Here is a 72,089-nt window from a genome sequence, read left to right as displayed (position 1 = left end):
ACCAAGGGCAAAACCGTCCTTTCCTGCCTATCTCGTTAATTATAATTAACACCCTCCAATTCCCGTTATTCTCGATATTCTCAAACACCAATAATTCATATCCCGTTACCCTCCAATTCCCGGCAACGTTCTAATCACCAAATTACCCCGAGACTCGCTCCGAGCCCCGAACTTAATCATGTTATGACTAGACCAAAAAGTTGCATTCCATGATCGTCTCATGCCAAATGGCTCGAACCAATCCACATATAATGTGGTATTATTTATAATTCACCCACATGCATGAAAATACACAATCACACCCTCAATGAGCCAAATTACCAAAATGCCCTTATAATTAAAAATGAACCCATATGCATGCATTTACCATCATATAATAATATAATTCACATAAACATGCATATTGTTATACCCAAAAATTGGAGAATGCATCCTAGGAGGCTAAGGAGAATGCATTCTAGGAGAGCTAAGGGGAGTGGTCCTAGGAGACCCCAAGGAGGATGTGGTCCTAGGAGACCCCAAGGGAGTGATCCTAGGAGAACCCAAGGATGAGGTCCGAGGAGAACTCAAGAAAGTGGTCTTAGGAGACCCCAAGGAGGATGTGGTCCTAAGAGACCCCAAGGGTGTGTAGGAGGCAAGCCTCCCAAGGTTTCCTAAGTGTTGGCTCGAACGTGTCCAAGGTAAGTAGCTAAGGAGGAGGGGTCTCATGCAAGAGAATGGAGACTTAGATTTTGATAAGGAGAGCCTATACAATGTTCGATCGGACATGTTTGGGAGATGCTAAAGGAGGTTGCCTCAATGTTGTCCAAGGTGAGGTGCCAAGGAGGTTGCCTCAATGTTGTCCAAGGTGAGGTGCCAAGGAGGTTGCCTCGGACCACCTTGGTCCGAGGAGAAGCCAAGGAGATTGGTTCAAGGAGGAACATGGCATGCTAGAGGAGAGTGCCATGTTAGAGGGGAGAAGTGCATGTCCTACCACCATGCACGTTCAACCCACGAAAATATGTCCTACCACCATGCACGTCCGACCAACACTTGCATGAGTGGTCAGTAGGAGGTGGATCAACTAGCTAGAGGAGACTAAGTCAAGATTCCCAGAGACAGCTTCAACAACATACGCGGGAATCTCTCATTCTTCCCACAAATGGGGGGTTTGTTACATTTCGAATTTTGAATGTTTAAATGTAATAAATATAATAAAATATCCCTATCATAAGGGGATATCAGTTGAGGATCCCAGGCCTATAAATAGAGAGCTTATGGGATGAGAGAGAGGTCTTCTTCTGCTTCTTCTTTCTAGAGAGAGAAAATTGGGACTGTGTATTCTAGAGAGAGAAAGTTGGGTCTGAGTATTCTAGAGAGAGAATTCTTGTATTTTTGCTATTTGTACTGAAGAAACTCAGTTGGCTCAGTCCATCTGATCTTGAGTACAGATCTATAAATCACAACTCTAAGTGGATTAGGCTATTACCGACAATCGGGGCTGAACCACTATAAAAATCTCCTGTGTTATTTATTTTTCTTGTTTAAACCGTCTGTGTCGTTTTTATTTCTCTTGAAGGCTTGTCGTATTTGACGTTCTCACGTCGTTGGCTAAAAACGCAGTCAACACATATAATCATTAAATAGCTTAATAAATCAATTATGGCCCTCCCGGCCTCCTAATCAATGTCCTAAACCTTATTAGGAAATTTGGGGCATTACAGTTTTATACCTAGCTTGTATAACAATACTTATCATTTGTATTTAACTAATCATAACATCCCCCACCAAAACCTTGCACATAATCTGTGTATCTCATGCATTAAGGACATCGATAATCTGAATAAATTCATAGCATAAGATGCTATGGCCTGAATTAGTGACTTGATCAAAACTTCTTCCCCTACCACATAGAATAATTTGGACTTCCAGATAAATAATTTATAACCACACCCTGACTTTGATGGACTGGAACAAGTTACTCTTGCTTCTACTAGCAAACTAACACAGCCCCAAATATTTCTCATGGCAAGGTACTGATGGAACCCCCAATAACGATGCTAACACATCACATAAATTCTTGTCCATTTGGGGCGAGAAACATACAACAGATTTGGTCATATTTACCAGCTGCCTTGAGGCCACCTTGTACTAGTGAAGGATTTCTTTGAATATTTGACACCTCTCCAAATTAGCCTCAAGAAAAAAGAAGCTATCATTAACAAAAAAAAAGGTTAAGGATCATAGGTCCATTTCTACCACATTTCAAACCCTTCAGGTTACCATCCACTTGCATTTTCCTTATGAGAGATGAAAAACCTTCAGCATACAAAAGAAGGAGAAATGGAGATAGAGGGTCACCTTGCCTCAGACCTCTTGAGGGGATAATAATTCCAATAATCTCCCCATTCACATTAATCGAGTATCTTACCGATGATATACACTTATAAATCATTTTGTTCCATTCCTTTTGGAAAACAAGATTTTCCATGATACCACAAAGAAAGGTTCACTCCACCTGATCATATGCTTTAGATATGTCAGCTTTGAGAGCCAAGTACCACATGTTGGGGGAGAGTGAGATAACACCACCACAAGAAATAGAATCTACACAAAATTTGGATTGATAGAGACTTAAAAAAGATTAAGAAAGAACATGCAAACCCAAGTAGAACAATGGTGTTCTTCAACTTTGATGAAGCTTCAAACCCCAGGCAAATTCACCACTTTGAACAAATCCTTTGAGCAAACCAAACACAAACCAAGGCTTATACACATTGTAGAACATTGTCCTAATACTCTATTTCTCAGCCACCATTGATGCTTGAGGCCTTCTCTTGAGGAAATGAGGATTGAGATTGAACAAGCCTTCAACTCTCTAAGTCAAGCACTTTCTTGGAGAGTTCTTGGAGAAAACTAGAGATTCTTGGAGCTAGAGAGAGATTGGAGAGAGTGATCAAATCTTCCAAATCACTTTTTTTTACCCTTATATAGAGTAGAAACCACCATTATGTCTAACCAATGGAATTAGACTTGCAAAACACGTCATTTAGAGCATTTACGATTTTTCCACGTAATACAGCAAGCGACGCGTCACCTGCTAGGGTTTTTGGAAACCCTAGGTGTTAGGCGATGTCTCGCCTCTTGGGTGGCTACGTATCGCCACCCTCTCTGACTTTGGATACTTCCAAAGGTCCCAAAATTGATTCAAATGCTACCAAAATTTTTTGGAACCCTTAGATACTCGCATGTATCACTTTGGACCCAGATTTGTATTTTATAAGTGTCTACAATTGAAACTCAAACTCACATCTTCATTATGTGAATTCTACTAAATAAGTGTTTATACCTTGCTTGTATTTTAACACTTCTCATTTGTATTTAACCAATCATAACACCACATTCTACCTTTCTTATGCCTCTTAATAACATTCAAGCATTCATACCCAATCATGGTGTTATAGTGGTTAAATGTCCTGGGATGAATGCACTTTGCTCCTCAGATATGACATCCCCAAGCACTTCTGTCAACCTATTAGTCAATACTTCTGCAATAATTTTATACAAAACATTACAAAGGCTAATAGGTCTATAATCAGTAGCACAAATAGGGTCCTTAATCTTAGGAATAAGAGTGATAACAGACTCATTTATACAAGAGATAGTACTTGAGATATTAAGAAAGTCAAGGCACATTTTACATACATCAGTGCCAATAATGTCCCAAAAATTTGGGTAGAAACCAACCCCCACTCCATCAATGTCAAGACTCTTTCTAGGATTCATTTGAAACGAATCAGTCTTGACACCATCTGGAAAAGCCTCGTAGTAGCTGTTTATTCATATCAGGTGATACTCGGCTTGGAATAGTACGTAACACACGGTCCAGGTTCACCTATGGTATTTGAGTCGACGTAAAGAGTGCATCAAAGTAACCTTCAAATACCCCAGCTATACCGTTTTCATCCTCCACCCAAGTATTATTGTTATCAAGGATACCATGAATAACATTCTTCCTTCTATATGATGCACTTTGGTGAAAGAAGGTTGAGTTTTTGTCCCCCAACTGAAGCCAGAATTCCTTTGATCGGGAAGCCCAATACTTTTCATCCCTGTACATAAGAACATCCAACTCCTTCTCAAGTTTTCTATAAGCATCCCAGTTGTTCTCATCCATGATGTTGTCCATGGAAGCCATCTTTTTTTTTTTTTTAATCATCATTCTAATTCTCTTAAAAGTGGTCACATTCCAAGATCTAAGCTCATATGTCACTCTTTTAATTTTGTGTCGAAGCTCTTGTAGAGAAGATGAACCTTTGAGCCCATATGCATTCTAAAACGATATCCCTACAGTCATTCTCATCTACCCACAGCAAGGTCGAGGAAGCGACCTGGGAACTGGAGTCAGATATGCGGAGTCAGTACCCCGAGCTATTCTAGTAAATTTCGAGGACGAAATTTCTGTAAGGAGGGGATAGTTGTAATGCCCCGAAATCCCTAATGCGGTTTAATGGTTGGATTAGTAGGCCGGAAGGGCCATAACTGTTTAATTATGCCATTAAATGAATATATGCATGTTTATGTGAATTATATTATAATATGATGTTAAATGCATGCATGTGGGTCCACATTTCATTCTAGGGGTGTTTTGGTAATTTGCCCGTTGAGGGCGTAATTGTATATTTGTATGCATGTCGGTGATGTATTGTTGAGGCCACATTATAATGTGGATTTGTTTGAGCTATTCGGCATGAGACGATCTTTGAATATTAAGTAGCGGTTTAGTCATAACGGGATTAAGTTCGAGGCTCGGGGTGAGTCTCGGGATGTTTTAATGATTAGAGCGTTCCCAGGAATAAAAGGGTAACGGGATATGAATTATTGGTATTTGGGAATATCGAGAATAGTGGGAATTTGAGAGTGTTAATTATGATTAACAAAATAGGATGGAAAGGACGATTTTACCCTTGGGAGGCTTTGGAAGCTTTTATTTGACCTAGGGGCATTAAGGTCATTTGGCTTATGATATGTATGACTTAGTTGGCTGTAGAAACATTCAGAACAAAACAGAGCCCTCACTTCTTCTTCACGTACATCATCTTCCCTCTATCTTCCTTTGAAGTTTTGATCCCAAATTGAAGAATCAAGCTAGGAAATCAAAGCTTGGAGGTTATAGATTTAGTTCATCTATTGAGAAGGATTCAAAACAGATTGAGGTAAGAAATTGCCCATGAATTTTAAGTTATACTCTGTTTTTCTTTTAGTTTTCAGCCTGTAGATTTTGATGTGGATAGTTGGAATTAATGGGAGTTTTTGTGTAAGATTGATTGGGTTTTGATGAGGGTGTGATGTAGATGAAGATTTGGGGTTGAATTGGATGTTTTGGTATGGTTTGGGATTGGTTTGGAAGGTTGGTTTCAAGGGGAATCGTAAGGAGGGAAAATCAGAGGTGTTGCTGGTCTGAAGCTGGCGCCCCAGTGCTATGCAGGGCAGAGAATAGCCCTCTCTGTTTCTGGGGCAGCGCCCCAGCGCTAGTTGGCAGCGCCTAGGCGCTAGGTCAGTTTCAGGGAATGTTATTTTTAGGGCTCGGGATGGTTTTTAAGGCTCGAGGGTTGGTTCCTTTACCCGTTTTGAGTAGATTGAGAGTCCCAGGAGTGAGGGATTGATCTCAGGAGTGTGGTTTAGATTGTGAACCATTCATTGATTTACTTTATTAATAGTTTCTAATTGGTTATGATTAGGTAACCACTAAGGAATTTAAAGGTTGATCGTTCTCAAGGGTCATTCTTATATTAATTCTCGCTCGAACCAGAGGTAAGAAAACTGCACCCCATATGTGACATGCATGGTTATTCATGAGGCATGTTGAATGTTTAAATGTGGACATGGATTGATTATTGAATGCTTAACAAATCTTGCTCACTAGTGCATGGTACTGACTAATTAGTCAAATTTGGCAAAGGTATCAGTATCAACTATGAAGCTGGGACTTATTAGTCAAGTTCGGCAGTGGTACTGGGCACTGGTCACATAGTGCTGACTTATAAGTCATGACGGCCTTAGCGTGCTCAACGCAAGCCAATAAAGATTAGATCTAATCGACATCTGCATTAAATGACTCAGAAGAGCGTTAATGTCGGACTGACCTCAAGTTCGATGAAAACTAAAAGCGCTTGTGTGACTTACCTATCAGTCACTCATCTGTTAAGTTAGAGACTTACCCATCAGTCTCTCATCTGTTTAAGGTAGTGACTTACCCAGTAGTCACTCATCTGTTTAAGCTAGTGACTTACCCAGCAGTCACTCATATGTTTAAATTAGTGACTTGCTTGTTAGTCACTCATTATGGTTTACCAGAACCTCAAGTGTTGAATCACTCATCTGTTTAAGAGCTATAAGCTCTATGTGATTATAATAATAATCATTTGATAATGTTTATATGCAATATTGTGTTTTCTTGCTGGGCCTTGGCTCATGGGTGCTATGTGGTGCAGGTAAAGGGAAAGAAAAGCTCACCCAGCCTTGAGTGGAGAGCTTAGGTGGTGATGTGTACATATGCGGCCACTTGACCGCCATGGCCAAGGAGTTCTCAGAGGAACTAGGGGGTTTACCCTATTTTTGTCGCTTAGGACGGTGGGTTTGTAAATTTGAAACAGTAATGACCATTTTGAGTTGTAAATAGCTTGTAAAAGATTTTATGGGCCCATGAACAGTTTTATGTATTAAATAAAATATATCCTTTCTTTTTTATTGGTTTTTCACCTTAGCCTGTTAATAACACCTAGAAGCACGTTTTAAACCAAAGGACTCGGGTAGCGAGTCAAATTTCTGGTTCACCGTTCACCGTAACTGTTCTGGGGTAACCAGGGCGTTACAGCATTTTCAGGACCCCGAGCATTAGGATTTGCTTGAGTTTACTTAAGCTTGAAGTAACATGTTAAGAAATAAAAAGAACGCTCAGAACGTTCTCTCTCCCTCAAAGTTCCATTTTCGACACCAGGTCACATTTTCGAAGGAAACTTGAGTTTTAGGACTCGGATTCAAGCGAGAATCGAGGCATAGTGATTCTAGGGAAAATTAGAATCTTTTTAGCCGGAGGATTTAGTTGGGAAACAACTCAATCGAAGGTAATCCAAGTTTTAAGTTCTAAGTTTTTAAGATTTGATTGGATTTTATGATTTGATGAGTTTTTGAATGAATTGAAGCTTGGGTTTTAGTGGTATTGGATAATTAGGATGTTTGGGAACTTTGATTTTGGAATTTTGAGATGTTTGGATAGGTTTTTGGGAGGTTTTTGGCTGGGTTCGTGGTTGGGCCACGGCCCTGTTCTTGGGCGCCGCAGCCCAGGCTTGAAGAAGGAGGAGGCTGGTTGATTTGCAGGTAGGGCCGCGACATTGTGTTGGAGCGCCGCGGCACAAGGTGCAGTCAGAGAAGAGGCTGGCTTCTGTTTGGAGGCGGGTCGCGGGATAGGGTTTAGAGGGTCGCGATGCTTAAGGGAAATTTTGCCCAAATTTGGTTTTTAGTCGTGGGGACTTGACTTAACTCTAAGGGCCTGAGATCGATCCTACTACCCAGTTGAGTAGGATTTGATGTCCCGAAAGCTTGGGTTGGGTCTAGAAGTATTTATTTACTCATTTTGATGATGTTTTATACTATGTTTGTGATTAGGTTATCACTAGGGGCTTGGAAGCAGGATCGTGCTTGTGGCTTGTTTATTGGTAACCTGTGCTTGGACCAAAGGTAAGAAAACTGCACCCAGTATGTGATGCATGTGATGCATAAGATACATGTGATTAGGGCATGACATAAATCCTGAATATGGAATTGATCAGAGCTTGAGTCTCTATAATTGTTCATGATCATAATTATTCTAGTGATTGTTGAGTAAGCATGTTGAATGCCCTACATTTGGATATTTGACATATGATATATGCCTGGTTGCATTGCTTACTTGTCAGTGGAACTGGCCTATGAGTCAAGAATCGGCAAGGGTGTCAGTATTGACTGTGAAGCTGTGACTCATTAGTCAAGTTCGACAATAGTACTGAGCACTGGTCATATGGAATTGACCTATGAGTCAAGAGCGGCATAAGCGTAATGAACGCAGAGCCGAAAAGATTATATTTAATTGACATAAGCATTATCAACATAAGCATGAAATGCTTAACCGACCTTAAGTTCGATGAAATCAAAAAGCGCTTGTCTGGTCTAAGGGCTAGTTATTTAGAGCCAGAGCCAGAGCCAAAAGGCTAAGGTGACCTACACGTCACATGGCTAGGAGGGCATGAGACCTCAAAGAAAGAGTCATTAGTCACCTATACAAGGTGTGACTCATTAGTCACCCACACAGAGATAGACTCATTAGTCATCTATATAGAGTGTGACTCATTAGTCACCTATACAGGGTGTGACTCATTAGTCACCCACATAGAGATAGACTCATTAGTCATCTATTCAGGGAGCATCTCCCCAGAGATTGACTCATTAGTCATCTATTCAAGAAGCAGGTCCCCAGATATTATCTCATTAGTCATCTATTCAGACGCAGGACCCCATAATCATTTATTTGGACTTGCTTGCATGCATGAATAGGGCTATTATTGCTAGGCATGCTTGTTATGATTTAGTGCCATGTTATTACTTGTTCATGAGCATATTGAGTTTTCTTGCTAAGTTTCGGCTCACAGGTGCTATGTGGTGCAGGTAAAGGCAAAAGAAAGCTGGATCATCCTTGAGTTGGAGAGCTTATGTAACGATGTGTACATATGCGGCTGCTCGACCACCACAGCCGAGGGTTTAAAGAGGAACTAGGGATAAACCCTATTTTTCCGCTTAGGTCGGCTGGTTGTAAATATTTTGTTGTAATTAACCTTTAAAATATATTTTCGGTATCCCAATGTATATAGTATACGTTTTAGTGAAACGTTGTATCTTTAACCAAAAAATTTAACCCTAAACCGTTAATCTTATTTAGTTACACGATTATGGCCAAATGACTCGATTAGCGAGTTTAACACTGTTTAAAATACACAACGTAACGGTCCTTGGGTAGTAGGGTGTTACAACAATATTACAAACCCTAGATGTTGATCAAGATTCAAATTCAAGGTATGAATGCAATTCTTGATAATCAAATAAACATGTTCATGATATAAATGTTAATCTTGAATATAAAGAACTAAATGATTAAATGATGATAAGATGAATTTAGATACATTTAATCATCTATACCAACAATGAAAAACATAATAGAATGACAAAATACAAGATTAGGGTTAGAGAGATACAACATTTGTATTGAGCAACTTGAATCTTTAAACTTGGAGAACTTCTAAGGCTTATACACAATATGAATATTGTTATCCAAAATCTCTATTCCAAGCCTTCCCAATTGATTGAAGCTTCAACTAAGTAGAATGAGATTTGGGATTGAACAAGCCTTGAAACTCATTAGGGGTGTACACGGTTTGGTTTGGTGCGGTTTAGAAGAATTTTGAAACCAAACCGCTCATGTGGTTTTTTCAAAATAAAAAACCAAACCAAACCATTAAAATTAAAAAACCAAACCATAAATAAACGGTTTGGTGCGATTTGGTTTGGTTTTAACCATATAACCAAATTATTAAAATTTTAAACTTTTTTTATTATAAAATACTTAACTAAATAATTGTATTTAAATAATAATAATTTTAGTTTTTCTTTTAAGACCATAAAAGTCTACAAGAAGCTTACTTTCTTTGTTGTTGTAAGTGTAAGTATTTTGAATCATTTTATAGAAGTGGGAAAAATAAATGTTTACTTTCTAAACAATGTGGGACTTTACATTTCTCTTTTTTTAGTTTTGGAAACTTGTGCATGTATTAAATACTACTAAAAACATATCCTAAACAATTAAATTGTTTGGCTTGGATGGTTTGGTAGATTTTATATTAACTTAAGTGTAGGGGTTCAAATCTTTGAACCATCATTTCTAAAAACTATTTTTTTTAGAAAAAATCACGGTCCGGTTTGGTTTAATTGGTTTTAAAAAATTAGAAACCGTGACCAAACCATTAAAGTTGAGCGGTCCGGATAAAACCGAACCATCGAAAACGGTTTCACCGGTTACGATTTTTGGCGGTTTGGTGCGGTGCGGTTTGGTTCCAAACCACGGTTTGCGGTTTATATGAACACCCCTAAAACTCATGCAAGTCAAGCAATGCTTGATGAGTTTCTTGGAGAAAACTTTGGTCTTAGAAAACTAGAGAGATAATGATTTTAGAGAGAAAGTTGGAAAGTGTGATCAAGATTTTTCAACTCTAATATCCCATATATATAGTGTAGACATGATCATTAGTCTAACCAATAGGATTAGAGCATTTAAAACACATCATTTGGAGCATTTTACATAAACTGTACGACCCTAAAAGATCACTCAGGCGATGTATCGCCTGTCAGGAGGCGATATGTCGCCTACTAGCAGGCGATGCTTCACCTGCTAGGATTTTTGAAGCCCTTCGTATTTTGGCGATGCTATGCCACTTAGGGGGCGACACATCGCCACCCTCTCTAACTTTGGACCATTCCAATGGTCCTAAAATTGATCCAAATGTTACCGAAATTTTTGGGAATGTTTGGATACCTTATTGTATTACTTTAGACCCACAAATTTCACTTTTAGATGTCTTCTACACAATCTCATGTTTTCACTTCTCTTTAAATGAAAATAGTTAAGTGTTTTGCATCTCAACGTGTAAATATCTTAACCATTATATTTAACCAATCTCAACAAGGTCTACTCAAATCAGTGAGAATGGGTGATTTATTTGGAATTAACTCACTCACCTCCCCATTACAGGGAGGAGACAAATTTGGATTTTCCAAAATGGTGTTATTAAACATACTAGAAATAGGGTGTCACTTAACTTTTGTTTCCATATTGGGATGTTTCCCAATATCATTCCCTTCATTGCCAGCCACCGACGATCTTGGCAGATGATGAGCCACCCCCACTGCTATTTGAGGCATCCCCAACTTCCTTTCCACGACTCCACTTCACCGGCCGGCCCATGTTTTTCCCTAGAATGGGTGCACAAATCCAATCTCCGTACTTCAAAGTAGCATTACTATCCACCCTCGTCGGACACTCAAGGAACGGGTGCTCAAGAATACCACATAAATAACATAGCTCGGGAAACTTGTCGTAACAGATTGAATAATAGCCAGAGGTTTTCCCACCTTCATTTGTTTCTTTACAACCCGTATAAGAGGCTTGGATATATCAACCAACACCCTCATATACTTTCCCAACGTGTCACTTGATACATTTCATATCACTTCCTGAACCACCCCAACTGATTTTCCCAGTTCATATCCCCAACTTTTCGCATACAACATACCAGGACTTGAAGAACTTAAACCTAAAATGGTGCACACTCAAAAGCCATATCTACCCCGTCACACAACTCATCTGGTTCCTTGAGAACCAAAAATATGTTTTCAAAGATCCATGGGCCTCCTTACAGGACCATCTTCCTATCGGCAATCATCAAGAATCGAAACAAAAATATATTGCTACCCAAAGTTTCTGTCTCAAAAGAGCCTTTAATCTTCCAATACATTCTTATGTTGTAAATAAAAGTTATCGGGTGAGACCGATCTTGTTGTAATCACTCTACCAACCAAAGATTTGGCCACCATTTCCGCTCCTTTATCAAGGAGGAATTGGCCATCAACATCACAGAACTCATCATTTTCCTCATCCTCAAAAGCAAGAGATTCATATAGGGCTGATAAATCATCACTATTCATAATGGAAATATCCTCGCCAGTGTAAGGACACATGCTATAGTCGGAAAATAGGCAATGGTTGAAAAATAAGTCACCTCTACACCACTATACTTGAGAGAATACGTAGGCATAAAATTATTATTCACTTGAGTTACTTAAGAATTGTAAAATCTCTTTTATTATTTTGTTTTATCAAATTATTATGTGTCATGACCAAATCATTAGTGTAAAAAGTCTTATACGTAAAAAAAAAAAATTAAAACTACTTGTCAAATAATTGTAAAAAATTAAATGGAAGAGAAGAAAAATAAATGATAAATCCTCATTTGGTACACTGGTACATTGTGTTTTATTGAAATACATACTTAGTACCCTATATTTATATTTATAATAATGATCGTTCGGTACCCTCTATTTGTAATTCGTACTAATTTGGTACCCTCTATTGGAGTTTTGTCAACCTAAATTTCAAATATGACCATATAACTCATCTTTTTAATGATTTATTTGATCTTCTTATGTTTTTGCATTTAAAAATATTTTCTGAATTAATAAAACAAAAACAAAAAAATGTTTTATAAATTAATCAATTATGAAGTAATTAAATATAAATTTTTGAATAAAAAATAATTAAATTAATTTTAAAAATAAAATTATTTAATAAAAATATTTTAATTAATTAAATAAACATAAATATTTTTAATTCCAAATATCAGTTTTTTTTTATAAAACTAAAACCAATATTTTTAAATTAATTAAAGTAAACTAAAACCCTAATAAATTTTTAAAGTTTTAATTAAACTACTTTGTTTGAATTTAGTTTAAATTTTAGCTTTTATATATAGGGTGTTGGTTTTAATTATTGGGTTTTAGTTTCGGGGTTAGATTATTGAATAATTTATAAAAATATTTGTTTTTGTTTTATTATTAATTCATAATTTTTTTTAAATTATTTTAAAATATTAAAGATAAAAGAAAGTCAAATAAATCATTAAATGGATGGATAATATGATCAAATTTGAAATTTGGATTGGGTTGATCAGATTTTTGTATGGAGAATATTAAATTAGTATGAATTACAAACAGAATGAGTGATGATTATTATAAACATTGGATAATAATACTGAAAAGACAATTCCCTATTTCAATACAGGAGGTAACAATTCCGATTTACCAAAAAAAAACAAGAAAAGAAATCTGTTTCTACTATCCATTTTTATTAAACTGAAGCTAATGAAGTCTATTAATAAGGGAACTTTCAAGAGTACAGCTAAAAGGCCAGTTCTCATCAACTGAGAGCTCCACTCCAAGAGAGGGAAAGCAGCACAAGGTGAGTTCCGTGAGAACCTATGAATGCTTTGAATGAAATCTATTAGGCCTTTGACCATTTAAAATCCATATAGAACAAACAGTAGAATAGAACGTCGAAGATAAAGCGCCTTTTTTTTAAGGATATGGGAATCAACTTCGCCTTCATCAACCAAAGGGGAATCAAGGTGAGAGCCGTGGCCGGGTACGAACGATGGGGCGTCGAGTTCCAGAAGTCTCATGTTCGGAACGTGGGAGAGCTCGGCTTGGGGCCTAAGAAATGAATAGTTGCTTTGATTAACCAACACGTAGCATTGGAAGGATGGATAGCGTCAACATACTACGAGTGGCGCTTTCCTAATCGAGCGTGGCGGGCAACTCTGATATTCATCTCGTTTTCTACCTCCTCTATGATTCGGAAAGGTCTTGCTTGAGCGGGCCGGGGGAGAAGCCCACGGAGCAGTGGTCAGAGCCTGTTCAAACTAATACGAAAATGACATCTGATCTGAGCAAGTTGTTGAGCTTTCTTATTATCAGTGATTATTTTTTCAGACAAAAAAAATAGTATTTTCACACGTGGCCCAATGAAAGGCGTGCAAGTCATTCATATTCTATACACGCCCTGTAGTCCTATCATATCCGAATTATCCAACTTCAAAATTTTCAAAACAAAATAAAATAAATAAAACTAAAAAGCCACGTGTTGAAAGCTGACGCAGAGCGCAACGCTTCTCAACCCAGACCAAAGGTCTCCAGCTCCACCGTGTTGCTTCTCTGCTAGGCCAGATCGACTGAATTAGATTATCGATTACATAATTTTCTTTTTTAAAATAAAAATAATAAACAAAACTAGTTTGGATTTTTTTTATTAATTTTAAATTATTATTTTGGTCGGCGAGGACTGTAACATGCAGTTCAAATCTTGGGGCGTTTGATATTCTGGTGGTTTTGTCAGAAGAAAATTAATACGTAGAAGAAGAAGAAGAAGAAGAGGAAGAGACCAACCGTTTTGGGATCAGAATTAGGGTTTGTTATTTCTTACTTTTTGATCGTTTCTAATGTTATTTTCTGGGAGTTACTTTTCACAATGCCTAAAGCTTCTTCAACGCCTCGAAGCTCTGCTTATCTTAGTGCTCTCACCCAGGAAATCCATAAGAAGCTTCAGAGGGTTCGTCCTGTCACGAATTTTGCTTCACTTTTTTCTTTCATTTTTCTTTTCCAAATAATAAATGTTGTGTTTCAGATTGTTTTGTATGATATGATTAGTTGGGTGTAGCGGGGTGAAATTATTGATTGCCTCTGACCAAGTGGGTGTGCGATTTTTTTTTTTTGGGGTGGGATTTTAAGGCAATTAAACGAACGTTTAGTGATAATCAATTTTTTTAATGGAATTAGGGAGTTGTTGGTTTGGTAATAATGAAACTTGCAATGGCTTAATATATATCTATACATATATATATATATATATATTCTGTTTTTTTTTAATAAAATGTTATAAGATGTATTCAAATGCAAATAGCATCACATAATTTGGGCATTCGGTGTAATTGAGTGTTTTAATTTGTTGCAGGCACTAGCTTCTCCTTCTCAAAGGCCCAACTTGTTGCAAGAGTTGTTTGCCGACATAGCTCTGGAAGTTGATGACCGAGCCAGAGGTTAGATAAGATTTGTGAAAACCTCATACTGCTTATATTTATGTGCTGTGCATATTACTTCAGACTATAGTAACAGCACATATCATTCGGAATACGTTGATGAAAATGGAATTTAAGATAACTAGTTCCATGATGATGGAAGTTTATAGTTCTTGGTAACAGTATGCTCTAGGTGTTTGAATCGCATATGTTAATGCACATTTCAAAAGAGTTAGATCTTGTCCTAGATAAACACTTACTATTCATCCGATAAACCACTGTTTTAGCTGTCATGCGAAGCTTTAAGAGCGGTGTTCTCTTAACTTTTTACTTTTGGTGTTAAAAATGAAATACAGATATAATTCTCAGCAAGGATGAAGATCTTATTTCTCCTGCTGATGATTGTGTTGATGGTCCGTTGTGCTTTTATGATGTGCTTGCTGATTATTATATTCGGGTTCCTGAGAGTGGAAAATCCATCCTGGAATTGATTGTACAACTATGGAGCCAGTCCTTTGCTTCTCACATCTTTGCCCTCCTGTTCCACAAATGGGTACCTGAGCTTGTGGCTTATTATTGCCTTTTCAATTCTTGTTTGAACTCATAGCTGTTATGTTTTTAAGTGCTAATGTTTGCTGTATTATAGAGTATTACTAATGATAATATGTTAACATGCCGCCTCAAGTGGTTGTGTGGGTGAGTCTGTTTGAGTGGTTTGGTCTTCAAGTTCTTCTTTTAAAATTTTCTTAATTTATATATATATATATATATATATATGATAACATCAAGCACTTAAGAAGGTGCCTAGTTTGCAATTTACACCAAAACTTTGAAGTTTAACATTTTTTTTCTTTCCTGTGACTACCACGATGCTTAAAATGTGGCGTGTGCTTTTCTTTGGCAGTTGTTTGAAGTGGAACTTGCCAGCTCTGAAGTCCTCCTTCGTTACTCATCTGCACTTGTTCAAGGTGCTACAAATTTATTCTGGTACGAAGATTAACATATTTTGTGTGTTCAAGTGGCTGATTAAACCTACGTGAAGCTAGTTATGAATTAAATGGCTTTAAGAAGATAGCTTCAATTTCATATTTGAATTAAATGATTATTGTCTAGAGTCAGTTCTGTATTCTACTCTGAAACTTTTTGGTACTTTTGCTGTTGAGAGATGGGAATAATTTGCCCCGCTCCTTTAAATGGGTAAAGAAAGCAAGTTAAGTCTTAAATCTTACTAATTAGTTTCGAAGCCAAAACAAATATTTGTATTTATATGCTTGGATCAAATGAAATATTGTTAACTATATTGGGGCACTACTTTTTACAGTATGATAATATATTAACAGGCCTTAAGAAATACTTTTATTTGTACTGTTTGCTTTGTTTCATTACTTCTTAATAGTATGAATTCATTTTATTTAGCTGTCGTTGCCATCCCCTGTACTGTTATGCACTAGCACTCTCTTTATTCAGCAGTGGAATTATAGTCATGCTATTGCATTGAAATTGTTTTGCCTTGGCTAAAAGCTACTGTTAGTGTCAGCAACCTTCCATGAGAAGTGTGGTGTTTAATTTATTTGGGTATCCAACTTACAGTGTTCTTTGTTAGTGTATATTATTTTATTCTCTATATTCTGCATTCTTTTTCTAACAAAGGATTCTATTTATATGCTTTTCTAATGGTATTTATTTGTATGCCAATTTGTAGGATTGACATCCAAACAAATTCAAGACGTTTTCAATCTTTGTTTCGTGTGAGTGTCTTTCCTTTGCAATTGTATTTGTTGACTAAAAATGCCATGATTTGTATTCTTTCTTATGTTGTTGTGGATTCAGTATCTTCTTGAGGAAGTGGTGTTGGAGCCGGCACGGTTAAATAAGATTCCTGTACAGGTCACACATAAATCTTTCCTTTTAAGCGTACATGCTGAGATTTTTTTTCTTAATGATGCTGATATTTTTAATATTAGGGATAACGATGTGGCCTATTCTCTAATAATAATCATTCTCAAGTAGAATTTAATTTGAGAAATTTTTGTTAATTCTCAGGCACAGCGAGATCTCTATCTTTTACTTTCAAGGTTTATATTATTTTATAACTCGGGTAGGTTTGTGATGTAGACATTTTATTCTTGAACATTTTGTTGTGCACTCTCCTAATTTGCTGTTTCCTGCAGTTGACGAGCTCGAAAGCTTCTTAAAGCATATTCCTGTGTTCCCAAATGCTTTCCTAGTAGGTGGTCCAGCAGATTTTTTTGTCATTGAACTTGCAGACCAGGTAATATCAGTTTCTTCAATCACACATCTCAGCTTTAGTTTTTTTTTTCAATCGTTAATTACTCCCTGATAGGGAAGAAGTTTTCACAAATTACTGTTCTTAATAATGTTCTACTTTATGTTGTCCAGCTTCAAAAGCTAAAGGTGGAACCAGTTCTACTACATTACTTCTCACAAATGAAATTTCTTCAAGGTAAATATATTTCTGCAATTTCTTGGTTGAAAATTGGTTGATTGTTATACTCGTATCATTTGCTTGAGTTTTTCAGGCATGGAACTAAGAATGAGTACGAGCACAAGATTGAAAAGTTGTTTGTATAGCTTCACTTCACCTGGAGGTCCTATGTATCCCACTAGGGCTGTTCGTCATGCTGCCTGGGATGTGTTGGATTTTCTTTTCCCGGTGAGTACTGTTTCTTTCTCCTCCTACATTAATGACACCACATACGTTGAAATTGGTGGGAGTTGTGACTGACTAAACTTGTATCTTCTTCCTTACAGATCGGCCGTTATCCTCGTCATCTCATTAGCTTGTTTTTCAGACTGCTTTATCCATGGTATTGGCCTTCCTCTTGTTGGAACTTTGTAATGTCTTGCATCAAGGCAATATTGTATTCTGTGTTCGGCTTGATCATTTGCAGTTGGGAGAAGCTGATAAATTCTAAAAGGTCCTAGGGTGCTTCAAATTTTCAATTACATCGTTCTGTAAAGGATAAAACACGTGCCACTCTACGTATCACTTTTGATGTGTTTCAATTTCAGCTTCAAAAGATGTCTTCCAACATTTATACATTATTCATGTCATCAACATTTTTCCAACTATTTGTTTGTGCCTGACGTAGTAGCTTGTAATAGCGTACGGGCTAAAATAAGAGGGAAATATAACACCTTTATCATTCTTCGGCAGATTGCATACTAATAATCTTATACTTTTAACACTTTTGAAGCCAAGGCAGCGCGATAAAAGTCTTATATTGATATTGCACGAGATGATAAAGAATGTCGCTCCAATCAGAAAACCAGTGCCAATAATATTTGAATTCTGGATAACCATTTATTCTTTGAATCAGAAATAGAAATTTACAAGAACAGAAACACCAAAATGTACTAATAACACGAACAAACAGAAATGAAGATACAAGAAAAGCAAAAGAAAACTAAATTCACAGTGACCTTTTTCTTTAAGAGATAAACGCTTCATTCTTGTTGGTTCATTAACGAATGGAAATCTGAACATTAGTGACCTAAATATATATCAGAAGAGAGAAGACAAGAAAGTCGTAATAAACCCCAACAGCGCTGTGAAAAGTCTTTAGTCGAACAATGATAGAAATAATGCTCGAACAGTTGAGATAAAGACTAGATGAATGAGATATTTTAAAGAAACTGTTGATCCTCGACCACATCTTTTAATCACAAAAACATTAGCCTGGTTAGACTTAACTAATGTAGACCAATTTAATGAAGTAAATTCACGACGATTACTTATCTGGGCTATCATTTAAAACTTCAATTTAATTTCAGGAGAGGATCAAATCAGTATCTGAACTACCATGCGCGAAAACATCTGTTTGCCCCTTTCAATCTTCTAATCTTTCCTGCTTAATAGGTTTGTTAGCTACAAATCACACCTTCGGAGAACAAATTTTTGATAGTGTATCAGCATGCAGTAACAGCGGGGAGTGGCGTAACATCAGTCATCACCATTCAAACCCCACCATTGTGGTTTAATGAAAAAGGAGTTAACCAAACGGACATGCACATTTCTTCGGCAGACTGCAGAACATATATTGCTGTTACTACAACCGACAATCCAATAGAACAAACACTGCCAAAAGCTACAATCCTCCAACGATCAAGGGTGGAGAGATCATAAAGTTCCAAGCCATATCAACAAGCAAAAAACCAAAATGACGTACAGGATTCGGAATTAAGCAGCAGGTTAGCTATTCTTTCAGATAGTGTCGAGCTGCAAAAAATTCTGATACATTTGCAAACATTGTCAAGACAGGAATTGATCAATTTCCTTCCAAGAGTAATAGTAATGAGCATTCGGATAACTTTCATCCGATCTCAAATTTACTATTAGCATGTTTACAAGTTGCATAGCAGAGATCTATATCTATATGAATGTCAATAAGTTGAGTTGAGCCAAAACAGAAATATTCCTATGAGTGCCACTATAACACATCATACACTACTATTTCCATGAACTATAGAATTAATAAATATCAAATGGAAAAGCTAAGCAGCATAATCAACTGCACCAGTTAACCACAAGGGGCAAAACTTAACAAAAAGCAAGTAAACAAAGGGAACAAGGAAATCTACCTCAGTGACGTCCCCTCAGATTTTTAAGTGCAGTTGCAACCAAAAGACATAGCAGCAGTGTGTGATTCTTTATGACTCAATCCTTTCACAACTTGCAGCCAATGCTCTCTTTGAACATGGAGAGCAGAGAATTAAGTTTCCGCTCCCATACTCCAACTTGTTGAATGAAATAAAAGAGGACGAAATAAAACCAAAAAAGTGCTGGTGCAGATTACTGAGTACATACAGACAGCAGTGCAGTAACCCACATATTTCATACACACCCAAGTTAAAAGGAACAATCAACATTAAATGCCCAAACTCCATAAAGTAAGATTCTAACAGTTGTTCCTATGGTAATTTCTTCTGTTTTTCTCTAGAAGTTGGATTTTGGTAAAGTACACAAAATAGACGGAGTTCTCAATCATCCAATACTTAAACAGCCACAGAAGATATAATAGCAATGAATAAACACAGGATCTGCTTTCAGTTTTCTTGCATGGCTTCTGCGTGATACTTCTCCAGATCAGCATCAAGGTCATCAGAAGATACTTTTTCACCACGACCGCCTCCCCGTCCGCGGCCCCCCCTTCTAGGACCACGGCCTCTGCCATTACCACCAGGCCCACCTCCTCGTGGGCGTCCAATGGCTCCACCCCTACCTTGTCCACTGTTCAATAGACACATGAAAAGCTTAGTCAGCAATAATATAAAAAATTTCTCTGTAAAAGCAACAAAAAAATAAATGACACCCAAACGATCAAATATCACATCAGCAACTTTCTCATATATAAGATTCATACAGGGGACAGAGCCACAAATTTTGGTCAGTGGGAGCTACAATTCCAAAATAAATAAATAAAAGTAGAATAATCTTGAACAAATTTGTATGCCTTGAGAATGTTGTACAACTATATACTTGTGTAGAAAAAAATTATTTTAATTAGGGCTTCTATGTGTATATGCAGAGTTATGCGGTTTAACAGTAAACAGTGCAATTGATCTCAGTTCATGAAAACAATCAAGAAACAAAAATTTATCGGACATTACGCTGCACACATTCAAATAGAAACACAATAACAAAACAAAACTGACCATACATACGCACAATAGTATATGACATAAGTTCTCTTAGCTGAACCCTATACTCTAGAATCTTTGGAGGCTAGATGTAAACTAGATAGGTCCCCGTGAGGAATTGAAACCTAGACCATGAGAGCAACAGTCTCACATTTGATTACAAGATCCAATCCTCATAAGCGAGATCAATCCAAGAAAAGCATCACGATTTGCTTTTACTTTCTCCAATAGCCTCACAGTCGAACTAATAATTTCTTCTAGCAACAGGTGCTCGCATAAAAACAGAACATTCATTCTCTACGTATGCCGAAAACTCTGGTATTATATTATAACAAAAGTACGTTCTGTTGTTAGACTTATTCAATTATAGAATTGTTTTTACATGTTTCTCTCGCATACATGATACAAGGATATGAGTTGAACACTCCTGTGTGTTATTTTCTTATCAATTGCCAACATCATAATTCTTGCTGATATAAACATAGCTATAAAGTAAGATGTCAAACTAATAGGTAGACTTATTCAACAAAACATGGATAGGGACTTAAAAAACTGCCAGAAACATGACAAAACATTAGCAGAAGACAGGAAAACATACAGTCTTGAGCTTGAAAATCCATTTGAATTTCCAAACGAGCCATTGGTGGCAGGAGGAGGCGGCCCAGCAGCTGTTGCTACGTTAGTTCCCACAATCTCTATCTTCATTGGCTTCCCATCCAGCTGAACATTGTTGTATCTTTTGACCGCTGCCACAGCATCTCCCCGTCGTGAGAAAACTACTTCCGCGGTTCCCTAAGAAAAAGAGCTTTGTTTTCTAAGCTACAGTAGCACAGAATGAATCATCAGAAAGGATCAAATTTTGCCAAACTTTGCTAGGTACCTTCGATCTACCGCTTCGGTCGTAATGGATTGAATAACGTTTCAGATCACCAACTTCAGAAAACAGCTCCTGCACACATAGTAAAACTGATCTTAGAATAAAAAAAGAATAAAATACAATACCCAAAATTAAAATATATATATATATGAAAAAATATAAATAGAAATAGGAAAAAAATATAAACCTTAATATCCTCGTTTGAAACCCCATATTCCAAGTTTGATATGTAGAGTTTTGTCCCGGTTTCAATTGCAGAAGCTCGGCCAGCCTGAGCAGAGAAAGCAGCCCCTTGATCCATATACAAATCGTGCTGCCATGGCGTCTCCGGAGCCTGAACAAAAAAAAATGAAAATTTAGAATCCTCAGTCACCAAAGAATAATTGCTTCGATTAAACAGCAACAACAAGTCAACAACGATAATAAAGAAAATACAGATCTGAGTAAAAGAAGAGATAATGTTACCTTGGCGGCAGCATAAGGAGCAGTTCGATTGGCGGCGCGATTGGGAAGTCGTCGAGCGGGACCAGGGCCGGAGGGTCTGCCCCTGCCTCTAGGGTTTCCGGATCCAGACTTCTTATTTCCCTTGATGATATCGTCAAGGGACATGCTTAAAGGATCTGACATGTTGATCTCTGAGAAAGATAGATTTTGGACGAAGGTGCAGGAACAGAGAGAGCTAGGGTTTCGTCGATGAACAGAGAAGAAAAGAGAAAGGTGTGAAAGGGAAGAGCGTATTTTGAGATTGAGCCAGAGGAAGACAATGACTTAACACGGAAGGATTATATTAACGTGAAAAACGAATATTATATATATTTATTACGAAAGGAACACAAAGGTGTCGTGGTGTAGTTGGTTATCACGTCAGTCTAACACACTGAAGGTCTCCGGTTCGAGTCCGGGCGACGCCATAGTTTTTATCAAATTTTAAGTTCTTTTTTTATGAGTATTTTAAATTATGTTAAGGACTTTCCTAAACAAATTACTTTTTTTTTAGCTATTTGTTTACTATTTTAAACATAAAAAATATAGACTTACCCTTCATAAATGGAATGGCACATGTACAAGTCACTTTGAATTGGGTATAATTTAATAGGAGTTATCAATTTAATCGGGCAAAATTAAGCACACACAGTAATTTTCCTTAAGAAACTAGAAATCAATTTCTCAAAACTTAGTGAATTTCATAAAGTATTGATTTTACAACAATTAAGGACATAATATTCTAACTTATTTTTAAAACTAATATTTTAGCATACTAAATACAAACAACGTGCACTTCCTTAATTTTATTTATATAATTATTAAATTTGTATCATTGTTATTTAAATTTCAAATAAATAAATAATATTATATATAAAATAATGACAAAAGTATATTAAATTCAAAATTAAACTAAAACATTATTTATGATTTTTTTACAACATATCAATATATATAATATGATAAACTTTTTAAACATAAATGATATTAATATAAGTATTAAATATATTCATGTATATTTTATAATATTTGAATTCATATTAATATAATACAAAATTATGATTATATATTATCATCGTAATAATATTTTATAACACTTATATTTATATTAATATAATTATTAAACATTTAGTCTAGTATTATATATCATTATAAGGGAAATTTGCAGTAATAATACATATGTAGTTAACTTTGTTGCACTTAAATGCTTGTGTAAAAATTTTGGCGGCAATAATGCTTACCGTTACGAATTTGGTGCAGACGTTGGTCCCTGGCCGTCAACTCTGATTAAGGACCAACGTGGTAGCCATGTGGCGGCACCTGATTGGCCCAATCATTTTTATTTTAATAAAATATTATAAAAATATATCTTTTTTTTTAAATTTAGTTAATTAAAATTTTAATTTAAAAATAAATTAAAAAAATTAAATTGATTATTAAAAAAAAGTCTTCTTCAACCTCAACTCCCCCAACCTCATGGGTCTCATTCAACCTCTTCTCCCCCGACCCCATAGGTCTTCTTCAACCTCATCTTCCCTGACCACTGCCTTGCGACAAGCTCCGGTCGACGCCATGGGTGGAGTCTCGACCCAGGGCTGGAGTAGTGTGGCAGCCTTCAAAAGATGGATCTAGGTGGATTCTAGATTTTACATAGTAATTTTCCTTAAGAAACTAGAAATCAATTTTGCAAAACTTAGTGAATTTCATAAAGTATTGGTTTTACAACAATTAAGGACATAATATTCTAACTTATTTTTAAAACTAACATTTTAGCATACTAAATACAAACAACGTGCACTTCTTTAATTTTATTTATATAATTATTAAATTTGTATCATTGTCATTTAAATTTCAAATAAATAAACAATATTATATATAAAATAATGACAAAAATATATTAAATTCAAAATTAAACTAAAACATTGTTTATGATTTGTTTACAACATATCAATATATATAATATGATAAACTTTTTAAATATAAATGATATTAATATAAGTATTAATTATATTCATGTATTAAATATTATTATCTGTACGTCATAAATATCCTCGGGTTATTAGCGAGCTGGAAAATGGCATAATTATATCCGCCACGTGGAAGCCACCTACCCGGAGCTGCTGTTACAAGTCTCCACCTCTTTAGCCCAAGCTAGTCAAAGGGTTAGTAAGAATACTCTAAGGCATCGGGTCAGCAGTGTGGACACCACGAGCTGGAACTACATTGAGCTCGAGGTGCGGCATAGAACTGACACCCCCAACCATTTATGAAGTCAACCACTCAATGTAAACGTGTGCATATCAGACATCACGTGTCTACTCCATTCCTGAATTCTCGGACATGCAGCATAAACGTGCGTGTTCAGGCACCCCACGACTGATTTGGGCCATGCGGCCCATTATCCCCCTTACCTATTGATTAGACAACACTTCATTATCAGGTTTTATGAATTAATCATAAGTGTCACAGAGATGACATGATGGGTAAGAAGGTCACGGGATGACCCCATTTACCAACACCCAGGTATCATCTCCCTATAAATATGGAGACCCTGGGCGTTGCAAGGGGTTGGTGTCTAGTTTGTAAAGAAACACCCTGTAAGGAATACTAGAGATATATCAATAATATTGGCTGGTGGACTAGAGGGATTTTAACCTTCGAACCACCTAAAAGGAAAGGAGTTATAACCTTCCCCCTATACTATTTTCGTCAGTTTAGAATATAAATATTTACATATTACGGTTCATTATCTAGCACTAATTCATCCTGTTTATTCGTATAATTATCTGTTGCCGAAGAACCGCGTCAACAGTTTGGTGCTTTCGTTGAGAGAATTTAGATTGGTGGTATTGCAGAAACCCAACCATGGTGGTTACTCGCTCGAGGCATGGTAATGAAGCGGATCAACGTGATGGGCAGGAGGCCCACCAAGCCACCATATCCGATGAGCAAAACCCTGAGGTTCAGCAGCGACCGGGAAAGCGGCCAATGGACTAGGGCGACACTGGAAGTTCGACTCCCCGGCCGCCAAATCCGAACCCGGATTTCTACACGGCGATAGAAATGGAAAATGCACAGTTGAGAAGTCAGCTGTCGAAGGAAACAAGCAAATCGAAGAGGTCTTGGCCTGATTACCCCCTCTTACAACCGACGCTAACGTCGGAAAAAGGCATAGTGGGACTCATAAGTCCCGCCGGGGTAACCGGTCCAGGCCCAGTCGGTCGGTCAGAACCTCGACTCCGAATTCTGCTCCCACGTCACACCACCAGGAAACTGTGTTTGAGGAACTTCCTAGGGCCGATCAACAATTCAGCCAATCGGTCCGGACCTCAACTCCTAGCTCGATTCCACCCTCGAGTGCACCCAGGAGGGCCCAAGGTAGCTCGCGAAGGAGATCCAGGGAGGGCTTGCGACGACAACCTACCCCGACTAGCTGTCCTGCACCACGGTCAGACCACCGAGTGCAGAACGCGGGGAATGGTAGAGCGGAGCGGCCGCAACCTAGCTTAATCCGCCCTGACGGGACTAGGATCGCGTCACCAGTTAGGCATCTCCCGTCACCGATAAGATACCCATATCCTCCTCGTCCAGTCCGAGACATTCCGGCTCATGGGAGCAGCAGGAGAAATCCTCCTTCCGTCGGACCTTCCCACCGCAGCCGAGCGCACGGGGAAATCCCGAATCCTCACCCTCAGCAACGGGCTCCGAGTTTTTCAAACGGGAGTTAATGGACCGGGAGTCATCGAAGTGACATGTCCGGCGAAGACCTGCGCCATCGTTTGAGTTCGGCTCAAAGCCCTCGAGCCAACCTTCGAGATCGCCTCAACTCTCAGAGAGGAGATCCAGCTAGAAATGGTAGTCGTGCTCACCAAGGGGAGGGTCTGTCGGAAGTACGTGACAGCGGGAATGTCCCACATAACCTAGCTCAAGCTAGGAGGGACAATAACCCGCCTAAGGCGTACAATGGAACTGGAGCTGTTGAACAGCCCCAGAACAACCAAGGAAGTAAGGACCAAACCCTAGAGCGTCTAGCTCAGATGGAAGAGCTGATGAAGAAGCTCTTATCGGAAAAAGAAAAAGATGAGTACGACTCGGGGGATGAACTCGAGCTCTTTGCCCCCAGCATAGCACGGCGTATCCACCTGGTTTCCGTATGCCTCACTTGTCAAATTCGATGGAGACGAGGACCCGTCAGATCATTTGGGTATGTTCAACACCCTGATGATGGCCCACAACATTGGTCCCGAGCTAAGGTGTTTAATATTTCCTTCCACCTTGACTGGGTTGGCCAGGCAATGGTTCAAGCAGAATAAAAAGCAGTCCATCAGCTCGTGGAAAACCTTTTCTGCCGACTTCAAGAGGGCATTCCGAGCTTCTCAGGCTGCCCGCGTCAAAGCCGACACCCTGGAAAACGTAAAGCAGCAGCCCGAGGAACCTTTGAAAGCCTACCTGGGCAGATTTGCCAACGTTGCGGCTCGAGCCAGAGACGCGGACGATAGTTCCAAGCTTATGGCCTTGAGGACTGGGATCCTCGTTGGGGGCGGACTCTGGAAAGAGATACAGAGAAAATGTGTCAGCACCGTGGACGAGTTCCTAAACAAGGCCCAGGGATGGATAAACCTGGAGGAGGCACGAGCATCGGTTGCGGGAACCAGCCAAGCCTTTGATCAGCCCGCTGGAGTGGGAACGGATGTCGTGAAAGCGACCCAAACCGTTACACAGAATAACCAATTGGGTGGAGGCAAGAGAAAAGGGAGCGGCTAGGGCGGCCATCACGGCCTGAAGAAGAACAAGCCTGTAGAAAAGTTTAAGCCAGTCTACGCTACTTATACCGAGCTCACAAACACTAGGGAGAACATTTTCCTAGCAAACTCTGCTCGCCTTCCCTGGAAGAAGCCGGAGCCTTTGCAGCACCAGAAGGCTAAGCAGGACCCCTCTAAGTTTTGTCGATTCCACAACGACATTGGCCACAACACTGACGATTGTAGGCATCTGAAGGATGAGATCGAGACTCTCATCAGAGCCGGACCCTTGGCTCAGTATGCGCGGAATAGAGTTCCCGCCGGTCAACCAGCTCTAGAAGCTCCGATAAGTCAACCCGGGTCTCGGATAAATCAGGACACCCCTCCTCCTGTGATAGGAGGAGAGATCTCCACGATCTTCGGAGGCCGGCACAAGCAGAGGTGCCCAGAAGAGATATGTCAACGAATTGAAAGCTCATAATGGAGTGGAGTTCGTCCCAGAGCAGCATCTACCCAAACAGCAACGACTGGAGAGGCAACCAATCATATTCACCGAGGAAAATGCCAGTCACGTCCAGTTCCCCCATAACGACCCTCTAGTTATAGCCTCCCAGCTCGCCAACCGGAGAGTTAGGAGGATACTGGTCGATAATGGGAGCTCAGTGAACCTGCTGTTTCGGTCTACATTTGGAAAGATGGGTTTATCTGTCACCGAGTTGAAAGCCACCTCCATGATGCTATATGGATTTTATGGAGAAGGGTCGGCAGCAATAGGAACAATCGAGCTGGTGATTACCTTGGGAGAGGGACCCTGGACTGTCTCAAAACTCCTCGAGTTTGTGGTCATCGATTGTCCCGCCGTGTACAATGATATTTTGGGCCGACCTACATTGATAGCGTTTGAAGCCATAACCTCCATCCGCCACCTCGCACTAAAATTCCCCTCTTCCACGGGGATATGCACGGTCCGAGGTGATCAGCTCGCTGCGAGGGAATGCTATAGCATTTCTATGAATGGAAAATCAAGACCCGGGCAGCAGACGATGACCATCCAGGGCGGGAGTGAGGAATCTCAGGAAATTGTACCTAGTACTGAGATAGAAAAACCTCAGAATGTCAGAGGGGAGGGTATCATCTTAAATAATGATATCGACCCCAGAGTAGCGCGAGGATAGATCCGAGCTCCAGGCCATCGAAGAGCTCAATGAGGTAAATATCGACCCACAAGACCCCTTGAAGGTGGTGAAGCTCGGGAAAAACCTATGTAGCAAAAGGAAGGCGGAGTTTATTAGGTTTCTGCAAGAAAATCTAGATGTGTTCGCCCGGTCTCATGGAGACATGATAGGGATCAGCCCGAGAGTCATCATGCACACCTTCCACTTGGATAAAAACGTGTCTGCAAAGTCCCAGAAACAAAGGCGCCTAGGAACGACCCGAGCTGAGGCCCTAGAGGAGGAAATAGCCCGGCTCTTAAAGTGCGGCTTTATCCATGAAGCAAAGTTCCCGATCTGGGTCGCCATCCTGTGTTGGTCCTGAAACTCAACAGGAAATGGCGGACATGCATCGACTTTTCCGATCTGAACAAAGCCTGCCCCAAAGATTGCTTCCCCTAGCCAAGGATTGACCAATTAGCAGATGTCACGGCGGGGCACGAGCTCGTGTCTTTTATGAATGCATACTCGGGCTATAACCAGATCGCCATAAATCCCACAGACCAGGAACACACTAGCTTCATGACCCCAACTAACGTTTATTGTTACAAGGTCATGCCTTTCGGGCTGAAAAACGCAGGAGCTACGTACCAGAGGTTGGTAAATAGGATGTTTACCAATCAGATCGAGAAAAATATGGAAGTGTATGTTGACGACATGTTGGTCAAGTCAAAAACTGTCGATAACCATGTCTCCGATCTGGAGGAATGCTTTAAGATTTTGAGGGAATACGGCATGAGGCTAAACCCCCAAAAGTGTACTTTCGGGGTTGCGTCAGGAAAATTCCTAGGTTTCATCGTCAATACCAGGGGAATAGAAGCGAACCCCGATAAGATCAGGTCGCTACTCGAGATGCCCTCACCCCGGTCGCGAAAAGACGTTCAAAGTCTGACAGGAAGGGTGGCGGCCCTTAATCGGTTTATTTCTAAATCTACCGACAAGTGTTTGCCATTCTACAACCTTCTCCGGGGAAATAAAAAATTCGAGTGGACCGAGGAATGCGAACATGCCTTCCTCGACCTGAAAGCACATTTAGCCGAGCCGCCCGTATTATCCAAACCAACAGCAGGAGAACCTTTTTTCCTTTACCTAGCTGTCACGGAAAATGCGGCTAGCGCCGTACTAGTCCGAGAAGAAGACCGGTCTCAAAAGCCAGTCTATTACATCAGCAAGAGGCTTCTTGGAGCTGAATCCCGGTATTCGTTGATGGAAAAGATGGCCTTCTGCCTTATTACGGCCTCCCGAAAGCTTAGGCCGTATTTCTAGTCCCACTCAATACACGTCATAACCGATCAGCCTTTAAGGCAGGTTTTGCAGAAACCTGAAGCATCAGGACGTCTGTTGAAGTGGGCTATCGAGCTCAGCCAATTTGAGATACTATACATACCACAAACTGCTATAAAAAGCCAGGCCCTAGCTGATTTTGTGGCAGAATGCACAGGGTTCCGAGAAGACCCGGTGGAAGAATCAGCTCAAGCCTCATGGAAAGTCTTCGTAGATGGCTCGTCTAACGAGACCGACTCCGGGGCTGGAATCATATTGATATCCCCAGAGGGACATCGATTCCACTCAGCGTTACAATTCGGATTCAAAGCGTCCAACAACGAGGCCGAATACGAAGCTTTATTGGCGGGGCTAAGGGTGGCCCAGGAGCTGAGGGCCAGCTCCGTCCAGTGTTACAGCGATTCCCAGCTCGTGGTAAACCAAGTGTTAGGAGAATACCAAGCACGGGGAACCAAGATGGCTGCTTACCTGGCCAAGGTAAAGAAAGAGCTATCTGCATTTGAGCGCGGCTCAATCGAGCAGATACCTCAGGAGCAGAATGCCAGCGCGAACGCCCTGGCAAAGCTCGCTACCACTGGGGAGGCGGAGACTTTGGGGCTGGTGCCGGTAGAGTTCTTGGAAAGACCAAGCATAGAGGAAATCGGGGCGGAGGTCGAGATGATCGACGCCAGACCGACTTGGATGACTCCCATCCTCGAGTATCTCACAGCAAGGAAGTTACAGGAGGGGCGAAATGATGCAAGGAGGGTACTTTACCAGGCTCATAGGTATACAGCGATAGATGGGATATTATACCGGCGTGGCCTCTCTTTACCTCTCCTATGGTGTGTTCTGCCAAGCGAGGCGAAGACCATTTTACAGGAGGTGCACGAGGGCTTTTGCGGAGATCACCCTGGGGAGCAAAACCTGGCCCTGAAGATATTAAGGCAAGGGTATTATTGGCCCACTCTATCAAAGGACTCGACTTCCTACGTCCAAAAATGTAACAAGTGCCAGCGATTTGCCACAATTGCCCGGGCTCCTCAGGTCGAGCTAAAGATGATCTCGTCCCCATGGCCGTTCACGGTTTAGGGGATTGACCTGGTTGGTGCCCTCCCCACTGGAAAAGGAGGAGTTCGCTACGCGGTGGTGGCCATCGACTATTTCACAAAGTGGGCAGAAGCAGAGCCCATGACGACGATCACTTCAAAGAGGGTCCTCGACTTTGTGGTCAAGAATATTGTTTGCCGATTCGGGCTGCCAAAGAAGATCGTATTAGATAACGGAACGCAGTTCGATAGCGACCTTTTCACTGAATTCTGCGAGAGGCACGACATAGTTAAAAGCTTCTCCTCCGTGGCCTATCCCCAGGCCAATGGGCAGGTCTAGGATGTCAACAAGATGCTAAAAGCAAGACTTAAGAAGAGACTGGATGAAGCCAAGGGAGTTTGGCCTGAATAGTTCCCCCATGTACTGTGGGCATACCGGACCTCGCACCGAACTTCGACGGGTCACACTCCTTTCTCCCTGGCTTTCGGGAGTGAGGCCATCCTTCCTGTCGAAGTAAAGGTAGCCTCGCACAGAGTCCAGACATTTGACCAAGACTGGAACGACGAATTGCTCTGCGCGTCCCTCGACCTAATTGACGAAAAACGAGAAGCTTCACAGCTGCAGCTCGCGCATTATCAACAAAAGATCACTCGTTATTTCAACTCAAAGGTCAAGAAACGCGTCTTTAGCGTAGGCGACCTGGTACTTAGAAGAGTCTTCTTAGCCGGTAAGGATCCCAAGGACGGAGTGTTGGGACCAAACTGGGAAGGGCCCTATTAAATAACAGAGGTCGTGAAAGAAGGAACCTTCAAGCTAGCTCGACTTAATGGAGAAGCAGTCCCACGAACTTGGAACTCTATACACCTAAAGAAATATTATCAGTAATATGTTTGTAAGGCTTAATTAGAAAAGCCACCTTTTGTTTCTTAAATAATGAGAGAGAGTCTTTTCACGGTGTCATATATGTTTGTGGATGTAATGTTAAGTAACCGCGAAAGGTCCTTTCCTGATTACTTGGGGGGCATATATCCTGGATACAACCAGGTCCTAAAACTTAGAAGTTGATTCAAATTGATTGATCGAAGTTTTTCTTAAAAAGCACGAGATATCAATAAAGGATTAACGCGAACTAAGTTTTTAAAATTAATATATCCTGGATACAACCAGGTCCTAGAACTTAGAAGTTGATTCAAATTGATTAATCGATGTTTTTCTTAAAAAGCGCGAGATATCAATAAAGGATTAACACGAACTAAGTTTTTAAAATTAATATATCCTGGATACAACCAGGTCCTAGAACTTAGAAGTTGATTCAAATTGATTAATCGATATTTTTCTTAAAAAGTGCGAGATATCAATAAAGGATTAACGCGAACTACGTTTTTAAAATCAATGTCCTGGATACAACCAGGTCCTAAAACTTAGAAGTTGATTCAAATTGATTAATCGATGTTTTTCTTAAAAAGCGCGAGATATCAATAAAGGATTAACGCGAACTAAGTTTTTTAAAAATTAATGCCCTGGATACAACCAGGTCCTAAAACTTAGAAGTTGGTTCAAATTGATTAATCGATGTTTTTTTCCTAAAAAGCATGAGATGTCAATCATAACACCAACAGAAACTAAGTTCTCACCAAATGTGTTAAAGAGGAGTAACAATAAAGTTAAACCACAAAAAAATATATATAAATAAATTAAAGTAAATATGAGGAAACCAACTGTCTCGATGATAAAAAAACCTCGTGATATAAAGTTACAAATAAAAAATAAGAGAAAAAGGCGCAAAAGTCCTAAGCCCCACCAAGCCGCTCCAACGAAGTCACCCCTTCGACGTCCTGCTCGGCTGCAGCGGAAGTTTCCCCAGTCTCAGAGGGTGCCTCCTGTTGAAGTCGAGCCTTGAGCTTCTTGAGGAAGGACTCCCACACCTCCGGCCCCAGGATGGAAAAGTCACCATCCTGGTTGAAGGCCCAGCAATGATACAGCATGGCCTCCATGGAGGAGCTGGAATATGCCCTCTCCGCCACAAGGGCGGCCTTGGCCTCTTCAAGTTCGACCTTCGCGGCATCCAAGGCGACCTTGGTAGACCCGGCCTCTAGCAGTTTGGCCCGGGTTATCTCTAGGTCGGCCTGCACAGCAACCAAGGCGGCCTGCGCGGCCTTCTCACTTTCCCTGGCAGCCGCCAGGGCAGCCTTGGCATCCTGCTCTTGTTGTTGAGCAGACGCGAGAGCGGCCTGAGCAATCTGGTGCTCGCCCCTGATCTCGTCAAACCTGGCCCTGGATCGAGGTATGCTTCGGTGTAGAGCCAAAGCCGCCTGCAAGGTAAAAAGATAATAAGGCAAGTGCTTTAGAAAAAGCAAAGAGAACCATTGATAAAGCAAACTTACCGTGAGGGTCATCCCCAGTGAAGACTCCATAACGTTCTCGGGGCTCCTCATCTCAATCTCCCGCAAGTCCCTCGGGGTGGCGTTGTAGCAGTGATCCACCATATAGGTCGCAGTTTCGTATACCGTCCCTAGAAAGGCCTCGGGGATTTTCTCCAAGGCCTGAGTGTTGACCGGGATGCGCACGGTGGGAGTCGGAGCCGGCAAGGTCCCGGTTGGTACCTCCAGTTCCCGGGTAGAGATAGGAGGTCGCGGGGGAGGTGGAGCCATCTTCTCTGTGGCGGGAGGGGGTGGAAGCACCTTCTCTGTGGCGGAAGGACCCTGGCCCTTCCCCTTGGCAGGAGACTTGGAGGTGGTCCCGAGAGGGGGATTTTTCTTGGTCAGCCGGAGCTTCTTTACCAAGGGTCCAGACAACCCGGAGGAATGATTCCCCCCTGGAACATGGATCACAGAACGTTGTCCCCGGGCTATGACATCTCCTCGCCTGAGACAAAGACAACGAAGCGTCAGTATGCATGTAAAAATATTTGATCGCAAAAAAATCTAAAGAATGTATTGAAAAAGGTACTACCCTCCGAGCTAGAGGAGGAATCTATTGCCACGACCTCCAGCCGCGGAGCTTCTATGGGGGAGTCTAAGATTATAACTTCACGAATGAAAAGGGGGCTCTGGGTCCGGATCCGCCTCAGGACTGGACTCCTCTACATACTGCCTAAGCCCCGGAGCTACTATACCCTCCAAAAGGGAGGGCCACGACCTAAGGTTGGTCCCGTACTCCTCAAAAAAGGCCGACCTAAAGGTAGGGTATTGTCTACTACTACAATGCCCCTAGGGCGGCCCATGTCATAGCGCCACACTAGTTGGTCAACGCACTGGAGTAGAGTTATGTTATGATTTGGGTCATTTTGATGATGGTGAACGAGTTGGTGGGGTTAAACCTAGCAAGTCGTAGGTCTGCGGTAGCCCTGTCTAAATCCTTAAACAAGTATGGGTTACCTTGGCCGAAGGGGCCGGTTGCTGCCCCGGACTGGGTGCGCTCCGCGTTGACCCCCTGGGCGATCTCAAGAGCCTACTTCCGACGCACGAGCGGCACCTCGTCTTCCTCTTCCTGCTCGTCGTCATCCGCAACCCCCTCCTCGGGGATGGGCGCCATCTCGCGAGCGGCTGGAGCGATCCGCAGCCTCCTCAAGGCCAGGGTCTGGCCCGGAGAAATTAACTTACACGCCAGCATCGTCTCATCAGACACGAGCTGGCGGTAGTCTTTTTCGCTTGGAGGGAGCCCCGCCAAGGTTTCATATTGACCCCCGAGGGTCACCGATTTAGCCGTCCTCGCAAAAATAGCTGCACGGTAGTATTCAAGTCAATACGCATGGAAAGAAACAAGTCAGCAACGATTTTGCGAGCTAAGGATAGAAAGAACTTACGAGGATGGTTGAAATAATGGTGTTCGCAGTTGCAGAACCCCGTCGACATGAAGAATTAGTCCTTGAAGTCGTTGGGGTGGCTGGGCAGCTCGATGACTGCGGCGGAGTTGGGAAAACGGGTCAAGTAATAGAACCTGTCACCTCTCCCCCGTTGATGCGGGCTAGCTTTAAGGCAGAAAAAGTAGAGAATGTCCGCCGGTGTAGGGACCTCCCATTCCTGCTTCAGGAACAGGTACCTCAGCCCCGCTAACAGATGGTAGGAGTTAGGGGGGAGTTGAAAGGGGGCCAACTTCACGAAGTTCAAGAAGTCCGCGAAGGACTGGTCCAGGGGAAGAAAGGCCCTGGCCTTGAGGTGTTCGTCGCTCCAGGCCGCGAACTCCTCGTTGAGCGGTGCGCAGCTCCGCTCGCCCTTAAGGGGAGGACGAGCGACAAGAGCGCCTGTCCCTATTTCGATGTTGTGGGAAAGCAGGATCTTGTTGACCTTCCCCTGAGTTGTAACCTTCAAGGCAATCCTCTCGGCCTCGAAGAAGGCATCAGGTCCCACCTCAACCTCTTTCTCCACGGTGGGACCGAAGTGGGGGATAGGGGAATCTGCTACCACCTCCTTCCCCTTGCTAGCCTGCTGGGATGACGAGCTGGCGGCACTCTTCTTGGGCATGTTCTTCCTGGGTCCCATCCGGTCGCCTCACGAACAAAGATAAAGAAAATTTAGAAAGGCGACCTAAAAATGAGAAAGGGAATCTAGCGCAAGGAATGATTTTCCTTACACGAGCTGAGGTAATCTCAGCTCGCGGTGAGTGAGGCCACGCGGTTCTATGAACACGCGCCTATGCTCCCAACGAGTCCCCGATTGCTTGGGATCCGTGTGTCAGGAGGGTCAGGATAATGCTTGCCTGGGAGGAAAAGTTTCAAAAAGCAAAACCGCCTGGGAAGCGTGGCCTCTAAGCCACCCGGTTTTGCACCCCAGAAACTTGTCGCCTTCCCCTCTCCAAACAGGCATTTCAAGAGATTACCCAGAAAAGTCACCCCAGAATTATCTTGTCCTATGCGTCATATTCCTAAGCATTTTCTCCTATGGTCGATACCCCTAGAATAAAAACCTACGCACAAAATACCAGCCAAAAGAAAAAAGAAAAAAACCTACAGTGTGCGACTAAGAAAGAAGTTTACATGAACAAAGAGAGACGGAAACATTTAAACGTACAGCAGGCAGAGGACTTACAGAGGTTTTTGCTGTGTGAAAATAAAAAAGAGCGTAGGAATCAGAATCCTAGTGGAGCCTTTAGAACTGGAGTCACGGAGAAACCCTTGTGTCTGGAACTCAGAGACTTCTGGAACGATAACCGGAAGGAAAAAGGCTTCTGAGGCTAAGAAGAGAGAAGATGAGGGAAAATTTTCAAATAAAGGGTGGCTCATGCGAAAGGTGGCCAACCTTATATATACGTAAAAGGAAAAGGAGCGAGGACCGTTCGATCGTCTTAATGCGAGATACGAGGGTCACAACTCGAAAGACGAAACAACGGCCAAAGATAGGCTAGGCCATTTAATGCGATTCTCGGAAGACGGACCGTCAACAACCACGATGCTCCACGTATCCGATACCAGTGCAATAGGCGGGACATGAGGAGTCGAAAAGGAAGCCTAAAAGCCCCCACTGTCGCCACAGGTGGCGTGGCGTCATGTGCCACGAGCAAGGGCTTGGGGGGCAAATGTACGCCCTAAATATCCACGGGTTATTAGCGAGCTGGAAAATGGCATAATTCTATCTGCCACGTGGAAGCCACCTACCCGGAGCTGCTGTTACGAGTCTCCACCTCTTTAGCCCGAGCTAGTCAAAGGGTTAGTAAGAATACTCTAAGGCATAGGGTGAGCAGTGTGGACATCACGAGCTGGAACTACATTGAGCTCGAGGTGTGGCATAGAACTGACACCCCCGACCATTTATGAAGTCAATCACTGTAACGCCCTGGCTACCCCAGAACAGTTACGGTGAACGGTGGACTGGAAATTTGACTCATTGCCTGAGTCCTTTGGTCAAAAACGTGCTCTAGGTGTGATTAACAGGCTAAGGTATAAAACCAATAAAAAGGAAATGAAGATTTTATTACAAACTGCTCTACAGAGCTAAACAAAACATTTACAAGTGGTTCTCAGTACAAAAAGGTCACTATAGTTGTAAAGTTACAATCCCGCCGACCTAAGCGGCAAAAATAGGGTAAACCCCCTAGTTCCTCTGAGAACTCCTTGGCCGTGGTGGTCAAGCGGCCGCATATGTACACAACACCACATCAGCTCTCCACTCAAGGCTAGGTGAGCTTTTCTTTCCCTTTACCTGCACCACATATCACCCATGAGCCAAAGCCCAGCAAGAAAACATAACACTTTCATAAACATTATCAAACGATTATCATTATAACCATACTGAGCATAAAGCTTTAAACAAATGAGTGAATATCACATGAGGTCCTGATAAACCACACTGAGTGACTGACAGGCAAGTCACTAATTCAAATGGAAGAGTGGCTGTTAGGTAAGCCACTAGCCTTCAACAGGTTCTGGTAAACCATACTGAGTGACTGACAAGCACGTCACTGTTTTCAAATGGGAGAGTGGCTGCTAAGTAAGCCACTAGCCTCCAAGCGCTTATCTCATTCATCGACCCTCGGGATCGGTCTGGCATTGATGCTCTTTGAGTCATTCAATGCTGATAATCGATTAGATCAAATCTTATTGGCTTGCGTAATACATGCTAAGGCCATCCTGACTAATGAGTCAGCTCAACGTGATCAGTGCCCAGTACCACTGTCGAACCTGACTAATAAGTCACAGCTTCACAGTTGATACTAGCACCTTTGCCAAACCTGACTAATGAGTCAGTACCGTGCACAAGTGAGCAACATATGCTAAGCATTCTATATTCAATCCATGTCCACATTCTCACAATCAACATGCCTCATGAACATCCATGCATGTCACACTTGGGGTGCAGTTCTCTTACCTTTGATTCGAGCTAGAATGAACAAAAGAACGACCCTTGAGAACGGTTTAGCTTTTAGTCCTTTAGCGGTCACCTAAACACAACACATATGGGATACCATCAATAATCATGATAATCAAGGATTCCAAACCAATATCTAGCCTCCAAGAGATCAATCCAAACTAATCCAAATAGCAAGGACACTCCCGAGGCCTAAAACTAGGTTCCCGGGGTCAACACGAGCAAACGGGGCGAAAACAGGGCAAGGGCTGTGGCCCTAGCACCTTGGGCCGCGGCCCCCAGTGTTCTCTGAGGCAAGGGCTGCGGCGCCCTCCATCAAGGGCCACAGCGCCCAGCAAGCACAAATTCCTGACACCTGCTTCATCGAACTAGGGCCGCGGCGCTCAAGAACAGGGCCGCGGCCCCCAACCCTGGGCCATTCCCAAACGCGTTTCTAACACTCCAAAGCCTCCAAAAACACACCTAAACATACCCCAATCATCAAAACAAATTTCCCAAGCTTCCCCATGCATCAAAACCCTCAAAACCCAAGGCTCGAACGAACCGAAAACTCAACAATTCACAAAATCAATTCAAAGCTTAGAAACTCGGAAAAACTCAAAACTTAAACTTCGATTACCTTCAATTGGGTTGTTTTCCGTCGAATCCTTCGGTTAAGAAGCTTCTAATCTTCCCTAGGATCGCTATGCCTCGATCCTCACTCGATTCCGACTCCTAGAACTCAAGATTTCGTCAAAAAGGCTTAAACAGTAAAACGGACTTTGAAAAGGGAGAACGGAAGGTTTTCTTATCGTATGTTCTATCTGATAAGCTACTTCAAACTTAAGTAACCTCAAATAAAACCTAATGCTCGGGGTCCCGAAAACACCCCCGGGGACATTATAGTCAAAACCTCCAAAATTTCACCCTGATCTCAAATATTCCCAATTTATCATCAAATGAACATTTCTATTACCCCAAAATTGACCCCATTATGGTAAAACCACTAATCCACTAAAAATAACCGTCTCATGTTCAATAGCTCGAATATATCTCCATAATAATGGAATCTCATTCACAAATCAAGTTATGCACCCAAATACACAAATTACCCTCAACGGGCCAAATTACCATCACACCCCTGTAATAGGAGATATGGACTCACATGCATGCATTTCACATCATATCATAATATAATCAACATATACATGCATTTATCAATTAATCACATAATTAAACAAATATGGCCCTCCCGGCCTACTATTCATGCCGTTAAACTCATCGGAGAATTCGGGGCATTACAATCACGCAATGTAAACGTGCGCATATCAGACATCACGTGTCTACTCCATTCCTGAATTCTTAGACACGCAGCATAAACGTGCGTATTCAGGTACCCCACGACTAGTTTGGGCCATGCGGCCCATTATCCCCCTTACCTATTGATTAGACAACAGTTCATTGTCAGGTTTTAGGAATTAATCATAAGTGTCACAGAGGTGACATGATGGGTAAGAAGGTCACGGGATGACCCCCTTTACCAACACCAAGGTATCCTCTCCCTATAAATATGGAGACCCTGGGCGTTGCAAGGGGTTGGCGTCTAGTTTGTAAAGAAACACCCTGTAATGAATACTAGAGATATATCAATAATATTGGCTGGTGGACTAGAGAGATTTTAACTTTCGAACCACCTAAAAGGAAAGGAGTTATAACCATCCCCCTATACTATTTTCGCCAGTTTGGAATATAAATATTTACATATTACGGTTCATTATCTAGCACTAATCCATCCCGTTTATTCGTATAATTATCTGTTGCCGAAGAACCGCGTCAACATTATCATAATAATATTTTATAATATTTGAATTCATATTAATATAATACAAAATTATGATTATATATTATCATCGTAATAATATTTTATAACACTTATATTTATATTAATATAATTATTAAACATCTATTCTAGTATTATATATCATTATAAGGGAAATTTGCAGCAATAATACATATGTAGTTAACTTTGTTGCACTTAAATGCTTGTATAAAAATTTTGGCGGCAATAATGCTTACCGTTACGAATTTGGTGCAGACGTTGGTCCTTGGCCGTCAACTCTAATTAGGGATCAACGTGGTAGCCATGTGGCAGCTCTTGATTTGCCCAATCATTTTTCTTTTAATATTATATTATAAAAATATATCTTTTTTTTTTAAATTTAGTTGATTAAAATTTTAATTTAAAAAAATTAAATTGATTATTAAAAAAAAGTCTTCTTCAACCTCAACTCCCCCGACCTCATGGGTCTCCTTCAACCTCTTCTCCCCCGACCCCATGGGTCTTCTTCAACCTCATCTTCCTTGACCTCTGCCTTGCGACAAGCTCCGGTCGACGCCATGGGTGGAGTCTCGACCCCAGCGTTGGAGCCTTCAAAAGATGGATCTAGGTGGAAACTAGATTTTACAAAGTAATTTTCCTTAAGAAACTAGAAATCAATTTCTCAAAACTTAGTGAATTTCATAAAGTATTGATTTTACAACAATTAAGGACATAATATTCTAACTTATTTTTAAAACTAACATTTTAGCATACTAAATACAAGCAACGTGCACTTCCTTAGTTTTTATTTATAGAATTTATTAAATTTTTATCATTGTCATTTACATTTCAAATAAATAAACAATATTATATATAAAAGAATGACAAAAATATATTAAATGCAAAATTAAACTAAAACATTGTTTATGATTTTTTTACGATAAACTTTTTAAACATAAATGATATTAATATAAGTATTAAATATATTCTTGTATTAAATATTATTATCATAATAATATTTTATAATATGTGAATTCATATTAATATAATTAATACAAAATTATGATTATGTATTATCATCGTAATAATATTTTATAACATTTATATTTATATTAATATAATTATTAAACATCTAATATCATTATAATAAGAGAATTTTGCGGCAATAATACCTATATAGTTAATTTTGTTGCACTTAAATACTTATGTAAAAAATTTGGTGGCAATAATGTCTACCGTTATGAATTTGGTGCAGATGTTGGTCCCTGGTCGTCAACTCTGATTAGGGACCAACGTGGTAGCCATGTGGCGGCACCTGATTGGTCCAATCATTTTTATTTTAATAAAATATTATAAAAATATATATTTTTAATTTAGTTAATTAAAATTTTAATTTAAAAATATATTTAAAAAAATTAAATTGATTATTAAAAAGAAGTCTTCTTCAACCTCAACTCCCCTGACCTCATGGGTCTCCTTCAACCTCTTCTCCCCCCGAACCCATGGGTCTTCTTCAACCTCATCTCCCCTAACCTATGCCTAGCGACAAGCTCCGGTCGACGCCATGGGCGGAGTCTCGACCCAGCGCTGGAGTATTGTGGCAGCCTTCAAAAGATGGATCTAGGTGGAAACGAATTCTCTTGTACCATCCCTTCACAGATATGTGATTGGGTTCCTTTTATTACTACTTTGGATTTGTCCACCAATGGTTTATCAGGCTCTATCCCACCTGAGTTGGGAAAGTGCTCAACCTTAATGAGTTGGTGCTTTCGGAGAATCATCTTTCTTGTACTATAGCTTATGAAATTGTTAGCTTGGGTAGGCTTAAGAAGTTATTTGTGGCTAGGAGCCAACTCATGGGTACTATTCCTACGTCTCTTAATCGTTTTTCTGAGGAGGATTTTGATGGGAATAGTGGGCTTTGTGGGAAGCCTTTGGGAAAGTGTGGTGGGTTGACTAAGAAGAGTCTTGCCATAATCATAGTTGCTGGGATTTTTGGTGTTGCAGTGTCATTGTTGTTGGCTTTTGAGCTTTGGTGGTGGTACCATTTGACCGGAGCTTGTCGAGGGGGTCGAGACTCCACCCACGGCGTCGACCGGAGCTTTCGCAAGGCAGGGGTTGGGGGGAGATGAGGTTGAAGAAGACCCATGGGGTCGGGGGGAGGTGAGGTTGAAGAAGACTTTTTTTTTTAATAATCAGTTTAATTTTTTTAATATATTTTTAAATTAAAATTTTAATTAACTAAATTTAAAAATATATATTTTTATAATATTTTATTCAAATAAAAATAATCAGGCCAATCAGGTGCCGCCACATGGCTACCACGTTGGTCCCTAATAAGAGTTGACGGCGAGGGACCAACGTCTACACCAAATTTGTAATGGTAGGCATTATTGCCACCAAATTTTTTACATAAGCATTTAAGTACAACAAAGTTAATTATATATGAATTATTGACGCAAATTTCCCTTATAATAATAATCGTTTATAAAATTTAAGTTTGAATTTAAATTAATATAATTATATATGAAATTAAAAGTTAACCCAAAACATTGTTTGTGATTCTATATATACTAGATACAAGCAACATGCATTTAGTTTTATTTATAATATATATTAATTATATTTATTAATTTTTTATCATTAACATTGTTTATGATTTTATATATATATATAATGATAACTTTTTAAAACATAAATGATATATTTTTTTTATAAAAATTAAGATTATGTATTATATATTATTAATATAAGGGAATATACTTATTTGGTACCCTATGTTTTTGCAAAATATCATTTTGGTACCCTCTGTTTTCAATAATGTTCATATGGTACCGTGTATTTTAAAATCGTGCATATTTGGTACCATAAACTCAGATTTGATAGATAAAATTTTGTCAATATGATCAAACTGTCATCAGTTATATGTAATTATGTAATTAAATTTAAATTTGTAACTTACATAATTAACAGCAGTTTGATTAAATTGACAAAATTTTATCTATCAAATCTGAGTTTAGGGTACCAAATATGTACGATTTTAAAATACAGGGTACCATATGAGCATTATTGAAAACAGAGGATACCAAAATGATACTTTGCAAAAACATAGGGTACCAAATGAGTATATTCCCTTAATATAATGATATTTTATAATATTTAAATTTATATTAATATAGATATTAAATATCTAATTTTGTATTAAATATTGTTATAATAATAATATTTTATAATACTTGAATTTATATTAATATAATTAGTAAAAAATTAGTATTATATATTATTATCATAATAATATTTTATAACATTTAAATTTATATTAATATAATTATTAAATATATAATTTTGTATGGTATATTATTATAATAATTTATATTTTATAACTTTTGAATTTGAATTTATATTAATATAATTATTATATATAGTCTTATATTAAATATTAATACAATAATGATATTTTATAATATTTAAATTGATATTAATATAATTAATAAATATATATTTTTAGTTAGTTTTAAAATTATATTCCGTTAAATATTTATAATATTTCATCAAACTTAACAATTAAAATTAAAAATTTATGTCATTAACCCTTGCAAAAAATAACTATTTTATTTCACAACAATAATATTGTATTCACGTTCAAATTTGTAGTGTTGAGTGATAATCTCTTTTATGTTTTGTATTATGCATAAAAAGTAGTCATTTATGAAATGGTATTTGCGACATAAATCCTACATATTTTCAGTTTTATATTCTTATATATCATATTTTTTTTCAACGGATTAAATATCAAACGTTATGATTTAGTTAATTTTGTCACTACCACTCCGTTATTTGGGAAAAGAAAGACACAAGTGGGAAATTGATAACAACTATCACCACCTAGTTGGGTCATTTCATAATTTAAAATATATATTAATTGATTTTAAATTAAAAGATTAATTAAAAAATAATTTTAATAAACAAGATTGAATAATTAAGTTATTTAAATTGAATAATTAAAAACTAAACAAAATTTAATCAAAAACTCATAAATCTCTGCCCAACAACATTAGCCGCCGACTCAAACTCAAAAACCCATTACCCAATAATCTATGTCCAACATATCGTATTTTCATTTAAGAACAAGAGTAAATATAGTAGATACAAGCAACATGCATTTAGTTTTATTTATAATATTTATTAATTTTTTATCATTAACATTGTTTATGATTTTATATATATATAATGATAATTTTTTAAAACATAAATGATATATTTTTTTCATAAAAATTAAGATTATGTATTATATATTATTAATATAATGATATTTTATAATATTTAAATTTATATTAATATAGATATTAAATATCTAATTTTGTATTAAATATTGTTATAATAATAATATTTTATAATACTTGAATTTATATTAATATAATTAGTAAAAAACTAGGATTATATATTATTATCATAATAATATTTTATAACATTTAAATTTATATTAATATAATTATTAAATATATAATTTTTGTTGACGCGGTTCTTCGCCAACATGTAATTAAGAAAATAAGAGAAAAATATTAGTGCTGAATAATTAACCGAAATAGATGAATGATCTTAAAATGTACTGATGACACAAATACGTTTTTAGGTGGTTCAAAGGTTAAAATCCTTCTACTCCACCAGCCAATATTATTGCTATATTTCTGGTATTCTTTATAGGGTATTTCGTTACACAATAGAATTCAACCCTTTGCAACTCCCAGGGTCTCCATATTTATAGGAGAGGGCACCTGGGAGTTGGTAAGGGGGGTCATCCCGTGACCTTCTGACCCATCATGTCACTTCTGTGACATTCATGATTAATTCCTAAAACCTGACAAATGAAGTGGGAGATAATGGGCTGCACGGGCCAACCCAGTCGTGGGTGCCTGAACACACACGTTCATGCGGCGTGTCCGAGAATTCAGGGATATATCAGACACGTGATGTCTGATATATGCACGTTTACATTACGTGGTTGACTTTATAAAGGGTCACAGCTTCCAACTCCAGCTCGTGCCTCGAGCTGGACGCTTTCTTGATCTGCGGTCTTTATTTTTCTGACTTGGCCCTTAAATAATCTTGGTAAACCTTTGGTTACCTCGAGCTAAAGAGGTAGGACTTGACGACAGTAGCTCCGGCCATGTGGTATCCACGTGGCTGATATAATTAGGCCATATCTCAGCTTGCTAATAGCCTGTGGAAAATCAGGGCGTACATTTTCCCCCCAAGCCTCTGCTCGTGGCACACAACATCATTTGGGGCCACAGTGGGGGATTTTAGGCTTCTCCATGGACTCTCCATATTCCACCTATTACGCAGGCGCCAAATACGTGGAGCATCGTGGTTGGTGACGGTACGTCTTCCGAGAGCCGCATTAAATGGCCTAGCCTATACTCAGTCGTCGTTTCGCCTTTCGAGTGGAGAGCCTCGGATCCCACATTAGGGCAATCCAACGGCCCTCCTCACGTGGCCTTTCACGTATATAAAAGGGGTGGCCACCTTACGCATGGGCCACCCGTTTATTTGAAAATTTTCTAAATTTCCCATCTTCTTCTCTCTTCTCACCCTAAAAAAAACCCTATTTTTCTCCCGGTTACCGTTCCCAGCATTCCAGAAGATCAAGTGCAAGGGCTCCCTTGAGGTTTTGGTACCAGTTATCCCATCGAGGCCCCAACCTAGACGACCCCTTCATCTCCCCCACAGCAAAACATTTCGTAAGTTTTCTGACTGTGCATGCTTTAAATTTTCTTTTCACTGTAGCCTAGGTAAATAATTACTGTAGCTACATGCAATATTCTGCTGGTTTTTGTGAGTATGGAGGGTGTAGGTTTTTATTTTAGGGCATCGATTGTAGAAGAAAACCATTTAGGAACATGCTTCATAGGGTGCGTTTTCTGGGGAAATTTTCTGGGTATGATTTTTTTTGGTATGCTTGTTTAAAATATCCAGCATTTTGGGTGCAAAACCAGGTAGCTTAGGGGACACGCTTCACAGGCGGTTTTGCACTTCTTGCTTACTGAAACTTTCCTCCCAAGGCAAACTTTTATCCTGACCCTCCTGACACATGAATTCCAAGTAATCGTGGATCTGTTGGGAGCACAGGCGCGTGTTCATAGAACCGCGTGGTCTCACTCTCCAGCTCAGCCCGTGCAAAGGAAACACTTCTCTTTAGATCCTTTCTTATGTTTAGGTCGCCTTTTCTAAAATTACTTCTTTTGTTCGCTAGGCGACCCAATGGGACCCAAGAAGAACGCTCCTAAGAAGAACGCAGGCAGCTCGTCCTCCCAACAATCCAAAGGAAAGGAGGTGATGACAGACTCCCCAATCCCCGTCTTTTGGCCGGCCGTGGAGCAGGAGCTCGAGGTTGCTCCCGATGCTTTTTTCAAGGCCAAGAGGATCGTCTCGAAGATCACCGACCAGGGGAGAGTGAATAAAATATTCCTCTCCCATAACATCGAGCTGGGGAGGGGCGCCCTGATCGCCCGACCTCCCCTAGAAGGTGAGCTGAGCTGCGCGCCGCTCGACGAGGAATACGCGGCTTGGAGTGACGAGCACTTCAAGGCTGGGGCCTTCCTCCCACTGGACCAATACTTCGCCGACTTCCTCAACTACGTGAAGTTGGCTCCTTTCCAGCTCCCCCCCAACTCTTACCGTTTGTTGGCGGGGTTGAGATATCTGTTCCTGAAACAGGAATGGGAGGTCCCCACTCCGGTGGACATCTTATATTTTTCTGCCTCAAGGCCAGCCCGGAGCAGCGGGGGCGAGGCGATGGGTTCTACTACCTGTCCCGCTTCCCAAACACGGCTGCGGTCATCGAGTTGCCCAGCCACCCCAATGACTTCAAAGACCAGTTCTTTATGTCCAAGGGATTTCGCAACTGCGAACTTCATTACTTCAAGCGTCCTCGTAAGTACATTTTACTCTTAGCTCGTAAGTTAAGTATTGATTAGCTCCCCTTTATCAGTTTCTAACTTAGAACAATTCTGCAGCCATTTTCACGAGGACAGACAAGTCTGTGATCCTCGGGAGTCAGTACGAGACACTGGCGGGTCTGCCCCCCAGTGAAAAGGACTATCGCCAGCTCGTGACAGACGAGACGATGTTGGCATGCAAACTGATCTCTCCAGGCCAGACTTTGGCCCTAAGGAGACCCCGGGGGCTTCCCCCAGCTCGCGAGAAGAGGCCCATCCCCGAGAAGGAGGCCGCGGGGGAAGGAGAGGATGAGGACGAGGAGGACGAGGTGCCTCTCATAAGAACGAGGAGGAAGCGGGCGCTGGAGGTCGCCCAAAGAACAGACGAGGAGAGGATCCGGTCCGGAGCAGCCACAGGTCCCTCTAGGCAAGGTAATCCTTACATGTTCAGGGGCTTAGATAGGGCCACCGCCGATCCTCGGTTAGCTAGGTTTAATCCCAACCAGCCCGTCCAATGCCATCGAAACGACCCAGACCTCGACATAACCCTACTCCAATGCGTCGACTGGCTCGTGCTGGATTACGAGAGTAGCCACCCTAGGGGTACTGTAGTCGTAGACAACACCTTAGCCTTTAGGTCGGCCCTCTTTGAGGAGTATGGGACTAATCTCTGGTCGTGGCCATCTCTTCGGGAGGGTACTGTAGCTCCGGGTCTTAGGAAGTATGTATAAGAGTCTAGTCCCGAACCAGATTCGGACCCAGAACCTGTTCCAGCTCACGAAGTCATTGTCTTAGATTCCCCCGCAGGAGCTCCGGGGTCGATGGTCGTGACCATAGATTCCTCTTCTAGCTCGGGGGGTAGGATCCCTTTCAATATATATACTTGAGTTCCGCTTTTTCCCCCTTATTTTTGTTCTTGCATAAATGCTTACTTGTATACTAATGTTGTCTTTGTTTTGCCAAAGGAAATGTCTCAGCCCGGGAACAAAGACCTGCGAGCTATGTTCACCGGGGGGAACTCTTCTGTTGGGGCCTCTAGGCCCAAAATGAAGAAGCTCCGGGTGGCGAAGAAAGCCGCTGGGACCCCATCCAAGGCCCCTGCAAAGGGGAAAGACTAGACCCCAGCTGCCCAGACCCCAGCTGCCCAGGCCAAGGTACCTCCACCTCCTGCCGCAGTGGAGAAGATGCCCCCGCCCCCTCCACGAGCTCCCGCCTTTGTTCGAGATATGGGGGCGGAGCCCGGGATTTGGCAACCACAGCCCCTGAGGTGCGCATTCCGGTGGACCCCCAGGCCTTAGATAAAATTCCTGATGTCTTTCGGGGGACTGTGTACGAGACGACGACCTACACCGTCGACCACTACTACGGCGCCACCGAAAGGGACATGTGGGCGATCGAAACAAGGAGCCCGGAGAGCGTGATGGAGTCTTCACTGGGAATGGCTCTAACGGTAAGCTGGCTTTACATTTTGTACTCTTTGGTTATCATGCATCGCACGTTCTTTCTATTTTTTTCCTAAGGCAGTTGTCTTTTTGCTTTGTAGGGTGCCTTGGCTCTTCACCGGAGCATAACCAGGTCCAAGGCTCGGCTCAAGGACATGAGGGGCGAGAATCAGGCTGTTTTGGCCGCCCAGCAGACTACCTTGGCCGCCCTGAAGACTGCCCAAAAGCAGGAACAGGAGGCTAAGGATGCCTTGGTGGCTGCGCGGGCCGAGCTGGACGTGTCCCGTCCTAAGCTGCAAGAGGCCGAGGCTAACAAGGCCGCCCTAGCCGCTGTAACGGCCAAACTCGAGGAGGCCAAGGCTGCCTGAGCCGCGCTAGACTCTGCGAAAATCGAGGCTGCAGAGGCCAAGGCCGCCTTGGCAACGGAGAAGGCAGCTTCCAGCTCCGCCATGGAGGACATGCTATACCACTGCTGGGTTTTCAACCCGGATGGCGACTTCTCCTTTCTAGGAGCGGATGTCTGGGAGCCCCTCCTGGAGGGGTTTAGAGCTCATCTTCAGCAAGAGGCGCCCTCTGAGACCGGGGAGACCTCCACAGCGGCCGAGCAGGAGGGTGAGACGGCGACCTCAACGGAGCAGCCCGGTGGGGCCTAGGGCATTTCTTTTTCGAACACTTTTATTATTATTATTTTTTGTAACTTTTGTATGAGGTTTTTCCACCTCGAGACAATTGGCTTTATCCATTTTTGCTTCTATACACCTTTCTTTTTTCCACCTCGAGGTTTTTCTTTTTGTTGGTGCTATGATTGATGCTTTTATACTTTTCTTAGAAAAAACATGCTAACCAATCTTGACCCAACTTCTAAGATAAATCGCGATTGCATTCCGGACATTGCATTAAAAACTTAGTTCGCGTTAACCTCTTATTGATATCTCGTGCTTTTTAAGAAAAACAACTATCAATCAATTTGAATTAACTTCTAAGTTTTAGGACCTGGTTATGTCCAGGACGTTAGTTTGAAAACTTATTTCACGTTAATTTTTATCAATATCTCGTGCTTTTTATGAAAAATATCGATCAATCAATTTGAATTAACTTCTAAGTTTTATGACCTGGTTATGTCCAGGACGTTAGTTTGAAAACTTAGTTCGTGTTAATTCTTGACTAATATCTTGTGCTTTTTAAGAAAAACACCGATTAATCAATTTGAATCAACTTCTAAGTTTTGAGTCGACCTGGTTATATCCAGGATAGGACTTAGTTCGCGTTAATCCTTTATCAATATCTCGTGTTTTTTAAGAAAAACAACAATCAATCAATTTGAATCAACTTCTAAGCCTTTAAGGCGACATGGTTATATCCAGGCACCATATGCCCCCCAAGTAACTAGGAAAGGGTCTTTCATGGTTACTTGAGATTACTCCCACAAATATACACAATAATAAACAAAGATTTAATTCTTATTGCTTAAAAAAAAAGTGGCATTTAAGCCTTACAAGGGTGCTACTGATAATATTTCTTCAAATGAATAGCGTTCCAGGTTCGTGGGATTGCTTCTCCATTGAGTCGAGTTAATTTGTAAGTTCCTTCCTTAATGACTTCGGTGATTTGATATGGCCCTTCCCAGTCCGGTCTCAATACTCCATCTTTGGGATCCTAGTTGTCACAGAAGATGCAGCTAGTGCCGTATTGGTCCGTGAAGAAGACCGGGTTAAATATTTATAATATTTCATCAAAATTAACAATTAAAATTAAAAATTTATGTCATTAACCCTTGCAAAAGATAACAATTTTATTTCACAACAATAATATTGTATTCACGTTCAAATTTGTAGTGTTGAGTGATAGTCTCTTTTATGTTTTGTATTATGCATAAAAAGTAGTCATTTATGAAATGGTATTTGCTACAAAAATCCTACGTATTTTTAGTTTTATATTCTTATATATCATATTTTTTTTCAACAGATTAAATATCAAACGTTATGATTTAGTTAATTTTGTCACTACCACTTCATTATTTGGGAAAAAAAAGACACGAGTAGGAAATTATAACAACTATCACCACCTAGTTGGGTCATTTGATAATTTAAAATATATATTAATTGATTTTAAATTAAAAGATTAATTAAAAAATAATTTTAATAAACCAAATTGAATAATTAAGTTATTTAAATTGAATAATTAAAAACTAAACAAAATTTAATAAAAAACCCAAAAACTCATAAATCTCTGCCCAGCAACATTAGCCGCCGACCCAAACTCAAAAACCCATCACCCAATAATCTCTGTCCAACAAATCGTATTTTCATTTAAGAACAAGAGTAAAAAGGGCCCAACCGGGTTCGAACCGGTGACCTCTTGATCTGCAGTCAAATGCTCTACCACTGAGCTATGGACCCTTAGTTGTCAAGTCGGTTCTTTTTATATATATATATATGTATAATATTATTATCATAGTTTTCTCGCACTTAGGCAAAACTTGATACAAATTTATCTTCAACCATTATAACGGACGGACCCATGGAATTTATTAATGAAAACTCCAACTCCATTACTTGCAATTATGCTTAATGCTCTTCACAACTTGCCTTGTAACAAAAAGGTGATCTTTTAGTAATCACAAGCAAGAATACACAATGGAGAACACCATCACAAAAATACAATTTTTTTTCAAAATTCATTTCAACCAACATTGACCATACATAAACTAGCCAATTGTTACAACACAAACTCATACCACTAATAAACCTATATTGAGTTGAGAGACTCTCCATAAAATAAAATTAAAGAGAGATTGAAATAAAAAAGAAAAGGCTTAATGATCACAGGGATTACCCTCAAAAAAAAAAAAAAAAAACGATCACACGGAACAACGTCAACCACCATATAAGCCAAAAGAACGAACAACGCAAGCGGAACCGGCCACAACAAGAGCGGCGAAGACTGTAGGGACGAAGAAATCTATCCTGGACCTCTTTACCATATGGGATGGGAAGCATAGCACCTCCATTGGATCGCTCAGTGGTATTCTTACCAACCCTTTCGAATTACAGGCCTTGGAAAACGATGACGACGGCGTTATCGCCATCACGTATGCGATTTCCGGTGCAAACGACGCCACCGCTACCGTGACCGTTAACAGAACCGTCCACGTCGTTGCGTACAGAAGAATTATCCGCCGAGTTACGATTCCCTCCACCACAGATCGAAATAACGATAGAGTCATAATCCAAACACTACCGAATTTTTTCCTTTGAGATTATTTTTTTTCTTAATTTTTGTTGAGAGTTTTGAAAAACAGGGGAAGTGAAATAGAAGCACGCAATTGAAGTTTAAACTACCTTCGTCAACAGCATGAGGAGGTGAAATGACCATATAACCCTCCTATTCTCTTGCTCTCTTTGCATGATTCCGTACGGAGTTTTCTCGAATATGATTGGACAGGAGCTGGTCGTCGTTTACGACAACGAAGTAACCCACTTTGCCTGAGTCAGTGTACCGTTTATTACAGTTTTGCCATTCAACGTACAAATATAGTAAACCAATCCCGACAGAAATTGGATAACTACATCATAAGAAATTCTACGAGAAAAAATAAACCGTTTCATGTTCCAACACGTGTAAAGTGTTAAGTGATAACAAATCTGATTTTTTTTTTAATGACAATAAATCTGAGTCTTTTGCTTTCCTGATTCAAGCAATCACAGTGCAAGAAACGTTGTAGGCTTCATTGATCAGTTAGTCCCGTTTCAATAGGGGCATGACAAGAAGACTCATTCCAATGAATTCAATTTCAGAGAAAACGAAATCGGTTTAATTACGAAAAGTTGGAGCAAAATAACACGACTTGTAAATTTGGGGTTGAGAAGAAAAGTTCGGTATAGTTTTGACAATTGTAGCTTACTTACTAACAACAATCAATAGTGATTCAAGTATATTCAATAACTAGATAGAGACAATCAAATAGGGGATTCATTAGCCATGGAGTAACTGGTTATCCAAGGCCGCTATCCCATGCCCTGAAACGGGTCACCCCCTTATAGTCTATAAACAAGCCTATTTTTACTTATTGGTACTCAATGTTCTGTAATCTGCATCTAGAGCATAAATAAATTAGAGTTATGCATAAGAAAGATTATGAAGTTATGAACATGTCAAATTAAGCACCTTGCAATCAGGTTTGGTGCACAATGCAATACTAGGTGAAGTCATAGAGCGTAGGATACCTTTCACGATTAAACTTAAAAGGGCATTAAGGCCCCAGCGATCTAGAACTAGATCCTATTCTAATACTAGCATCCCTACCCTAATATTACGATCATAGTAAAATTCCAGTATAATAGTAAGTAAAATCATTGATAATATAGCCATCAAAGTTTCTTGCCATGTAACGATGCAGATTCTGGTGAGAAGTTTCACAGACCTTGTAGAGAATAGAGTTCATGAAGCAACAACTATTTATCATCATATAACACAAAGATGCCAAATAGTGTTGGATTCACATGTTCAGACATGTAGGAAAACTCTTATGTTTTCTTTGATCAAGATTCTTAGAATTCAATCAGCAATGACATAAAACAATTGCAATAACTAATATATCAGATTAGTTAATATGAAATGCTAGTAATCAAAAGTTAAATACAGAAAAATAAAGGAAGAACCAGATCAATCTGACCTACATCCTGTTTGATCCACTATCATCATCATCAATCGATGCAATCTCTGAATACAATTACAGTTGAGAACAAGCACTTCAAGACTCCCAAGAAACTTTCTCTCTCTAAGGTTCTAATCTCAAACATTTTCTAACAGTTGTGTTTTTCTCTCAGTCCTCACAATACACATGCTCAAATTCTCTTTCTCTGTATTCTCTCTTTCTCTCAATATAACTTCTCTCGTCTTTCTTTCACACTCTCTTTTTCACCCCTCTGAAATGAAAGACAACAACATATATATATATATAGGTTGCCAAGATTAGTTGACAGCTAAAACAGTTGGGTTAGTTAGGATTTGTAGGAAAGATCTCCACAAATTCCACCTCTTTTCTTCAAATCCTAGCTTCAGCAAAGTTGTCTTTGACTCCGATAGTGGACCATAAAATCCTTGCTTAGTTATTAAGGTTAAGCAAATCTAAGCAATGCCTGAATTTGCCTACAGATAACACCTTAGTACCAATGTTAGCAGGATTTTCTTCAGTCTTCACCTTTTCCAGCTCAACTACTTCTTCTTCAATCTTCTCTCTAATCCAGAATAGTCTAATATCGATGTGCTTGGTTTTCTCATGGTAAACCGGATTCTTGCATAGATGAATCGATGATTGATTATCTGAGTACACAATAGCTTTGCCTTTGAGAAGTTTAAGCTCCTTTAAGATTCCTTGTAACCATATTGCCTCTTTGAATGCTTCGGTGGTGGTCATGAACTCAGCTTCAGTTGTTGATAGTGACACCACTGACTGTAGTTGGGACTTCCAACATATGCAATCTCCATTTGTTGTGAATACATATGAAGTAGTTGACTTCCTTGTATCCTTACTTGCTGCATAGTCTGCATCTACAAAACCTTCAAGTGTAACTTTCTGATCCATCTGTCTGTATCTCAGTCCTATCTCAGTAGTTCCCTTTAGATATCTAAGTAGCCACTTAAGAGCATTCCAATGCTCTAATCCGGGGTTGGACATAAACCTGCTAAGAATGCTTAGAGCATGTGCTATGTCTAGTCTAGTGCTGGTCATGATGTACATTAAACACCCTAGAGCCATAGCATAAGGGACTTTTGCCATTTCTTTTGTCTCCTCGATTGTCTTTGGACTTTGATCTTTTGAAAGTACAAATTTTCCTCCTAGAGGTACTGAAACACTTTTTGAATCCTGCATGTTGAATCTCTGAAGTACCCTCTGAATATAACTTGCTTGTTTAAGATTCAGAATCCCATCTTTTCTGTTCCTTGTCACTTCTATCCCAAGTATCTTTTGAACTTGACCGAGCTCTTTCATTTCAAATTCCTCTTTAAGCTTGTCTTTGATTCCCTTTATCACTGTTTTGTCTTTGCCCATGATGAGCATATCATCTACATACATCAGTAAATATACTCTAGTTGATTCCTCAAGATGCTTATAGTATAAGCAGTGATCAAACTTTGATCTTGTGAAACCAATTTCCTGGACATAATTGTTGAATCTCTTGTTCCATTGTCGTAGAGATTGTTTAAGGCCATACAAGGACCTTTTCAGTTTGCATACAAGATCCTTTCCCTCTTGTTCCACCTGAAATCTAGGTGGTTGATGCATGTAGACCTCTTCTTCAAATAATCTTTTAGAAATGCTGTTTTTACATCTAGTTGCTCTACCTCCAGATCTTGTTGAGTAGCCATAGATAACATCAGTCTTATGGTTTTATACTTTACTACAGGTGAGAACACATCAGTGTAATCAATTCCTTCCACCTGAGTAAAGCCTTTAGCCACTAACCTGATCTTAAATCTCACTGGTTCTTCCTGTGTTACTCCTTCCTTTACTTTAAAAATCCACTTGCAAGCTATCACCTTCTTGTTATCTGGTTTTTCCACCAATTCCCATGTGTCATTTCTGTTCAGAGAGTCCATCTCTTCTTTTATAGCTTGATTCCACTCCTTCTTGTATTTTCCTGAAGTAGCTTCTTCTATGCTTAATGGTTCTGGTATGTCACCTGTTTGAACTATAGCCAAAGCATAGGCTATCAGGTCTGCCTCAGCATATCTTGCAGGTGGGTGAATTTTTCTTCTCACACAATCCATTGCTAGCTGATATCCTGTTAAATCTGTGGACTGGTCTAATTGATCTTCAGTATAATCTTCACCTGGTGTGTTGCTTTTCTCATTTTCTGGTTCATATCCTTTCAATTTTATCTTAAACTCAGTCAAGTCATCATTCTTTTTCAATGCACCTGCACCATAAACATCACAACCTTTCTCGGCTTTCAAGTGAGGAAAATCATATTCATTAAACACTACATTTCTTGAAATTATGACCTTAGGTCTACCATTTTGATTCAAACAAATCCTATATCCTTTTGTGCCTAAAGGGTATCCAAGAAAAATTCCCTTAATGGATCTATCATCTAGTTTGTCCTTTGTTTGGTGTGCATATGCTGCACAACCAAAAACTTTCAAGTGTTTAAGACTAGGAGGCTTGCCATACCACATTTCATATGGGGTCTTAAGTTTTATAAAACGATTTGGGCTTCTATTTATAAGATAACTAGCAGTTGCTAAAGCCTCTCCCCAATATGACTTCCCTAGACTAGAACTAATAAGCAAACATCTCACTTTATTCAATAAGGTCCTATTCATGCGTTCAGCCACTCCATTCTGTTGTGGGGTTCTAACTACAGTTCTGTGCCTTGTGATTCCATACTCATTACATAGATCATCAAACTCATTATTTATAAATTCTAATCCATTTTCAGTTCTAAGTGTCTTAAGTTTAAGATTTGTTTGATTTTTTACCTGGTTTTTCCAAATTTTAAACTTCTCTAGACACTCATCTTTAGTATTAAGCAAATATGTCCAAACACATCTACTAAAATCATCTATAATGGATAAGAAATAAAAATTACCAAAATGAGTTGGAACTCTACTTGGCCCCCACAAATTCGCATGAACATACTCCAAAACCTTCTTTGTATTGTGTGTAGCAGTTGTGAATTTAATCTTGTGTTACTTTCCAAATACACATGCTTCACGGAAAGGTAATGCACAGGTCTTCAACTTGTCTATGCTTCCTTGTTTGTGAAGCTCTCTCAGCCCCTGCTCACTGATATGTCCCATCCGTTGGTGCCACAGATTCATCTCACTTTCTTGAGTCTTAACAACAAATGTTTCAGCAATGGCTACAGTTTCTCCTTCTAGTACATACAGTCCATTGACTCTCTTTCCTTTCATGACCAGTAAAGATCCTTTTGTGATCTTTAGGTTCCCATTCAAAGACTTGTAGCCATATCCTTCTTCTTCAAGAGCTCCCAAGGATATCAAATTCCTTCTCAATTCGGGTATGTATCTCACATTGTTGAGCACTTTCACCTCTCCATTGAACTGTCGAATTGCCACATTTCCTAGACCAATTACCCTGCAAGAAACATCATTCCCCATTAGTACTCTACCACCATCAGTTTCTTTATAATCAAAAAATGAATCTAAGTTAGGACACATATGGTAAGTGCATCCTGAATTAAGGATCCACTCTTTGATATCTGATTTCTCAGATATTGAGAAAAGTTCTCCTGATTAGCAGTCATCTTTGGTTTCTGCCACAGCTGCAGAATCATTATGAGACTTCATTCCTTGCTGGTGTTTGTTTTCATTATGAAATTGATTGTAGATTGGTCTTCTCTGGTCCTGGTTTGATCTGGACCCTTGTTGATTTCTTAACAAGTTGCAAAATCTCCTAATATGTCCAATTTTCCCACAGTGATAACACTGTCTTGAGTCTTTCCCTCTTGACTTCAACCTTGAATGGTGTGATTGATTTCCTCTGGATGAGCCTCTCTTTAGATTTCTTCCTCGAACAAAGTAAGCCTCATCTTTCCTGGTTTCTTTCTCAAGTTGTAACTCGAACTCCTTCGACTTTAAAGCTCCAAGAACATCCTCCAAGGCAATCACATCTCTGCCATACTTTATTGCTACTTTGACTTCTTGATAGGCAATTGGTAATGATCTGAGCAAGGTAATTGCTTGACTTTCTTCATCTACCTTATGTTCAATATTAGCCAAACCAACAATAATCTCATTAAATTTATCAATATTTTCATCTAAAGAAATATAGGAGTTCATTCTAAAACCATATAATCTTTCAAGAAGATTTATTTTGTTCGAAATTGATGGCTTCAGGTACAATTGTTCCAGCTTGTCCCAAAGACCCTTTGGAATCTTTTCTGAGGTTAATTTCCTTCTTACTCCATTGGAAAGATACATGATGATCATGTAATAAGTCATCTCCTCCATTTCAGTGATTTCTTCTGGTTTCTTCTCTGCCAAAAGCTTTTGATCTTCGAGCACTTTAGCCATCTTTTGATGCACTAAGATACCTTTTAAACTCTCTCTCCATAAGGCAAAATCATTGGTGCCATCAAATTTTTCTAGTTCAAACTTTGCCATTGTTGACATACTTTCTTGATTGTGTTCTTGAACAATTCTTTATGCGGAAGCTTTGAATCTTGATCTCTCCTCTTGATCGTCGAACCTGGCTCTAATTTTGTAGAAAAACTCTTATGTTTTCTGTGATCAAGATTCTTATAATTCAATCAGCAATGACATAAAACAATTGCAATAACTAATATATCAAACTAATTAATATGAAATGCTAGTAATCAAAAGTTAAATGCAGAAAAATAAAGGAAGAACACCTAGAAATTTTATAAAGGTTCGAACCAGATCAATCTGGCCTACATCTTGTTTGATCCACTATCATCATCATCAATCGATGCAATCTCTGAATACAATTACAGTTGAACAAACACTTAAGAACTCCCAAGGACCTTTCTCTCTGTAAGATTCTAATCTCAAACACTTTCTAACAATTGTGTTTTTCTCTCAGTCCTCATAATACACACACTCAAATTCTCTTTCTCTCAATACAACTTCTCTCCTCTTTCTTTCACTCTCTTTTTCACCTCTCTGAAGTGAAAGACAACAACATATATATATATATATATATGTTGCCAAGATTAATTGACAGCTAAAACAGTTGAGTTAGTTAGGATTTGTAGGAAAGATCTCCACAAGACATAAATACAGGTAATGAATCTGAAATATATTCTTTTACAGTGGCAATCACAACAAACAAATAATAAACGATCGATAATCTAAACTTGACAGCTCCAAGAAGCTTGGTGCTACCCCAAGTCAGACATTAATGGGTTCAGAAGAGATAATAAACGATCGATAATCTAAACTTGACAGCTCCAAGTAGCTTGGTGCTACCCCAAGTCAGACATCAATGGGTTCAGAAGAGATTTTCTCTTTTCCTCTTTCCTACCTTTTATTGCATAATAAGCTAAGGTAGGAAAGACTGAAAAGGGTGATCAATAGAGATATTGAAGATAAAATCGGTTCTTCAGATGTAATATAGACATATTTGAAAGCTCCCTGCTCTCAGCCAAAATAAAAAACCAAAACAATAACAAAGGCTTTAATTGGGCCTATAAACGAAAGGATAACCATTTTACAAGTCTATGATCTTTATATACATACAATGATACATCATTTCATTTGAACAGTTAACGTTTAAATTCGGAAGAATTCAATATCAATTATTTAAACACTTTCAGTGCCTCCTTTAAATGCCTAAATGATAAACCCATTTGGGTCAGCAGAAAAAGCATGAATAACCAGCGCATTCAAAGTAATATTACAATTAAACAAAATTCACAAACAACATTATAAATATGAAGTATAGGAAAGTAAGCACATTACCTTCCATAAACCGCTTTACAAATCTAGTATGAAAAATTATATTGATCTCACAAGATCAATCGGCAAAAAATCAGAGGTTATTTATGCGGAAACGATCACCACCAAACCAAATTCATATTCAGAAAGAAACAAGCATATATATATATATATATGACCCCACATATCAATGGCTTCAAATGTATTTCCTTAAATCATTTATCAAACATCAGTAGTTACAGAACCACAACCATCTATTTAATTGGAAATAACATAGCAATATTGAAAGACAGAACCCTATCCCTAATATGTTCAACAATTTCGTAAGAACTCATTGAAACCCTAGTCTCAAATGAAAATATAACGGCTTCAAGAGCTAGTAAATTTAGTCACCGCCTTGGTCCCCTCAGAAACGGCATGCTTCGCCAATTCGCCGGGCAGCACAAGCCTCACAGCGGTCTGGATCTCCCGAGAAGTAATCGTGGGCTTCTTGTTGTATCTAGCGAGTCTCGATGCCTCCTGTGCCAGCTTCTCAAAGATGTCGTTGATGAAGCTGTTCATAATACCCATGGCCTTGCTAGAAATTCCGATATCGGGATGAACCTGCTTCAAGACCTTAAAGATGTAGATCTTGTAGGTTTCCACGCTCTTTTTCGTTCTTTTCTTCTTCTTGTCCCCGACGGAAGCACCGCCTTCCTTTGGGAGCTTCTTGCCAGCCTTGGGTTTCTTCTCGGCTGGTACCTTCTCCGCCACAGTTTTCTTCTCCTCCGTGGGTTTCTCGAAGGCTGGCTTCTTCTCAGCGGGCTTCTTCTCTGCCTTTGGCGCCATCTGATGTTTCAGGGAAAACGAAGAAAAAATATGGAGAGAAAAAGTTGGAGAATAGGAGTATAACTAAATTTCGATGGATGGAATTCTGGTGGAGTTATTTTGTATATATACAAGTCGATGAACTCTTTTTATTGGAGAGTACATATAGGTGCGGATTGATGACATGGAAAGCACACGCCCGTTGGTTTTGGCTGGTATACAGTGGAAGATCGACGGCTCAAAGAGATACGTGGTTTCATAAACGGGGCCGGCTTATGACCATTTGTGGGTTTTTTCTGTGGGCTTTTTCTGTGTCCTTTTTAGATGGGGAAAAGTTGATAAATAATCATTTTTAGGAGTAATTAACTAAAATTAGACACTAAATATATTTAGTTGAACTTTACCCATTATTATTATGAGATTTTCCAAATTACCCTTATTTGAGCACATGATTTTAAGTGTTGTTGTAATATGTATTATATGTGTCATATTATAGTTAAATTGTAAATACATTCTAATTGTAGTGTGTTTAAGGAGAAAAAAAAAGCATGTAATTGAAGGGGTATAATGGGTACATCAATTGAAAATTTAGGTACTAAAATAAAAGTTAAAAATAGTAAGTAAAAATTAAAGTGTATCATTTAAAATGGGTACATGATCTAATTTCCACTTTTAGATGTTGTACTGATATACGTATAACACGTGAAAATTACACATTTTATGGTTTTTTTTATAGGATTTTTGTAAAAATATATATTTTATGGGTTTTTTTATTAAAATTCTTAAGTTATGGTTTTTATTTCCCTATATTTGTTTATAAATTGGTGATTAAGCTATAGTTTTGTTTTTAATTAAAAGTTTTGAATCAAGAGGTTAATTTTATCATTTCAATTTTATTTTTTATATTTATTTATTATTTCAAATATTTTTTAAATTATTATATGTATAAAATTGAATTATAACGTCCTAATTTGTAACTCTAAGTAAATTGTAACGCCATAATTTTTCATAAATTATCGATAACACAACGTTGGATTATAATCATAAACATTGCTCTTTAATTGAATGACAACTTAAAAATAAGTATATGGATCCACGGTTTTACAAAAAATAAAATAATTGTTTTTAACATATTAAAATGAGCAACATTAAATAAAACTTTAAAAGCAACATGCTTTAATAAAAATAAGTATGCTTGATCTTCCTTGATTATATGGTCTCCACGAGTACATCACGAAGCTCCTAGGTCCCACTCGCTACCGGTCTTTCTATCTTTAATTGCCTGAAATAACAACATCATAAGGGGTAAGCTTCTAAGCCCAGTAAGGAAAATACAAACAAGAGCTAGTCATATAATCATATAATCAATCATATCATAAATTCACAAGAGTCGTAACAAAACTTATTTATATAACATCATAAAACTCTAGGTCATATCATAGCCTAAGTCATAATCATAAATCTAAATCTAAATCATAGTCCATAATCATAAGTCATAGGTCATGATCATAACCATAGATCATAATAACAAGTCAGATATAATAAAAAGATAAGTGCTTAAGCCCCAGACAATAGTTCGCCATACACCGGACATCAACTTAGGTCCGTCATAAAATTTTGGCAACCAAGCCTACTGGACATAAGTCTGTCATACATCATTGGACACCTTAGGCCTAGACACACTTGCCCCTTTATTGTACTTGAAATGTTAGGTCATACAAAACATAAATTAGATTATAAACTAAACTACCTAATTTTCCTTACTAAATCCAGGATATTGGAGACAAATGCGAGATCGAAAACTCCTAAAACCAAACATAAAGAAAAAATAAGTCCTCTAGAGAAAAGACGAAAAGAAGATCTAAACCATTGGAATAAAGACTTACCAAAAACCTTAAGTTTCAAAGAAATTGAACACCTAACCAAAAGTCATTATAACAAGTTAGGATTTGAAGAAAATGAAAAGAATAAGAGGAACTATAATGAACTAACGCCAAGGAACCCGAGGATAAAAAAAAACTTAGATAGATTAGAACTTCTATCTACACCTCAATATCGAAATCACACTTTATCTTACTTCCCAAGTGTTTAGAAAAACTTAGATTTGAAAGCTTTTAAGCTCAAAACCCTAGTGTTTCTCTATAGAACGAACTTAGCAGCTTTGAGGCTCTGAAAAAATGCTTGAATGATGAAGCAAATGGCTGAGTGAAAGGTCCTATTTATAGAGTTCAAGGAGTGAAACTAACTCCTTTTAAAATGAATATATAATTGAATAAAAATAGAATTTTCTGCTCAACAGATGCCCAGAACTCAGTCAAAAACGTTCAAGAGCAAGTCCAAGTTGTTGAGGGCTGTTTCTAGCTCGGATTCCATGGATTTTCAAAAATGCATAAGGGAGTCGATATATCGCCCCCTATAGGTGATATATCGCCTGCCCCATAATCCCGAGCTTTCGTGGTTTCGTTCGTGCGAAGTCGACGTGTTTTCCATATTAATCATAAGCGATATATTGGCCCCTATAGCTGCGATATATCAAACACATTTTTGCACACTTTCAGCACACTTGAATTTGTTTAAACCACTTTGACTGAGTAAACTGTGATCCTAACAGCTGATGAAAGTTTCTAGACTTCCTAGGTTTATCCTTGATTTTTATTCATCTAAAATCCTTAATAAACATTCATGTGACAAGTGTCACATTTTTAATTATTCTATTTAAACCTTCGGTTATTCCAAATATCATTTCTAGGACCAGCTATATTAATCAAACCTTATGTTAAAATTAATATTTCTAAATTATAGGCTAAACTTATAAAATCTATAACTATCTCTATAAATTTCCAACTAAATCCCGGCTTGAATCAATAACCACAAAAACTAAAATACTAAGTTGCTACTACTACTATCTAGCTAAGTAAAATTTCGGAGACGTGATTAGTGGTAAAAAAAAATGCATATTTATTGATTTTATTGGTCAAATAAATTAAGTATTAATTAATATTTTCATGGAATTAATATGATTTATTTTGTAAATGAAAATATTTAATTATGATTTAATTTATTGTTATTTTGTATGAATTAAAACTGCATTTTGGCATAAAGAAAAAGAAAGAAGAAATAAAGATTTTAAGCTGAAAAAGAATTGAAAAACTTGTATTTTTGAGATCCAAGCTCAAGTAAATCGGCCCAAAAGAGCTCAGGCCTGCCTAAGTTTTTCTCCACCTCTAGCCAACACGTGGCCAAGCCCAAACGCGCCAGCTGTCCGCGAGCTTCTCCAGTAGCCCGTTGACCTGGCCTCGACTCACGCCCCAGCCCGACGACCCGCTGGCGACCCACATGCCTCCCTTCTCCTCCTGCGTTGACCCGGTTAACCAAGAAATTCCCCTCAGCCTTTGTGCATCCACGTGGCTCCCTTGCATTGGCTGTTATTTGGTCAAAAGCCACCAGCAGCCATAGTGTTTCCAGCCCATATTTTGTGTGTGTTGGGTCTTGCACCTTTCCATTTTGAGCTCTTAAGCTCATATTTTGTGGTGTTTTAGAAAAAAGGCAAAATGATCATTCACCAAAATAGCTAGGTTAATATTAATAATAAATTTTAATTTTTCAAAATCATATTTTAGTATTAATATTTTAGATTTATTTTGTAACCCTATTTGTTGTTTAAATTTCTTTTTAGTCATTTTCTCCCTCTATAAATAGAGGCTCTTCTTTCACATTTGCAATGCAGTTTTGAGAGAAAAGAAACTATATCAAAATTTCTACTCACTTTCTTCTCAGAATTTTGTGAGAATCATGAGCATAATGGCCTAATCTTCCTAGGGAGGTTAGGGATGATTCCATATGCTAGTGATGTTATTTTGCTACTTTGATTTACTATGTTCTTAATATAATGTATTTGAGTTATTTATAATCTTCATCCTCATCTCTATTTACTTGTGTTAATAGTATATAGGATTAGTCATGCTCTTTCTAAGTGCTTCTAATTAGTAAAAGTAATATTGATACATAATTTTATGTCTAATCTTCTATTGCATTATTGCCCTTGGGTATTTTGTCATTTTTAGATTTTTCATAAGATTAACATTGAACTCATAAGATTAACATTTGTGGGTACCATGTCAAAAGCAAACTTGGACAACCCATCAAATTTGTTAACATACTCGGAAACTATTGCATTTCCCTGAACCAGGTTCATAAACTCATTCATCTTAGCAGTCTTGGTTGCATCACAATAATATCTTTCATTGAACAGCTGCCTAAATTCTTTCCAGTCCATCACAGCTGTATCGCGCGTCTGGGATACTACTTCCCACCATGTCCGGGCATCATCCCGCAATACATATGTAGCACAGATCACCCTATCGTAACCTATCAGCCCCATACTATCGAGAATGGATCTGATCATGCCCATCCATTGCTCAGCTCTGAATGGATCTAGGCCTCCCTCAAAGACTGGAGGGTAATACTCCTGGAATCTTCCACAAAGAAATTCCCATCTGGTCTCAACCCTAGGCTGAGCCAAAACTGGTGTCACTCCTGGCATAACAAAGGAAGAGGTGTTCCCCAACAGGTTCTGTTGTTTCTTCAAACACCTAATTTCTTCCTCTTGCCTCTACAATCTTAATTGCATATTTGTAAACATTTTCTGGAAATTCTGAGGGGCAGATGAAGAACTCAAATCCTGGCTATAATTCCCAGCCTCTGTATAACCACCACCAGGTCTCATTATCTGCCTTGGATACATACCTGCTGATTGAATCTACAGTCAATAACTTGGCCCATTAAACATGATATGCATATCAAGAGTTTTCCCCACGGAAGCAATCTTACCACACTACATTCACAAACCACTGTAGTGCTAAAAACATGCCCATAGCATTTATTCATCAATTCATGACCCCTGCTCTTCCAACATACACACCATGTCTCAAACTCCAGCATGAGAATATCACATTTCTATAATCATAGAGCAAGTAATCATATAATCACATTCATATATGTTCACAGAGCATGTAATCATATAATCATTTAATAGTCAAGAGCCAGGATCTATCAGAATCTCATGCTCCCTAATACAATGTTCAGGTAAAACATTTACATTCTATTAAAGCAGTTAAGCATAGGGGTGCACACGGGTCAGGTTTTTGGGTTTCGGGTTCGGGTTTTACGGGTTTCGGGATGAGAAAAATGGTACCGAAACTGATCCGAAATTTTTGGGTTTTTTCGGGTTTCGTGTTTTATTCGGGTTCGGGTTGGGCTGGGCCATTTGTGATTTGGGCTGAAAAACCAAATTTTGCAAAAATACCATTTTTTTACACTTTTTTTCAAGAATACCATTTTTTTGGATTTTGGGTTGGACTGGGCAAATTGGGTTTTGGGCTGAAAATCCAAAATTTGCAAAAATAACATTTTTTTACACTTTTCTTTTCAAAAATACCATTTTTTTCGGATTTCGGGTTTGAACCTGAACCCGAGTTTTAACAAACTTCAAACCCGAACCCGACCCGAATTTTGTCGGGTTCGGGTCGGATTTAACCCGAATCCGACGGGTTTTCCCAAAAAATGGGTTTTTGGGTTGCGAGTCGGGCGGGTTTTTCGGGTTAACTGTTCACCCCTAGTTAAGCACATAACTACAGAAATAGTTACCATACTGTTGATGCGGTTATTCATCAACAGGTAATTAATAGAATAAGAGAATGAGATTAATGCTAAGTAATGAACCGTAATGGATGAATGATCTTGAAATAAAATGGTGATACGAATACTTTTTTAGGTGGTTCAAAGGTTAAAATCCTTCTACTCCACCAGCCAATATTATTGCTAGTTTTCTGGTTTTCTTTACAGGGTATTTCTTTACACAATAGAATCCAACCCTTTGCGACTCCCAGGGTCTCCATATTTATAGGAGAGGGCACCTGGGGGTTGGCAAGGGGGGCCATCCCGCGACCTTCTTACCCATCATGTCACTTCTGTGACATTCATGATTAATTCCTAAAACCTGACAAATGAAGTGTGGTCTAATCAATAGGTAAGGGGGATAATGGGCCGCACAGCCCAACCCAGTCGTGGATGCCTGAACACGCACGTTTAGGCTGCGTGTCCGAGAATTCAGGGATATATCAGACACGTGATGTCTGATATATGCACGTTTATATTACGTGGTTGACTTTATAAGGGGTCACAGCTGCCAACTCAAGCTCGTACCTCGAACTGGAGGTCTTCCTAGCCCGCGGTGTCCATACTTTTGACCTGATCCCTTAGTAAGCCTTTGGTTACCTCGAGCTAAAGAGGTGGGAGCTGGTAACAGCAGCTCCGGGTACATGTCATCCACGTGGCTGATAAATAATCATGCCATACCTCAGCTCGCTAATAGCCCGTTGGAGAATTAGGGCGTACATTTGCCCCCCAAGCCCCTACTCGTGGCACACGACGTCACCTGGGGCCACAGTGGGGGCTTTTAGGCTTCCTTGTGGACTCTTCACATCCCGCCCATTACGCAGGCGTCGAATACGTGGAGCATCGTGGTTGGTGACTGTACGTCTTCCGAGAATCGCATTAAATGGCCTAGCCTATACTCGGCCATCGTTTCGCCTTTCGAGTAGAGATCCTCGTATCCTACATCAAGGCAATCCAACGGCCCTCCTCACTTGGTCTCTTACGTATATAAAAGGGGTGGCCACCTTACGCATGGGCCACCCGTTTATTTGGAAATTTTCTGATTTTCTCATCTTCTTTCTCAGTCTCAAAAAAACCTCCATTTCTTCTGGTTACTGTTCCCAGCGTTCCAGAAGTTCAGGCGCGAGAGCTCCTTTGAGGCTTTGGCACCAGCAGTTTCCACAGGACTCCAACCCAGACGACCCTTTCAGCCTCCTCACAGCAAAACACTCTGTAAGTTCTCCGCTTATGCATGCTTTAAATTTCCTTTTCACTATTGATTAGGTAAATTGTTTCTGTAACCGCATGCAGTATCCTGCTGGTTTTTGTGGGTATGATAGGCGTAGGTTTTTATTCCAGGGCATCGACCGTAGAAAAAAACCATTTAGGAATACGACTCAAAGGGTACACTTTTTGGGGAAATTTTCTAGGTAGATTTTTTGTAGGCCTGTTTGAAATAACCAACTTTTAGGGTGCAAAACCGGGTAGCTTAGGGGACACGCTTCACAGGCGATATTGCACTGTTTGCCTACTGAAACTTTCCTTCCAAGGCAAAATTTTTCATTCTGACCCTCCTGACACATGGATTCCGAGTAATCGAGGATCCGTTGGGAGCACAGGCGCGTGTTCATAGAACCGCGTGGTCTTACTCTCCACGGGCTGAGATTACCTCAGCCCGTGTAAAGGAAACACTTCGCGTCAGATTCTTTCTTATGCTTAGGTCACCTTTTCTAAATTTTCTTCTTTTGTTCGTTAGGCGACCAGATGGGACCAAAGAAGAATGCCCCTAAGAAGACTGCTGGCAGCTCGTCTTCTCAGCAAGCCAAAGGAAATGAGGTGGTCACGGACTCTCCAATCCCTATTTTCGGTCCAGCCGTGGAGCAGGAGCTCGAGGTGGGACCTGACGCCTTCTTCGAGGCCGAGAGGATCGTCTCGAAGATCACCAACCAGGGGAAAGTGAATAAGATATTCCTTTCCCACAATATTGAGATTGGGAGGGGCGCCCTAAACGCCTGACCCCCCCTAGAAGGCTAGCGGAGCTGCGCGCCGCTTGATGAGGAATACGCGGCCTGGAGTGATGAGCACTTCAAGGCTGGGGCCTTCCTTCCGCTGGACCAGTACTTCGCGAATTTTCTCAACTACGTGAAGTTGGCTCCTACCGTTTGTTAGCGGGGTTGAGATATTTATTCCTGAAGCAAGAATGGGAGGTCCCCACGCCTGCGGACATCCTTTACTTTTTCTGCCTCAAGGCCAGCCCGGAGCAGAGGGGGCGAGGCGACGGGTTCTATTATCTGACCCGTTTTCCAAACACGGCTGCGGTCATCGAGCTGCCCAGCCACCCCAACAACTTTAAAGACCAATTCTTCATGTCTGAGGGGTTTCGCAATTGCGAATATCACTATTTCAACCGCCCTCGTAAGTACCCTTTGCTCTTAGCTTGTAAGTTGATTATTGATTAGCTTCCATTATTAGTTCCTGACTTAGAAACAATCATACAACCATTTTCGCGAGGACGACCAAGTCTGTGACCCTCGGGGGTCAATACGAGACATTGGCGAGGCTACCCCCCAGCGAAAAGGACTATCGCCAGCTCGTGTCAGACGAGACGATGCTGGCGTGCAAGCTAATCTCCCCAGGCCAAACTTTGGCCTTAAGGAGACCACGGGGCCTCCCTCCAGCTCACGAGATGGCACCCGTCCCCAAGGAGGAGGCCACGGGAGAAGAAGAGGATGAGGAGGACGAGGTGCCCCTCGTGAGGCGGAAGCGGGCGTTCGAGGTCGCCCAAGAAACAGACGTGGAGAGGGCCCGGTCCGGAGCAACAGCCGGTCCCTCCGGGCAAGGTAATCCTTATATGTTTAGGGACTTAGATAGGGCCACTGCAGACCTTCGGTTAGCTAGGTTCAATCCCAGCCAGCCCGTTCATCGCCATCAAAGTGACCCAGACCGCGACGTAACCTTACTCCAATGCGTCGACCAGCTCGTGCTGGATTACGAAAGTAGCCGCCCTAAGGGCACTGTAGTTGTAGATAACACCATAGCTTTTGGGTCGGTCTTTTTTCAGGAGTATGGGACCAATCTTCAGTCGTGGCCCTCCCTTCGGGAGGGTATAGTAGCTCCGGGTCTTAGGCAATACGTAGAAGATTCTACTCCCAAGCCAGATTCGGACCCAGAGCCTCTTCCAGCCCGCGAAGTCATTATCCTAGATTCCCCCGCTGCAGCTCCGGGGCCGGTGGTCGTGACCATAGATTCCTTCTCTAGCTCGGAGGGTAGGATCCCTTTCAATATATACTTGAGATCTATTTTCCCTTTAGCTTTTGTTGTCTTGCATAAATATTTCTACTTGTATATTAATACTCTTTGTTTTGCCAGAGGATATGTCTCAGCCCGGGAGCAACGATCTACGAGCTATGTTCCCTGGAGGGAACCCTTCCTCTGGGGCCTCCGGGCCCATGGTGAAAAAGCTCCGACTGGCGAAGAAGGCCATCGGGAGTACCTCTAAGTCCCCTTTAAAGGGGACAAACCAGGCTCCGGCAGCTCAGGAGAAAGTGACTCCGCCCCCTCCTGCAATGAAGATGCCTCCTCCTCCCCTGCGAGTTCCTGACCCTGCTCAGGAAATGGAGGTGCCCCCCGGGACCTTGTCAACCACAACCCCCGAGGTGCGCGTCCCGGTGAACCCCGGGCTCTAGAGAAGATCCCCGACGTCTTTCGGGGGACGGTCTACGAGACAGCGAGCTACACCGTGGACCATTACTACAATGCCGCTGAGAAGGACCTGCGGGCGATCGAGACAAGGAGCGTGAAGAATGTGATGGAGTCTTCGCTGGGGATGGCTCTCACGGTAAGTTGGCCTTGCCATTTGTATCCCTTGCTCATTATGCAGTACATGTTTGTTTTTTCCTCTAAGGCAGTTGCCTTATCATCTTTTAGTCTTGCAGGGTGCCTTGGCTCTCCATCAGAGCATATCCCGATCCAGGGCTCGGCTCGAGGATATGAGGGGCGAGCACCAGAAAACTTTGGTTGCCATTAAGACTGCCCAAAAGTAGGAACAGGATGCCAAGGATGCCCTGGCGACTGCGCAGGCCGAGCTGGACGCATCTCGACCTAAGTTGCAGGAGGCCGAGGCTACCAAGGCTACCCTAGCCACCACGAGGACTGAGCTTGAGGAGGCCAGGGCCGCTCGAGCTACACTGGACGCCGCGAAGGCCGAGGCCGAGGAGGCCAAGGCCCCCCTGGAGACGGAGAGGGCAGCCGCTAGCTCCTCCATGGAGGCTATGCTGTACCATTGCTGGGTCTATAACCCAGATGGTGACTTCTCCTTTCTGGGGGCGGATGAATGGGATAGCTTCCTGGAGAAGTTCAAAGCTCACCTTTAGCAAGAGGCACCCTCCGAGACCGGGGAGACCTTCACAGCCGCCGAGCAGAAGGGCGAGGTGGTGACCTCATCGGAGCAGCCTGGCGGGGCCTATGACTTCTTTTCTTTTTACCATTTGAACATTTTTTTTGTAATATTGTATGAGGTTTTCTAACCTTTAGACAATTGGCTTTATCAACTTTTTGTTTCTAATTGATTTACATCCTTTTGCCTCTATGCATTTTGGTAATAGTCTCAGTTTTTGTTGGTGGTGTGATTGATATTTCAAGCTTTTCTAGGAAAAAACATGCTAACCAATTTTGAACCAACTTCTAAGACAAGTCCTGGTTGCATCCTGGACATTAATTTAAAAACTTAGTTCTTGCTAATTTTCGATTAATACCTCGTGCTTTTTAAGAAAAACAACGATCAATCAATTTGAATTAACTTCTAAGTTTTAGGACCTGGTTACATCCAGGACGTTAATTTGAAAACTTAGTTCGCGTTAATTCTTGATTAATATCTTGTGCTTTTTAAGAAAAACACCGATCAATCAATTTGAACAAACTTCTAAGTTTTAGGACGACCTGGTTACATCCAGGACGTTAATTTGAAAACTTAGTTCACGTTAATTCTTGATTAATATCTTGTGCTTTTTAAGAAAAACACCGATCAATCAATTTGAACAAACTTCTAAGTTTTAGGACCTGGTTACATCCAGGACTTTAATTTGAAAACTTAGTTTGCGTTAATTCTTGATTAATATCTTGTGCTTTTTTAAGAAAAACACCGATTAATCAATTTGAACTAACTTCTAAGTTTTAGGACGACCTGGTTATATCCAGGATACGACTTAGTTCGCGTTAATCCTTTATCAATAGCTCGTGCTTTTTAAAAAAAAAACATCGATCAATTGATTTGAATTAACTTCTAAGTCTTTAAGGCGACCTGGTTGTATCCAGGCACCATATGCCCCCCAAGTAATTAGGAAATGGTCTTTCGTGGTTACTTGAGATTACATTCGCAAATATACACAATAATGAAAAAAGATTTAATTCTCATTGCTTAATAAACAAAAAATGGCCTTTTTGAGTAAGCCTTACAAGGGTGTTACTGATAATATTTCTTCAAATGGATGGCGTTCCAAGTTCGTGGGAATGCTTCTCCATTAAGCCGAGCTAATTTGTAGGTTCCTTCCTTTATGACCTCGATTACTTGGTATGGCCCTTCCCAGTTCAGTCCCAATACTCTGTCTTTGGGGTCCTTACTGGCTAAAAAGACTCTCCTGAGGACCAGATCGCCAATGCTGAAGGCACATTTTCTGACCTTTGAGTTGAAATAACGAGTGATTTTTTGCTGGTAATGCGTGAGCTGGAGCTGTGAATCTTCTCGTCTTTCATCAATCAGGTCGAGGGATGCGCAAAGCAGTTCGTGATTGTGGTCCTGGTCATATGCCTGGACTCTATGCGAAGATACCTTTATCTCGACAGGAAGGACTGCCTCACTCCCAAAAGCTAGGGAGAAAGGAGTATGACCCGTAGGAGTTCGATGCGAGGTTCGGTATGCCCACAGTACCTGGGGGAGCTGTTCTGGCCAGACTCCCTTGGCTTCGTCTAGTCTCTTCTTAAGACTCGCCTTTAGTGTCTTATTGAAGGCCTAGACCTGTCCATTCGCCTGGGGATAGGCCACAAAGGAGAAGCTTTTTACAATGCCATATTTCTCACAGAATTCGGTGAAGAGGTCGCTGTCAAACTGCGTTCCATTGTCTGATATGATCTTTTTTGGCAGCCCGAACCGACAGATAATGCTTTTGACCACGAAGTCGAGGACTCTCTTGGAAGTAATTATTGCCAAGGGTTCTGCCTCAGCCCACTTGGTGAAGTAATCGATAGCCACCACCGCGTAACGGACCCCTACCTTTCCAGTAGGGAGGGCGCCAACCAAGTCGATTCCCCAGACCGCAAATGGGCACGGGGACGAGATCATCTTCAGCTCGACTGGGGGAGCTCGGGCAACTGTGGCGAATCGCTGGCACTTGTCACATTTCTTGACATAAGAGATCGAGTCTTTTGACAGAGTGGGCTAGTAATATCCTTGCCTTAAGATCTTCATGGCCAAGCTTTGCCCCCCAGTGTGATCTCCACAAAAACCCTCGTGCACTTCCTGCAAAATGGTCTTTGCTTCGCCTGGCAAAACACATCGCAGGAGAGGCAAGGAGTGCCCACGCCGATATAATAGGCCATCTACCACCGTATATCTTGGAGCTTGGTAAAGTACCTGCCTTGCGTCATTACGCCCTTCCGGTAACTTCCCTTCGGTGAGATATTCGAGGATGGGGGTCATCCAGGTCGGTTTGGCGTCGATCATCTCGACCTCCGCCTCGACTTCTATGCTTGGTTTCTCCAAGAACTCTACCGGTACTAACCCCAAAGTCTCCGTCTCCCCGGAGGTAGCGAGCTTGGCGAGGGCGTATGCGTTGGCATTCTGCTCCCGAGGTATCTGCTCGACTGAGCCCTGTTCGAATGCGAACAGCTCGACTTTTACCTTGGCCAGGTAAGCAGCCATCTTGGTTCCCTATGCTTGATATTCACCTAGCACCTGGTTTACCACGAGTTGGGAATCGCTGAAGCACTGAATGGAGCTGGCCTTCAGCTCCTGGGCCACCCTTAGCCCGGCCAGTAGAGCTTTGTATTTGGCCTCATTGTTGGAAGCCTTGAATCCGAATCTCAACGCCGAGTGGAATCTGTGTCCTTCTAGGGATATCAAAATGATTCCAGCCCCGTAGCCGTTCTCATTAGATGAGCCATCTACGAAGATCTTCCATGACGCCTGGGCCGAGGTGACCTGGGGTGAATCTTCCACAGGATCTTCCCGGAATCCTGTGCATTCTGCCACAAAATCAACCAGGGCCTGGCTTTTTATTGCAGTTCGCGGAGTGTATAAAATCTCGAACTGGCTGAACTCAATAGCCCATTTCAACAGCGTCCCGATGCTTCAGGTTTTTGCAAAACCTGCCTTAAAGGTTGATCGGTTATGACATGTATTGAGTGGGATTGGAAATACGGTCTGAGCTTTTGGGAGTCCGTGATGAGACAGAACGCCATCTTTTCCATTAACGGATATCGAGACTTAGCTCCGATAAGCCTCTTGCTAATGTAATAGACTGGTTTTTGAACCCAGTCCTCTTCTCGGACCAATACGGCACTAGCTGCATCTTCTGTGACAGCTAGGTAAAGGAAAAGAGGCTCTCCTGCTGTTGGTTTGGACAATACGGGCGGCTCGGCTAAATGTGCTTTCAGGTCGAGAAAGTCACGTTCGCACTCCTCTGTCCATTTGAACTTCTTATTCCCCCCGAGTAGGTTGTAGAATGGCAGGCACTTGTCGGTGGATTTAGAAATAAATTGATTAAGGGCTGCCACCCTTCCTGTCAGGCCTTGAACGTCCTTTCGCGACCGAGGTGAGGGTAGCTCGAGCAACGACCTGATCTTATCAGGGTTCGCCTCGATTCCTCTAGTGTTGACAATGAAACCCAGGAATTTTCCAAATGCGACCCCGAAAGTGCACTTCTGCGGGTTAGGCCTCATGCCGTACTCTCTTAGTATCTTGAAGCATTCCTCCAGGTCGGAAACATGGTTATCAACAGTTCTCGACTTGACCAGCATGTCGTCAACTTACACTTCCATGTTCTTCCCAATCTGGTTGGAAAACATCCTGTTCACCAATCTCTGGTATGTAGCACCGACGTTCTTCAGCCCGAATGGCATGACCTTGTAACAATAGACGTTAGTTGGGGTCATGAAGCTAGTGTGCTCTTGGTCCACTGGATTCATGGCGATCTGATTATAACCCGAGTACGCATCCATAAAGGACATGAGCTTGTGCCCTGCCGTGGC

At 40.4% G+C, this 72,089-nt stretch overlaps 4 protein-coding genes and 2 non-coding genes across 6 annotated transcripts; 2 read left to right on the top strand and 4 right to left on the bottom strand.

Annotated features, from left to right (window-relative positions):
* The first annotated feature begins 13,767 nt into the window (after positions 1-13,767).
* On the top strand, positions 13,768-17,756 carry LOC133791045 (uncharacterized). Its single transcript, XM_062228928.1, has 11 exons — positions 13,768-14,224; positions 14,627-14,711; positions 15,047-15,243; positions 15,595-15,677; positions 16,393-16,438; positions 16,521-16,577; positions 16,734-16,788; positions 16,862-16,962; positions 17,091-17,154; positions 17,231-17,364; positions 17,463-17,756. Exons 1-11 carry the CDS (start codon positions 14,144-14,146, stop codon positions 17,634-17,636), a joined length of 1,077 nt encoding a protein of 358 aa, XP_062084912.1. The 5' UTR covers positions 13,768-14,143; the 3' UTR covers positions 17,637-17,756.
* A 1,721-nt stretch (positions 17,757-19,477) lies between these two features.
* LOC133791046 (THO complex subunit 4A) lies at positions 19,478-21,983 on the bottom strand. Its single transcript, XM_062228929.1, has 5 exons — positions 21,694-21,983; positions 21,416-21,562; positions 21,232-21,300; positions 20,950-21,143; positions 19,478-19,941 (listed from the first exon to the last, which is right to left on the bottom strand). The coding sequence occupies exons 1-5, from the start codon at positions 21,853-21,855 to the stop codon at positions 19,758-19,760; spliced, it is 756 nt and encodes a 251-aa protein (XP_062084913.1). The 5' UTR covers positions 21,856-21,983; the 3' UTR covers positions 19,478-19,757.
* Positions 21,984-22,065: 82 nt separating this feature from the next.
* TRNAV-AAC (transfer RNA valine (anticodon AAC)) lies at positions 22,066-22,139 on the top strand. The gene has a single exon. It is a non-coding gene; the product is annotated as a tRNA-Val (tRNA).
* Positions 22,140-49,285: 27,146 nt separating this feature from the next.
* Positions 49,286-49,357, bottom strand: TRNAC-GCA (transfer RNA cysteine (anticodon GCA)). Its single transcript has one exon. It is a non-coding gene; the product is annotated as a tRNA-Cys (tRNA).
* Positions 49,358-49,607: 250 nt separating this feature from the next.
* Positions 49,608-50,535, bottom strand: LOC133789518 (uncharacterized). Its single transcript, XM_062227352.1, has one exon. The coding sequence runs from the start codon at positions 50,182-50,184 to the stop codon at positions 49,834-49,836; it is 351 nt and encodes a 116-aa protein (XP_062083336.1). The 5' UTR covers positions 50,185-50,535; the 3' UTR covers positions 49,608-49,833.
* A 7,039-nt stretch (positions 50,536-57,574) lies between these two features.
* LOC133791044 (histone H2B-like) lies at positions 57,575-58,303 on the bottom strand. Its single transcript, XM_062228926.1, has one exon. The coding sequence runs from the start codon at positions 58,209-58,211 to the stop codon at positions 57,753-57,755; it is 459 nt and encodes a 152-aa protein (XP_062084910.1). The 5' UTR covers positions 58,212-58,303; the 3' UTR covers positions 57,575-57,752.
* Positions 58,304-72,089: the final 13,786 nt, after the last annotated feature.

The sequence above is a fragment of the Humulus lupulus genome, chromosome 7 (genome assembly GCF_963169125.1).
Source record: "Humulus lupulus chromosome 7, drHumLupu1.1, whole genome shotgun sequence".
Taxonomy (NCBI): Eukaryota; Viridiplantae; Streptophyta; class Magnoliopsida; order Rosales; family Cannabaceae; genus Humulus; species Humulus lupulus.
This window is presented reverse-complemented; position numbering and strand designations above follow the sequence as displayed.

Coding starts and splice junctions, on each gene's coding strand:
- LOC133791046 (XM_062228929.1), bottom strand. CDS start 21,855: ATGTCAGATCCTTTAAGCATGTCCCTTGACGATATCATCAAGGGAAAT. Junction 21,301..21,415: donor TTTCAAACGAGGATATTAAG/GTTTATATTTTT, acceptor CTATGTGTGCAG/GAGCTGTTTTCTGAAGTTGG. Junction 21,144..21,231: donor ACCGAAGCGGTAGATCGAAG/GTACCTAGCAAA, acceptor TCTTTTTCTTAG/GGAACCGCGGAAGTAGTTTT.
- LOC133791045 (XM_062228928.1), top strand. CDS start 14,144: ATGCCTAAAGCTTCTTCAACGCCTCGAAGCTCTGCTTATCTTAGTGCT. Junction 14,712..15,046: donor AGTTGATGACCGAGCCAGAG/GTTAGATAAGAT, acceptor AATGAAATACAG/ATATAATTCTCAGCAAGGAT. Junction 16,963..17,090: donor TCATTGAACTTGCAGACCAG/GTAATATCAGTT, acceptor TATGTTGTCCAG/CTTCAAAAGCTAAAGGTGGA.
- LOC133789518 (XM_062227352.1), bottom strand. CDS start 50,184: ATGACTCTATCGTTATTTCGATCTGTGGTGGAGGGAATCGTAACTCGG.
- LOC133791044 (XM_062228926.1), bottom strand. CDS start 58,211: ATGGCGCCAAAGGCAGAGAAGAAGCCCGCTGAGAAGAAGCCAGCCTTC.